The 71,564-nt window shown below is 39.4% G+C and overlaps 11 protein-coding genes across 11 annotated transcripts; 6 read left to right on the top strand and 5 right to left on the bottom strand.

Annotated features, from left to right (window-relative positions):
• Positions 1-13,661: 13,661 nt before the first annotated feature.
• LOC128740921 (cuticle protein 16.5-like) lies at positions 13,662-14,292 on the bottom strand. Its single transcript, XM_053836498.1, has 2 exons — positions 14,287-14,292; positions 13,662-14,219 (listed from the first exon to the last, which is right to left on the bottom strand). The coding sequence occupies exons 1-2, from the start codon at positions 14,290-14,292 to the stop codon at positions 13,662-13,664; spliced, it is 564 nt and encodes a 187-aa protein (XP_053692473.1).
• Positions 14,293-25,018: 10,726 nt separating this feature from the next.
• Positions 25,019-25,453, top strand: LOC128740920 (adult cuticle protein 1-like). Its single transcript, XM_053836497.1, has 2 exons — positions 25,019-25,024; positions 25,088-25,453. Exons 1-2 carry the CDS (start codon positions 25,019-25,021, stop codon positions 25,451-25,453), a joined length of 372 nt encoding a protein of 123 aa, XP_053692472.1.
• A 643-nt stretch (positions 25,454-26,096) lies between these two features.
• On the top strand, positions 26,097-26,998 carry LOC128743751 (uncharacterized). Its single transcript, XM_053840405.1, has 2 exons — positions 26,097-26,115; positions 26,176-26,998. Exons 1-2 carry the CDS (start codon positions 26,110-26,112, stop codon positions 26,644-26,646), a joined length of 477 nt encoding a protein of 158 aa, XP_053696380.1. The 5' UTR covers positions 26,097-26,109; the 3' UTR covers positions 26,647-26,998.
• Positions 26,999-32,882: 5,884 nt separating this feature from the next.
• On the bottom strand, positions 32,883-33,390 carry LOC128740919 (adult cuticle protein 1-like). The gene is made up of 2 exons (XM_053836496.1): positions 33,385-33,390; positions 32,883-33,320 (listed from the first exon to the last, which is right to left on the bottom strand). The coding sequence occupies exons 1-2, from the start codon at positions 33,388-33,390 to the stop codon at positions 32,883-32,885; spliced, it is 444 nt and encodes a 147-aa protein (XP_053692471.1).
• Positions 33,391-34,660: 1,270 nt separating this feature from the next.
• Positions 34,661-35,152, top strand: LOC128740918 (adult cuticle protein 1-like). The gene is made up of 2 exons (XM_053836494.1): positions 34,661-34,666; positions 34,727-35,152. Exons 1-2 carry the CDS (start codon positions 34,661-34,663, stop codon positions 35,150-35,152), a joined length of 432 nt encoding a protein of 143 aa, XP_053692469.1.
• Positions 35,153-41,000: 5,848 nt separating this feature from the next.
• On the bottom strand, positions 41,001-41,507 carry LOC128740917 (adult cuticle protein 1-like). Its single transcript, XM_053836493.1, has 2 exons — positions 41,502-41,507; positions 41,001-41,438 (listed from the first exon to the last, which is right to left on the bottom strand). The coding sequence occupies exons 1-2, from the start codon at positions 41,505-41,507 to the stop codon at positions 41,001-41,003; spliced, it is 444 nt and encodes a 147-aa protein (XP_053692468.1).
• An 848-nt stretch (positions 41,508-42,355) lies between these two features.
• LOC128740916 (adult cuticle protein 1-like) lies at positions 42,356-42,847 on the top strand. Its single transcript, XM_053836492.1, has 2 exons — positions 42,356-42,361; positions 42,422-42,847. Exons 1-2 carry the CDS (start codon positions 42,356-42,358, stop codon positions 42,845-42,847), a joined length of 432 nt encoding a protein of 143 aa, XP_053692467.1.
• A 5,484-nt stretch (positions 42,848-48,331) lies between these two features.
• Positions 48,332-48,838, bottom strand: LOC128740914 (adult cuticle protein 1-like). Its single transcript, XM_053836491.1, has 2 exons — positions 48,833-48,838; positions 48,332-48,769 (listed from the first exon to the last, which is right to left on the bottom strand). The coding sequence occupies exons 1-2, from the start codon at positions 48,836-48,838 to the stop codon at positions 48,332-48,334; spliced, it is 444 nt and encodes a 147-aa protein (XP_053692466.1).
• Positions 48,839-49,798: 960 nt separating this feature from the next.
• Positions 49,799-50,306, top strand: LOC128740913 (adult cuticle protein 1-like). Its single transcript, XM_053836490.1, has 2 exons — positions 49,799-49,804; positions 49,869-50,306. Exons 1-2 carry the CDS (start codon positions 49,799-49,801, stop codon positions 50,304-50,306), a joined length of 444 nt encoding a protein of 147 aa, XP_053692465.1.
• A 4,647-nt stretch (positions 50,307-54,953) lies between these two features.
• Positions 54,954-55,458, bottom strand: LOC128740912 (adult cuticle protein 1-like). Its single transcript, XM_053836489.1, has 2 exons — positions 55,453-55,458; positions 54,954-55,388 (listed from the first exon to the last, which is right to left on the bottom strand). Exons 1-2 carry the CDS (start codon positions 55,456-55,458, stop codon positions 54,954-54,956), a joined length of 441 nt encoding a protein of 146 aa, XP_053692464.1.
• An 867-nt stretch (positions 55,459-56,325) lies between these two features.
• LOC128740911 (adult cuticle protein 1-like) lies at positions 56,326-56,817 on the top strand. Its single transcript, XM_053836488.1, has 2 exons — positions 56,326-56,331; positions 56,392-56,817. Exons 1-2 carry the CDS (start codon positions 56,326-56,328, stop codon positions 56,815-56,817), a joined length of 432 nt encoding a protein of 143 aa, XP_053692463.1.
• Positions 56,818-71,564: the final 14,747 nt, after the last annotated feature.

Genomic DNA, 71,564 nt, shown 5'->3' with positions numbered 1-71,564 from the left:
GCTCTGCTGAAAGCAGCAATAAAACCGGTTAAGCTTTCGCTGCTTGACAGTCATCGCCATAATTTAAAAAAACTTTTCGCTTTTCGCTCTGGTTAAAGCTAAATAAGTTCGCCAGTAAAGCAAGCTTTATGTTTTATAGTTTTCTCCCTTCAAGAGGTTCTAAAAACTTTCTAAAGAGTAGACCTCTTAGTCGGAAGAAAGTTTTATAGTGGTCTTCTGAAGGTTCTAGAGTAGCTCATAGTTTTATTAGCGGTTTTGCGAAACTAGTCATGAAAACCTAGACTAGAGGAATGTAATAAAACTTGATCATCAAAATTCTAGTTGAAATAAGACATGAGTTTAGTTGAAATAAAAATTTATTGCGCGCTAAAAACCTTTTAAAATTGATGATTTTACAAAACATTCCATCCTGCGATATTGCTTTCTGATCGCTTCCATTCCAGTTCACCAATATCTGTTGTATCCATAACCACCATTCCAGTTGTTCCATAGTCCATTGTAAGGTGCTGCGGCACCGTAGCCCCAGCTCTTTCCGTAAGCTGGCCAACCCGACCAGTCACCCCAAGTCGCCGCCGGATAGACGGACTTGCCATATAGACCTCCGTAGGCTGGCCAAACGGTGCTGGTCACGGGCCAGCTGGCTACCTCTGTCGGGTAAGCTTGGACTGCCAACGCCAGAACCACCACGGATAGGGCTGCGATGATGAACTGCAGTTTAAGAAGACGAAAAAAGTGTAGTTTTATGGTGAAGCTAAAACTAATCTTGATTAGATAACCTTCATGTTGGTTTGATTGTTGGTAAACCAAAGTCGAACTGTAAACTTAGAAGAGCTGTTGAGTAACTGATTGACGTTCAACAGTTTGGAATCTCTTTTATACCCCTTTTCAGGAAGAATTCCAAATCTAACTAATATAGCAAAGTTTCCGAAAGGTCTATTTTCTGGTCGTTTGCTGCCATTTTTTGCAGGTCTATTTTTAGGTAATTTGCTGTCAGTAATACTAATTATTAGTAGTTTGGCTAATGGCAGACTGCATTTATTTTTATTTTGCAATCTCCTATCAAATAAAATAGCTAGCCGTTTACTTTCAAAACAGCTGAGCCGTATCATCATGAATCGTCACGATTAAATCCATGTTAGTAAAATGTTATGTTGAGCCTAATAAAATAATAAATTCAAGTCAAATTTAAGTTTCACGCTAAATGTGTTAGAAATAACTTGAAATTCCGTCAATAGCACTAATAATGTGGTAGTTGAGAACCATTAAATGACAGACCAACTGCAATGATGTAATATGAACTGGCGACATGCCAATGATCTAATGCACACACTGTTGCGTAAAGAACAAGAATTTAAATGACTTGGCATTGGTCTTTGATTGCACCGTGAAATGATTATAAACTACCTTGTACCATTATTGATCGATTCTTTTGGAAAGCGCGCATTGTGCATTTTTAACGGCAATTTAACTACATTGCACAGAAGAAATTAAAACCTATCGACAGAAAAATAAACTTAATTATTGGCAGGCAATCACTGTAGATAAATTTAGCATAAAACTACCGTTTTTAAGTGGAACGCGATTGGTACCACACCTCGTTAATCGGTCTCAATGAACCCCTCTGAATTTGTCAAATCAGCTTAACTAAGGGTGTATTTAGGTTTACGATCAATAGTTTCCTCGGTAAAATGTTAGTGCATAGCTTTTGTACCTAATAAATGAGAAAATGTAAAGCATCGATTTTCAACCGTGCCAAATGGAATTGTTACTTAGCGGCAATCGAAAGAGGTGTAGTTTGTATGAACCGCAGTAATAAAAAAGCAAAAATGTTAAAAATCGTTTTTTATCGCTGCAACTTTGTCCTCCTCAGGTGGACATGCACCCGACGAGGTAATAAAAGCACAATGAGAAGCATGTACGTACGGTAGGTAAATAGTCCAAACACAAGAAGGCGGAATAAACATGCTCAAGAAATGCAATGATTCAATAACATATCCCGTTTCTGCAGAATTGCGGTTCGCAATGGTGATTAGCTCGTGCGACCTTGATACCTGCTGCCCACCTCGTTTGTTCGACTCAAGCGACAAGCTGGTCTATCGGATGGAGTAAGTACCTACAGAGCTGCGGGGTCATTTTAATTTAATAAAGTTGCACAGATAACAAAGGGAATACTATTTCAACCTTACTTGAATCGCTGTACTTAGATTTTTGTCCACAAACCAAACTAACCGGACCATTTTACCCCTATGCACCATACGAGAGGTATTTTAATTAATTCCCTTCCTGGGTGTGATCAAAATTCTGTTTCTTCGAGACGAACAGGATACCTACAGAGGTACAGGTTACATGACAACAATCAAACTTTATCGAAGTGGGCAATTTAATAAGAGTTCAGTGAAACGTTTAGTGAGAAATATGCTGTCGTAAAATGACTACAAAATTGGTTTACTGCGAGTTTTAAATTCTTTTTGTGCTTGAGGCTATGCATGTCAGTCGACAGAGAAAAAATGACTCAAGAAAAAATAATTTAATACTCCACTCTATTAGGTCAATACAAGCAAATTAAAATTATATCTCAACTCTATGTATAATTATTTATCTATTCATAGATTTTTCAGTGACTTCTTGCAGAACAGGTGCGTGATAATATTATTAATTTTATAATTATAATTTATAATTTATAATTATAAGGGAATGTTTTACCGTGTTTTACCCCACAACTTGTTCTTAAATCAGAGTTTGCTTTGATAGGAAAATGAGCAACTTTAAAAGTCCTCCAAGTTTATTCCAATTTGGTGTGCTTGTTCTTAATCGAAAAATTTTAGAGACGTATTTTTTTATTGGACGCTTAGGGTGCCGCTTTCTGAGTTAGGGTGATCACAAAAATCGTCGTGCTTTCTGATTTTTCTTTTCCAAACTTCATAACTTTTGAACCACTGAACCGATTTTACCAAATAAAAGATATTTTAATCAACTTTTCAGAAAATATATACGGCTGAAGCTCAAAGTATTCCAGACTGTAAAAACATTGAACCTTTCAAGAAAGAAACAATGGCAAACATGATGATTTTTGAGACCCCCTAACTCAGAAAGTGGCACACTAAGCGTCCAATAAAAAAATAAGGGTCTAAAATTTTTCGGCTAGGAACAAACACACAAAATTTGAATGAAATCGGAGTAGTTTTACAGTTGCTCGTTTTCCTATCAATACTTTTTCAGATTTCAGTACAAGTTGTAGGGTGAAACAAGGCAAAACATTCCCTTCCACGATATTTTAGAGAAAAGCTTGATCGTTGTTTGATTTTCTGACTTTTTCAACTTACCCAACAGGCATGCTTTCTTGAAAATCTCTGGTAAAAGTATCGAATTGGCATTTTTCCTGTAGTACAAAAACCTTGAGTAAAATGGAGCAAAACAGACTTGTATTAAATAAAAATTGTTCGTGTACCTTTCTCCTACCTTTCTTCATCTTTTCTTACCATATAATCTCAAATTAGAGAGAGTTTGTACACAATTCTTTCAAAACTATTAGAAAACAGGGGTGAATGGGGTAAAACGGGCTACTTATCGTCATCACCAATCGATTTCTCATGATTTTTTACATAAGAAAAGTCACTTTTTACCCCTAAAAAACAGCGGCAACTAAAAATTTCCGTTTTTTTCGGTCGATTCTGCCCGCTGTGCAGTGGTTGATTCGCCCCAATAGCCAATGTTAATAGAGGAGAGTAGTCACCAGTGAGATAACAGGGACAGTGAGACAACGTGAATAACTTCGCCATAAAGCATTCAAGATCCATGATATTTTCATGGAAGGTGAAGTTTATGAACCTATATTACAAATTGTAGTTTGGAAAAGATTGTTGATTTTTCAATATATTTTTTAACAAAAGTCGTTTTTTGGGGGGGTCAAAGTAAATTTTATTGTAAACATTTGCAGATGATTTTCAACAGCAAACCGCATATTTAATCCAAAATGAATTTACTACATGGCATCACACACTAAAGAGAGATAAAACTACAAAAAATATGATAATCGAATTGTTTGCTCACACCACTATTTCACTATTTTTTTATAAAACATTCCTATTTGGAACAATGAGACACACAGACAATGAGCACGCCATGCGAATTTTTTTTTGCATTAAGTTGTAAATCAATCCATATGAATTGACTGTAAATGAATTCTGAAGTGTAACTTAAAAGTCAGATGACTAGCATTGTTCCATTATATGAATATATATGTAGATATGAAAATAGTCGGAATTTTCAATCATAGCCAGTAATAATGTATCCTTTATACACACAATAAACAGTACGTCCTCTAAACTATTCTTTATAATCGAAAAATGTGGTTTAAATTGAATTCAAATATGTGTCTCAGTATTCAATACTTATTGTCTCACTCTTCCCACCTATTATGGACCAGTGAGACAGAAATACACTTTCACATTTGTGGCTGTAACTAATTTAGCTATTAACCAAAATGATTAAAAATTTTTAGTCAGACAACTAGAAAGATATACCTTTCAAATGAAATAAAGAGCTCGTTGATAGCTATCACCAAAATTTTTTTAAAAATCTTGGAAAAAAGTGTCTCAATGTAGACGTCTCTCCCTTAAATAAATAAATCTGCCTTCCTGGCATTCTTACATAATCTTTTGTTTCACCAGTGATTTTTTGTCATATTTTTTGTCTTTTATGACATTTTCGATTGCTCCTGATGGTGTTTTTTATCGTTTTTGTAGTCTTTTTTGGAGTTTCTTATGGCTTTTTAAATGAGGTTTTAGCCCTGATGGTCCTCCATCACTTGTTTCTCGTCGTTGTTGTGCTGTCTTTTTATCGTCTCGCTTTTCGCTTTTTCTGCATCTATTTATTGTCTCTTCGTGGTCTATTTTTGCCTCTTTTGACGTTTTTGGTCGTTCTTTGGGGTTTTAAGTGTCTGTTCATCGGATTTTTGTCGTCCTTTTTTCATCGTCCATCATTATTTCTATTTGTTGTACTTTCCTCATCTTTTTGCCAGTGTAGTTTTGTCTTTTCGATACCTTTTCAGGGTTTTTTTTGTCGTCTACTTGTTGACTTTTCTTCGTATTCGTTGTCTTTTGGAAATGTCTCTCTGATAATTTGGTCTTTTCGACGTATTTTAGTCGTGTGTTCATCTTTCTATAGCTTTGGAATTTTTGCCGCTTTCCTCGGTGGCGTTTCCGACGTCATTTTATAGACTTTTCTTCGTTTTTTGGCATCTTTTGTTGAAATTAAAGAAAAGAAGGAAACTTTTTCCACATAAAATTCTACTATTAATATTTATTCGCGACAGATACGTATTTCGCCTACGAATTCCAGGCTTCATCAGTGTCTGGTTTCTAACTGTTCGTTCCGGAAACTTCAGTCATCTTTTGTTGTCGATTCACTTGTTTTTGATGCAGTTGTCTTTTTGTCACTTTCGTCATTTTTTCGCTGGCCCAAATATTGATTATCGGATTTTACTGCCTTCTCGTAGTTTTTCCATCGTCATTTTCTTTAAGTTTTTTGTATTTTTTATTGCCTGTTTTCCATATTGTGTCGTCTTTTTTATTTTTTGGTCGCTTTTTTAGTGTTCTGTCGTCATTTTTTCATTTGCGTCATTTTGTTGTCATTTCTCTGTCGTATTTTTGTCGTCTTTTCATGGACTTTTTGCCATCTTTTAATTGTATTTTTGTTGTCTGTTTGTTGTTTTATGGTTTCTGTTCTTGGCATATTTCGTCGGTTTTTTCAACGGCTTATTGCCGTTTTTGTCATCTCTTTTGTTGCTGTTTTAGCGCTAGTTCGTTGTTCTTATATAGTTTTTTTTTCGACTTTTGTCATCTATTCGTCGTTTTTGGCTTTTTTGTTGTTGTTGTCTTTTTAACTATTGTTCTTTTCCTATTTTTTCGTTGTCCAATAAGTTGTTCTGTACTGCATTTTCAGTGTTCTTTTGTCGTCTTTGGTCATATATTCGTCATTGTTTCATTGACTTTTTTTGCTTTTTTTGTCGCTTTATTGTCGTTTTTTCAAATGTTTTTATTTTGTCTTTTTTATTGTCGCTGTTTTGGTATCTTCTCGTCGTCTTCTTATCGTATTTTCATGTTATTTTAGTCATCTCTGTGGTTGTATTTTTATCGTCATTCCACGGTATTTTTGCCAATTTTTCAAGGTATTTTCATTGTCTGTTTATTGTCCGTTGCTTTCCGCCTGTTCGTTTTGCCTTTTTCGTTGTAGTTAGGCCATTGCAAATCATTTCCAAAGTTTTTGTCACCCCTCCCTTGGAAATTGGCTTGAAAAATCGAGCGGCAAAAAAATAATTTGTAGGATATGAGTTAATTTTTTTTATAAAATCAATTGTCTGTGGGCTCTACAGCCTGAAATACTTGAAAAATGAGTGTTCGAGTTAAGTTAACGCTTCAAACAACGGAACCTACCTACCTACTACCTTTTTGTCATTTTTTCGCCTTTCAATGGTCATTTTGCCGTCTTAATTACCGTTGTTTTAGCATCTTTTCGTTGTCTTTATATTGCACTTTTATGTTTTTGCCGTCCGGTCATCGTCGTTCCATGGTCTTTTTGCCATCTTTTCATTGTATTTCGTCGTTCGCTTATCGTAATTTGTTGTCATTTTAGTTGCTTCGGTGGCTTTTTGCCATTTTTTTCATCCTTTGGTTGCTGTTTTAGCGTTCACCGTTGTTTTTTGTTGTTATCTTTTTGCCTTTTTCATCATTTTCTTTGTTATTTCGTCGTCTTTATGTCCTATATTCGTCATCTTTTCTTTGTCTTTTGTGTATATTTTGTCGCCTTTTTGATGCTTTTTATACGTCTTTTTGTCGTTGTTTTTTTTCGCTGTTTTGGTATCTTCATTCGTCTTTTCATCTTATATACATGTTATTTCCGTCGTATTTTTGTCATCTATAGCTGTCTTTTTGTAAACTTTCCATCGTATTTTCGCCATCTCTTTTCATCGTATTTTATTAAATTGTTCATCGCCTTTTTGTTGTGTTTTTTGAACGCTTAAATGTTTTGAAGTCCATATCCACCGGACGAAGTAGCAGACTTTTTTAAATTTTGCTCTGAGTGCGCCATAAGGCGACTGTAAAGGATAAATAAAGGATAAATCACTATAGTAACCCCTTTTAACTATTTTGTTTCTTTTTTCTCTATTAGAAGAACTCTGCTAGGAAATATCAGAATTTACGACTAATATTTTTGATGATTTATTTATCTTACAAAAAAAATTAAAACTTTTTAAAACATATCACATGTCCTGAATCTCATATATCATTCAACATTTTCAAAAAACCGTCCGATTTGCATGCTCCAATTTACCAGTAATTGTTATATCCGTATCCGTAACCACCGTAGTTCCAGAGGCCATTGGAAACCAGCGGATCGCCATAGCCCCAGCTTTTACCGTAGGCTGGCCACGCCGACGACCAGCCGCCCCAGGCCGGGTACGCAGACTTTCCGTACAGACCTCCGTAAGCTGGCCAGACAGTAGTGCTGCTAACCGGCCAGCCCGTAGCATATGTGGTGGCCACTTCTGTTGGGTAGGCCTGAATGGTCAAAGCCAAAACAACCAGGGAGAGTGTTGCGATGACGAACTAAAATAGATTTTGTAATGTAATTTATGTCGAATTTTCTGACAGCTGTATGGTTTTTATTATGATTCAAACTTGGACTTATTTGTAATATAATAATTACCTTCATTTTGGTTTGGGATTTTTATTCAACTAGAGTTGCAATCTGTTGATGTTGAGTAACTGATTGATTTCAAACAAGTTCTACACTCTTTTATACCCAAGTATTGTAGAAATGAAATTTATGTATAAATACATAAATGATTAAGTTACACAACCGAGTGAAGCCACTTTCAACTTTGATAATTTTAATCTATATTTAGAACAACTTATTAGTGGCCTAATGTCTTTCGTTCATCGCCAAACCTCTTTAGGCCGAGCTGAGCCAACCTTCACTAGCGAACTCCTCAAGCGTAACATTACATCGTTGGTAAGTGCTACTGGATATTTTGCTTTTTATTTTAAGGTTTTCGAATTCTGATTTGAATCTGTGGTTAAATGAAGGTTCAATGGCAATTCAGGTAATTACTGAATTTGATATTACTTTTAGCACGTTTTGTCTGAGAGATAAGATAAACTTGAATTTATTATTTTGATATTCTCACCATACCTAGCATACTACTACTAAATAATATGGATTTACATTAGGCCGAATTGTTTGGTCGTGGCGATGATACGCTCCAGCTGTTTTGAAAGTAAAAGACTGCCTATTTTATTTGATAGGAGTTTGCGATCCTAAAATAAACGCGGCTTGCGATTAATAAAACCAAAATAATTAGAAGTAGGTATATGGTAAGTGATGGTAACAATTTTTCAGAACACATTTCTGCTTCCCCTTCACATAATTTGGTAAATTGTTGGAATCTTTTCTGAAAACAAAGTATAAAAGGGATTTCAAACTGTTGAACGTCAATCAGTTACTCAACAGCTCTTCTAAGTTTCTCATTTCGACTTCGGTTGATCAACAAATAGACAAAAATGAAGGTGAACTAATTTACATTAGTTTTTAGCTGTAGGTTAACGTATTTTTCTCGTCCTATACTGCAGTTCATCATCGCCGCCCTATTCCTGGTGGTTCTAGCATTGGCCGTCGAAGCTTACCCGACCGAGGTAGCCAGCTGGCCCGTGAGTAGCACCGTTTGGCCAGCCTACGGTGGTCTGTATGGCAAGTCTGCCTATCCGGCTTGGGGTGGCTGGTCGGCTTGGCCAGCTTACGGTAAGAGCTGGGGTTACGGTGCCCCACTGGCCTACAATGGACTGTGGAACAACTGGAACAACTGGAACGGTGGATATGGATATAACAAATATTGGTGAACGGAAATGGAAACGGAAGCCGCTGGAAAATAATGGCAGTAATGGCAATACTGTGTACAATGATCGAAAATTGTTTTTAAATGTTTTTAAATCAGCAATAAATTTTTAATTCAAAAGAACTGAAGCATAGTTCCAATGGAAAGATCGCGATACTTAAAAAATACTGAACGGTAAAGTCTTGAGAATCGAAATTTCAAGTACAAATATTGAATTTTCAACCAGTTTCTACAATATACAGGATACATGACGAATTTGTACAGTAAATTTGAAACAGCAATTTCTCATGCTTGCGAAATAATATTCAGATATATCTGGCAGCACTGAAAAGCTTTAACTGTTGAGTGCAGATGTAAACAAACAGTGTTGAGTATACTGAAAGATGTCAAAACAGGAAAGTAATCGGTCAGCCGTCGTCGTTTTATTGCGCGCCGGAGCAAGCGTCAAGGAGATAGTTCGATCGGTTAAAGTGTCGGAAAGAACAGTGTACTATATCAAGAAGGCTTGCAAAAGTGATAAGCTATCTTACATACCTACCCGGAAGGCATACAAGTGCCGTTCCATTACTACTGAACGGCGCAGATTGAAAAAGTGGAAAGAATGATTAAGAAGAACTCAGCAAGGTCAATGAGGTCTATGGCTCGGAAAATCGAGTGTTCGGACTTCTCAATCCAGCGAGTAACGGCCAAAAACCTTGGCTATAAGTCGTATGCGCTACGCAGAGGTCAATTTATGAATGCAGCGACCAAACCACGGCGATGGGAGAAAGCTAGAAAACTTCTGAGTCAGTTGAAGCATCCTCATCATAATGATTCTGTCATCTTTTTCTATAATGGAAAAAACTTTAATCGGGATCAAAAAGTGAATCGAATGAATGACAGGTGGCTTGCACCAGATCGTAGTCAGGTTCCTATCGTCATGTTTCCGACCCATGTGATGGTTCTAGGCGAAGTCTCCTGGGAGGGGGATATAATGCCTCCAAATATCTTGAACAAGGACTAAAGGTAACAGCCGATATTCTGAGCCGAGGTTCTGAAGGGTGTTGTTGTCCCGTGGATGAAGGAGGTTGCTGCTGGCCGTTAGTCCAAGTCCAAGCCCAAGTCCAAGTCCAAGTTCAAGTCCATGTCCAAGTCCAAGTCCAAGTCCAATTCCGAGTCCAAGTCCAAGTCCAAGTCCAAGTCCAAGTCCAAGTCCAAGTCCAAGTCCAAGTCCAAGTCCAAGTCCAAGTCCAAGTCCAAGTCCAAGTCCAAGTCCAAGTCCAAGTCCAAGTCCAAGTCCAAGTCCAAGTCCAAGTCCAAGTCCAAGTCCAAGTCCAAGTCCAAGTCCAAGTCCAAGTCCAAGTCCAAGTCCAAGTCCAAGTCCAAGTCCAAGTCCAAGTCCAAGTCCAAGTCCAAGTCCAAGTCCAAGTCCAAGTCCAAGTCCAAGTCCAAGTCCAAGTCCAAGTCCAAGTCCAAGTCCAAGTCCAAGTCCAAGTCCAAGTCCAAGTCCAAGTCCAAGTCCAAGTCCAAGTCCAAGTCCAAGTCCAAGTCCAAGTCCAAGTCCAAGTCCAAGTCCAAGTCCAAGTCCAAGTCCAAGTCCAAGTCCAAGTCCAAGTCCAAGTCCAAGTCCAAGTCCAAGTCCAAGTCCAAGTCCAAGTCCAAGTCCAAGTCCAAGTCCAAGTCCAAGGTCAAGTCCAAGTCTAAGTCCAAGTCCAAGTCCAAGTCCAAGTCCGTTTACCAATTTGGGTCGCATGCTGCTGCCTGATTTGTAAAGGACCGGCTACGATTGGGACGAGGTGTTCGACGATAAATTATTCAAGATGTGGATTCGCTGAACAAAAGTGCTGTGGATAATCGAAGTAATCCGAATTACTTTGGGGACGCTAGAACCGATCATATCAAGGATCTCCAGCTGAATGTTGTGTCCGATGCAAGGTTATGCGGCCTATTTTAGAGCTGTAGAACAGTTCGCTGTGTGTTGGGGGCCAGCCGAGTGAAAGTGACTCCGCTGAAACCAGCATCGGTACCGAGACTCGAGCTGCTAGCAATAGTGCTAGACGCCACGATAGCTTCTGCGTTTCATTTGGACGTACTCACGACATATTAGATCAACACAAGTACAAGGAGTTCGTGGGTCTTCGTATTGGTTCAACACAAACCTGTCGGAGTTATGCTAGGTTCCACTGAGGATGGACGGCCCCGACCAACGTACGAAGTGGACGAAAGGTTCTGTTCAGTATGTTCAACGAGCACTTAGTTCGCAGGGCCGGGTCTATATCTGCCGAAAGAAAATTCGCTGCAGCAGAAAAAAAATTCGCTGCGGAAATCTGGTTGATGCAGACAGTTCAGAAGGAGGCGCTTAGCGTAGAAGGAGGTTCGTGATGAGGAACTAGAAACTTTCGCCCAAGACGTGGTTGGAGGTCGAAAAATCTTGTTTTCTCTATAAACTGACTTCTCTCGTCGATAAGAACGGCCTCCTGCCTTTGAAGGATTGGACCGGACTGATTGAATTGCTACCAATATATTATTAGCGTTTCCCATAGGACCACATCGTCACCAACGATTCATGATCCCACAGGTGGGTAGTGTTGTAGCCGAAGTAGTGAAAACTTACCTACAGTGCAAGGTTATCAAGTCTGGTACACGATGTCCACGGACGGCTGCACTTTCGGTGTCATTCCTCACCTGCGACCGTTCTGCTTCGTAGGAATCGATAGGGTCGATAACAGTATTGTGCGGCTGTCTTAGTGAAAACAGTTGGATCTTCTAGTTCACATGTCACGGCAGTTCATTTCGAAGCAGCACACCCTCTAACATCGCAATTGTGCTTGATGACCATCGCGCTTCATTTCTTTTCAAGAGTCGCCATTGAAAGTGCTTTCGGACAACGGAACAACTTCGAGGGGTAAGCGAAAAAGCGGTAGACCAGACCAACATAAACAAGGATTGCGCAGGAGACCTGATATCAGCTCGGATGAATTGGTACTTTAAGCCACCGGTTTCACCTCACATGGATGGAATCTGGGAGAGACCCGTGCGTTTCATGAAGTATGTGCTGAAGTCAATAGACGAAGGAAAGCGACTGACGGATGAAATCCTGGCTATTAGAGAAGGTCGGGTTTCATATTTTCCAAACCAGAACCCGACCTGGGCTCGAAAATCTTTTTTCCGTCAAACCCGAACCCGAAATTTTATTTTCAAGCAAACCTGAACCTGAATTATTTTTTTCGGTCAAATCCGGACCCGACCCGAACCCGAATTTTTATTTTTCGTTGAATCCCAACCCACCCTGAAACCCTCGAATTGTATTTCAATTTTCATAAAACTCACACCTCGATGTAAATCTTACCAGTTTTCTTTTCGTATTATCTTTAACTTTCAACTTTTAACTTTCTTAGATTAATTTGAAATTTAGGTTTCAGTTTACCTTCGACTTGATTAAAAACTATTAAAAATCATGTTATATTAGAATGGTTTTCTTCTTCCTTTTTGCGGGAATGCGTTCCAAGTTTTCTATGAAACCGTGTAAACAACGAAACGAAAAATTATTTTGAAATACTTGGATGTTGTTTCAATATATTATAACGGTATCTAATCGCCAACTGTCAGTTTTTAAAATTCTCTGTACTAGCTTAAGGATAGCAGACATCGGGTGTGAAAACCCGGAACTCGACCATCTCTACTGGCTACCGTGATAGCAGCGGAAATTGTAAACAACCGTCCGTTAATGTACGTAGCACAGGAATCGCATCAATTCGAATCCTGCACTATCAAACTCAGTGAACGTTCACTGAGCTACTAATGAGCTAGGATTGCGACAAAGTATGTAATCCAACTAGTTCATTAAGTTTTTAAAATTCGCTCAGAAGCGAGCACCAAAAATCCTGCTATTTTAAAATAAATTATATTTGATCAAATTTGAAATTAAATTTAGATTTTGAGTGTAAATTGACTACTTAATCAGTTTTGCATTATATCGCTCACTAGAGTAATTAATTGCCTGACGGTGAACTGTTTTTGATGATTGACTCATCGGTTTGTGGCGTATGTGGCACTTGTCAATCTCAATTTGTAATTATTGTCATTAATTATGGAAACCAACGTTTGATATTAATTCGCGATAGTAGGTATTAGAGTAACAGCCCATCGGTCACTTTTCAGCATTCTTCAATCTTAGTGTGCATCTAGTGATGTAGGGGATCATTAGCAATAGTGGACATTGTAGTTTGATAAAACTCTTTCGTTCCGTTGTACCTTTAAACATCAATAGAATATTTTCGCCACTAAAATAAAACAAAAAGTGTAATTTTATAGGAGCCCTCCAGTTTTAAAATGAAACCCAATCCACTTGATCTCATTTTCCCCTACAGCAAAATTACCCTTCCTGATCACTTGTGCCTGAGAGATCATTAAAGTTAATATAAACCGTGTACCGTATGCACGAACAAACTAGTTTCAAGTGCGAGGTGTGGTCAATTTAGCGTGAAGCCGGAGAGAGAGATTATTTCTGGTCAATCAGCTTTACTCGTTGACTGTTGCTGATCGACAAAGAAGTTGACCGTACATCAAGTGCACGGTTCCCCAACCTGCCAGCATTAAAGCCCGGGTACGATGTTGTTCACAACTTGTTCGAACACTCGGTTTAAAATTACAAACAAACTACATTTATTCAGCTTGAACGCATTCCAGACTCGTGAGATGCCTTCGAATGGCAACCTTTATCAGCACATTTGGTTGGCAGTTTTGGGGTTTAGCGGAGGTAACAGAAGCGCGGGGGGTATATCACAATTTAGACGGTTCCGGCAGCGGGTTCCAGATTCAGCGACTGCTGCGACACGGTGTGTCCATCCAGGGGAGCATCATGGACGGCTCCTCGGTTGACGGCCAGATAGCGGGCTTCCTTCTGGGCGACGACGGCCACAGCGGGTTGAGCGACGACGGCAGCCTGAACGGCCTGGACTGGAGCGGCTTCGACGACGGTGGAGTCATCCGAGCTGTAGGCCACAGCTCCGGTCACAACTGGAGCGGCGTAGGCAACCGGGGCAGCGTACTTCGGAACAACGTTAGCCTGAACAACCGTGGTTTGTGGGGCAGCTGCGTAGGTAACTGGGGCGGCAGCGTAGGTGACGGGAGCGGCGGCATAGGTAACTGGAGCAGCGGCGTAGGTTACGGGGGCAGCGGCGTAGGACACGGGGGCAGCGGCGTAGGTCACGGGGGCAGCGGCGTAGGCATATCGTGGGACCACGTTCTGCTGTACGACGGTAGCTGAGGAGTAAGCCAATGGGACGGAATAGGTGACGGCTCCCGAGGCAACAACGGCCAAGCTCATCATGACTACAGCGATGCACTGTGATAAGAAATTCAAAAGCGATTAGTTATCAAAAGAGATGCGCCTTATCACTCTCAAAACCTACCTTCATGATTGTTGATTTCAAAGGGATCGGTCGCGGAAGGACGAATGAATACTGCTGCGAGTGCTGGTGTGTTCTGACCTTCCGATTATCGAAATGTGTCTTTTATACTCAAACAAACTCTTCTTGCAAATCAATCAAGAAACCGCGAAGTAATTCAGACAAGCCGAAACGAGTTAGCCGAAAAAAAATTATCTGGATCAGTCAGCAATGCGTAAAGAGTATCTCCTAAGCCGGAGTAAGCAGTGAGTGAGCAAAAAAAACTAGTAAACCCGTGCGCCAAGGGGTGTTGTATTTTATCTTACCTATGGCTTCATGATATCGAAGAATGTGGGTTGATGGCATTTAAAATCGTTAATGTTACTCGTCGTTTTCGTTTTCGTTTTTGCGGTTTCCGCCAAGCAGGTTCTCGCCGGGGGTTGGTGGAGAACTTTATTTCTGTTCTGTTCTAGCTTATGGTGGCTGCTGCTACCGGCTTAAAAATTAGGATTAAATTTACCACCATCAAATTGTGTACGTATTTCCGAGAGATTATTATTAGCAGCTAATCTTAAGCGTGTCTGGTAAAAACTGGATAAAGATTGGCGCCAAATTAATGAACTATTCTCATTAACTACCGTTGATAATTGGGTGTCTAAGCACGTGGTGAGTGTTAACATGAGGGTAATGTCATCGTTTTACAAAAAAAGTGAAGATTTTGACCTTTGCTTCTACGATTTATTTGCACATGTACGTTTTTCATAATTATTCATGTTCAAGCTGTATTTATCGAGCCATTTGACTTACATGGAATAAATGAAGAAAACGTTATACGAGTTGGCTACACTAAGACTACCCCCAAATCTGTATCATCTTTACAGATTAAAAGGTTCATTACGATATCATTTTACGTGGTTTGATTTACGTGAAACTCATTCCTCGCTTAAAAACCGACTTGAGAGTATAGCGAAACGACATAGAATTGATTATTTTTTACGTTAGAATATGAGCCTTCCATCTCACACTGAGAATAGTTTGGCTGATGCAACGTTTACCAATAGTTTAAGCTAATTTAGTAATTCTCTCAACACGAAAGACAGATTTTCGGACCTGGTATTTATCAATATCACGCAATACTGTGAAATAGTTGCACAATATTCACTAAAGTAAATTCGTACCTCGAAAATACCTTGACAAATTTAAATGTTGTATTCGACAAAATTATAGATCAGTATTTCTTTGGCTCTTTTAAAACAAATATACAACGACATTTTTCAATTTTTTGTAATGATAAAACTTTTTTGAAATGTGCAGTTCGGCCGATCGGAAGTTATAGAAATTATGATAGATATAATAAAAAATCGAACGATTTGATGAACATTTTATTGCAGCAATCATAGGTATATAACTTTATGATGGTCATAGGCAGCAAAAATATTTACAACTGTCTGGGAATTGGACCTTAGCTCCCGAGCTGGTTCTTTCCTAGCACGTGGGCTGTATCCGAAACCAAAATAGTCCAATAACCCCAGTCACTATCGCTGGGGCAAATGTGCGTAGAGTTGGGGAGAAAATCATTTGAAGGACCGGTGATTCGTTGAGGCCTTCTCTATACCTTTCCAGAGAGCACGAAAACTACATTTAACTACCTTTGTAGTCTTTTACACTGCAAACCGCATCGATTCACTCGTCGTTGCATACATTTGCTATATAATTAACAAAAATGATAATTTAATCCGAATCCTTGCTGTTTTCCGACAAATGTTAGAACGGTGGTTATTTTATTTTTACAGAAATATTACAAAGGCTCGTCCTCATTTCTCCAGTTAACTCCAAAGCAGAACTTCCGCCTAAAGTCGATTGTCTCGAACTTTCTCAAGCGACGGATGTTGTTGATTTTTGGATATTTGTTATTGCTCTTATTGATAGATAAGAGTAAATAGGACCGTAGCACTTGCCCCACAATTGTCCTGCGCTCTTACAGCCGGCTGAGAAGTTGGTAGATAAAAATAACAGCAGATCAAGTTTCGGTATGTAGTACCTAAGCTTTGCTAGTGACAGAATCAGTTTATTGAGATTTCCGAGTAATTTGAGTTTGGAAGATGCGGAATAGATAAAGAAAGACAAAATGACTAGGAGTCAATGGCTCGAGATTAGTCGGATATTTGTCATGGCTGTCATAAATCTACAATTAAGCCATCCTTCCAACTGAATCCATAAAGTGTGCTCATGACAAGTATGACAGTTGATACAGCGTGATCCTCGAGAAAACGCAGCAAATGGGATTTAACTGACTTGACTGCTGATTCGCATTACTTACTTATTTACTTATTCACCCGAGAGCCGGGGTGGCTCTTGCCGTATCAAGAATTCCTCTCCACTGTACTCGATCCTGGGCTACTCGTCGCCAATTCGTTACGCGTCTCGACACACGCAAGTCGGCTTCAACCTGGTCGAGCCATTTAGCACGTTGAGTGCCTCTATTCCTAATGCCGGTGGGATTCTTGAAGAGAACGGATTTCACTACACAGTCATCCGGCATCCTTGTGACGTGGTCGGCCGGCGATGGGAATCTCTCCAAGCAGTGCCTGTAGCTCGTGATTCATACGTCTTCGCCACTCTCCGCTTTCTGTTTGTACTCCACCAAATATAGTCCGCAACACCTTTCTTATTCTTATTCTTATTAATACCAAAACAGCCACAATAAAGGATTCCTGGAAATAATTTTAATTATTTCTACTCATAGAAATATTTCAAATTATTTTCTTGACTGTATCAACATTTGCAAAATATCAGAGATATATTGCAAATGTTTAATCGGTCAAGTCAACTGTGAAGTATTGCCGCAAAGACGATTATAAGAAATAAATCTTGTGTGAATAAGTCATTCATACATAGATGCCTTTCAAAATCATCAGGGGAAGAAGAAACGGGGACGTCTCGTACCAACTGTTTCTGACTAACTGTAAATTTGTTTCGTTGGAAGTATCTTTGCTAATAAACTTACTTACTTATGTGTCCATGTCCGCCGGTCCGGCAGAACAAAGGGATGAAATCAGAGATCTCCACTGCTGACGTTTACCCGCCATGGCTTTTACCTGTCGCCAGGACAGGTTCTCGTCTACAGCCCGGATGTCGTTGGCTAAGCTCCGTCGCCATGAGCCTCTGGGTCTGCCTCTTCTATGCTGTCCTTGTGGATTCCAGTCGAGTGCTGCTCTGCAAACCTCGTTCGCTCCTTTCCTCAAGGTGTGTCCAATCCACTTCCACCTACGCTCACGAATTTCTGTGGCTATCAGCCGTTGATGACACCGACGATGGAGTTCCTCATTGGATATCCAATTATCAGGCCACCAGGCACGAATAATATATCGCAGGCACCGGTTAATGAATACCTGCAGTTTTTGCGTTGTCTCCGCTGAGACGCACCACGTTTCGCAGGCATACAGCAGTACGGATTTAACGTTTGAATTAAAGATTCGGGTTTTCGTACGTAGAGTGATCTGGTTTGAGCGCCAAATGTTTCGCAGACCTGCAAAGGCACCCCTGGCCTTCCTGATCCGTGTGGCTATATCAGTCTTGGTACCACCATCGGGCGTTGTTTGGCTACCAAGATATTGAAAGACGGCTACCTGCTCAACTTGTTGTCCCGCTACTGTAAAGTTGGTGGAATTGTCAGTGTTCACTACCATAGACTTAGTTTTCGCTACATTGACTGTGAGACCTGCTGCCTGGGAGCTCTCGGAGAGGTCGTCTAACTTGCTCTGCATATCGTTTCGGCGTTGTGCGAGCAAGACAATGTCGTCGGCTAGGTCGAGGTCATTTAGCTGCTCCATCGTTAGAGGATTCCAAGGCAATCCTCGATTTGGTCTACTGTCAATTGCTCCAACTAATATCTCATCCATAACGATGAGAAACAGAAGCGGTGATAAAATGCAGCCCTGTCTCACGCCAGCAGTAACCCTTATGGGGTCGGACAAGACGCCGTCATGCAAAACCTTGCACGAGAACGCCTCGTACTGAGCCTCGATGAGATGGACTAGCTTATCTGGAACTCCTTTACGCCTAAGTGCGCCCCAGATGTTTTCGTGATTGAGTCGGTCGAACGCCTTTTCGAAGTCAACGAACACCAGCAGAAGAGAGTCCTGGAATTCGTTGATCTGCTCCAATATAATGCGGAGCGTTGTGATATGGTCTACACATGATCGGCCAGCACGGAATCCAGCTTGCTGCCGCCGGAGAGTAGCGTCGATCTTCTCCTGGATCCGGTTGAGGATTACCTTACAGAGTATTTTGAGAGTAATACAGAGCAACGTGATGCCACGCCAGTTACCGCATTCCGTTAGGTCTCCTTTCTTAGGGACTTTGACCAATATGCCCTGCATCCTGTCCACCGGAAAAGTTGCGGTTTCCCAAATATTGCTGAAAAGCTGATGCATCATCTGGGCTGACAAAGATGGGTCAGCTTTGAGCATTTCGGCTGAAATACGATCTATCCCTGGCGCTCTATTGGATTTCATACTCTTGATGGCTGCTACAATTTCATCCAGCGATGGCGCCTCCGAGTCCACGCGATTTATTCGACGAACTGTAGGCGTCGTACGCTGCTGGTTTTGTTGGTCTCTGACATTTGAAACTCGGAAGAGTTGTTCAAAATGTTCAGTCCATCGCTTAAGCTGTTCCTGACGGTCAGTCACTAGCTGACCAGCTCTGTCCTTTACCGGCATCTTTGTATTCATCCTGGCACCACTAAGGCGGCGAGAAATATCGTACAACAAACGGATATCACCATTGGCGGCGGCGGTTCCTCCTTGTTCGGCTAGGGAGTTAGTCCAGGCTCTTTTGTCCCGCCTACAAGCACGTTTAACAGCCCTCTCCAGTTCGGCGTATCGTTGACGGGCAGCTGTCTTAGCCGATCTGGTCCGCGCTCGCTCAATGCCGGCTTTCGCCTCTCTCCGCTCGTCGATCTTCCTCCAAGTTTCATCCGAAATCCACTCCCTCCGCCCACTGCGCGCTTTGCCGAGGGTTTCATCACTGGTCGTGATGAAGGCGTTCTTGATGCCGGTCCATTGCTCTTCGACGGTTCCACCAGATGGCAACTCCGAGGCTCGAGATTCAAGTTGTTCAACAAAGGCCCTTTTCACCTCAGGATTCTCCAATCGGCGGACGTCGTAGCGGCACCCAACTTTCTCCTCCCGTCGTTGGACACGTGCGACGCGCAGACGTATCTCAGCGATAACAAGATGATGGTCGGATGCAATGTCAGCGCTGCGTTTGTTGCGTACATCAAGAAGGCTCCTTCTCCATTTCCGGCTGATGCAGATGTGGTCGATTTGGTTTTCTGTTCGGCCGTCGCGGGAAACCCACGTGACTTTATGTACTGGTCTATGGGGGAAGAGCGATCCACCAATGACCATGTCGTTATTACCACAGAATTCTGTAAACAGCTCCCCGTTTTCGCTCATCTCTCCTAGGCCATGGCGTCCCATGACGCGTTCAAGGTCCGCGTTGTTTGAGCCAATCTTCGCGTTGAAGTCGCCCATGTGAATTTGGATGTCCCCCTTCGGGATTTTCTCAACCACGCTGTTCAGCTGGCTGTAAAAGCTCTCTTTCTCCTGCAGGTCGGCAGCATCTGTTGGCGCATAGCACTGGATTGCCGTAAGATTCCTAACCCGTGTTCTGAATCTGGCAACGATTATTCGCTCATTTATTGGTTCCCACTTCATCAGGGCCGCATGTGCCCCTGGGCTCAGCAGGAATCCAACTCCTCTTTCTCGAGTAGCATTTTCACCTCGTATGCCAGAGTAGAGCAAGACTTGCCCGGATGATGTCCTGTGTTCGCCAGTACCCGGCCAGCGGACCTCGCTCGGCCCCAGGATTTCAAGCTTCAGGCGGCTAGCTTCCCTTGCAAGTTGAGCCAGCTTGCCCTGCTGGGCAAGGGTCAGTATATTCCATGTTCCGATTCGTGTCCGTGTTTTCATGCTAAAGGTCGTTGCCAATAATCCGGAGAGATTTCTTCTTTCATTTTCATTAACTTTTTGTGTGTTCTGGTACAGTAGGCTGTTAACCTAAGGTCCTTATCCCGCTGATGGGGCTGCCATCTTAATGTGGGCGGGAGCCACTGTGTCCCCTTTCCTGTTAGCATACGACAACCGAAGTTGCGTACCCCAGCCGGCACCTCGTGGAGGTAGGAATAGAAGTTAATGAACAGAGGTTATGGAATGCACATGTTCACCCTTTGCCAGCTTTGCTAATAAAGGTTAAGTGATACTCCGGACCCTCGGGGATGAACTTATGGCATTTAGACCAAAAGCCCGGCTGCTATTGACCAAGGTTATAGTGCTTTTTCGCTCACTGAAAATATATAAAATACACCAGCAACCCAAAAGTAGATAATTAAGTATTTTGGAATATATAAAAATTAATTTACAAAAACTGTGGGCATAACTTGATGTTACTATACAAAATTCGCCGTCACCGTTACATAAAAATTGTCGTAGAATAACTGGTTCAAGAATCTTCGAAACAAGATGTCCGAAGAATTGAAAACTCTCCCCTCCGGGAAAATAGAAGACTCCAAACTTGCCATACATTGCCCTTTGATTTCACAGTAGAGTATATAAAGAATAAATAAATATAAGGAACGTCCTGACTCGATTTCTAATCTGGTACTCAGGTTATATTGCCAATCGATGTCAGTTGAATCGGCCATGTCCTTAAATATTTCCAGAATACTATGGATAAAACGAAGAATCTCGATTCAGTGGGTAATATTGACCGGTATTCAATTCTTCTGGAAGTTCACGACGGCACATTCTTCGAGAAATATCGGGAACAGATCCTCAAAGTGTTAGTTCCAGATAGCAACTTCGAGTATGGAGAAGGTATTTCACTATAATTTTCACTTCTGTCCGGTTTCGCATAAGCCGTTGAATATTCGGAAGTTTTACAGCATGGACATTTACATCGAAATTCACTTGAATTTAATATTTCTTAAACACGACACTATGCAAAAAAGTTCAGCCGCAAAATTTTTTTCGAAAATCTATGAAAAACGTGACAGTAAATTTTTTCGCGTCCATCCGCACGCGTAGATTGCTACGATCTCCCAAAAATAGTCCGCAACACCTTTCGTTTAAAAACGGCAAGTGCACGTATGTCTTTCGTAAGTAAAGTTACTGTCTCAAGTCCGTAGAGGACTACCGGTCTGATTAACGTTTTGTACATCGTCAGCTTTGTGCGGCGGCTCGATTTCCAGCTTGAATGCGTCGTTAGATCCTCATTCGTATTATTGTCGGTGATGACCAGAGATCCCAAATATACGAACTCATCAACCACTTCCAGTTCATCGCCGTCAATAGTCACTGTCCGTAGGAGGCAAACGTTACTTTCTCGGGAGCCTCTTCCTACCATATATTTGGTTTTCAACGCATTGATTTGTAACCCTATCCTCCTAGCCTCCGTTTTTAGCTTGGTATAGGTTGCCTACGCCGTCCCCAGGTTTCTAGTAATGATGGTCGTCTGCGAAGGCTACTCTTGCTGAAGGTCGTTCCTCTCGTTTCGATGCCCGCTCGCCGGATCACTCTTTCTATAGCGATATTGAATAACATACAGGACAGTCCATCCGCTTGCCGTAACCCTTTGCGCGATTCGAAAGGACTTGAGAGTGTCCCCGAAACGCGCACGTAGCACCTCACTCGTTCCAGAGTAGCTTTGATCAGCCGCGTCAGTTTGTCCGGAAAACCGTACTCGTGCATTATCTGCCATAGCTGTTCGCGTTCAACGGTATCGCATGCTGCTCTGAAATCCACGAAAATATCATGCGTGGGCACGTTGTACTCTCGACGTTTCTGAAGGATTTGTCGGAGAGTAAAAATTTGATCCGTAGTAGCCCGGGCTCTCATAAAGCCCGCCTAATACTGCCCTACGAATCCTCTTACTATTGGGGATAAATGACGCGACAAAATCTGGGAGAGCACCTTGTAGGCGGCGTTGAGCAGCGTAATGCCGCGGTAGTTACAGCAGTCTAGCCGATCGCCCTTTTTGTAGTTGGGACAGACTACGCCTTCCATCCACTCCTCCGGTAGTTTCTCTTCTTCCCAAATCCTTGAAATTAGCCTGTAAAGTGCCGTTGCTAGCGGTTCTTGGCCATTTTTATAGAGTTTAGCCGGGAGTCGGTCCTTTCCGGGGGTGCTATTATTCTTCAGCAGACCGATGTCTCGCCGGATCTCTTCGAGATCGGGAGCTTGTACGCTGTTGTCGTTTGTAGATACTCCGAGGTTAACTTCCATTGCGTCTCCTGCTGCTATATCGCCGTTGAGGTGCTCGTAAAACTTGCGGGTGTCATTAGCCCGGAATAGTTGTTTGAGCTCCTCATGATCTCTGTCCTCCTTCTGGCGCTTTTTCCTCCTTAGGATCGTGGTCAACTCATTCCTCGCTCGTCGATACTTGGCCTAATTCTCTGTCGTGGATATGCTCAGATAGATTTCCCAAGCTCTTTTTTTCCTCTCTATAGGTTGTTGGCATTTCCCGTCAAACCACTCGAGGTTTCTACACCTAGCACCACTGTTGCGGCCTCGTTGACGACCGAGCGTATCCTACTCCATCCGTTTTCGAGGGTCGAAGCATCTAGCTTCACAGAGAGCTGCATCCAGTACGCGAGCGTAGTTTTCGGTAACTGGCGGGTTGTTTAACTGTCGAATGTTTAAATGAGAAGGGCCCGATCACCGGTCTATACATTGCTTTCCTGCCGACCTGGACGTTCATATCCCCGATGACGATCTTCATGTCCTGTCGTGAGCAGCTGTTGTACGTTTCCTCCAGCTGCACATAGAACGCTCCCTTCTTGTCGTCGTGTCTACCTTCGTGTGGACAATGTACGTTTATAAAGGTGTAGTTGAAGAAATGACCTTTTAACCTCAACACGCACACCTCTCGTTGATCGCTTTCCAGTCCATTACGCGATCCTGCATTTTGCCCAACACTACGAAGCCCGTTCCCAGCTCGTTGGTCGCTCCACCGCATTGGAAACATCGGGCTTTGCCGCCACGGATCCTCCACACCTTCTCGCCTTTGCGACAGATCTCCTGCAGTGCTACGATGCCAAACTTTCGGGGCTCTAACTGATCGAGCAGCTTGCCGCCACCAACGAAATTTAGTGATCTGCAGTTCCAGGTACCAAGACTCCATTCCATGTCCTTATTTCGCCGCCTTTGTCTATGCTGAATGTTCCAAGTTTAAGGCCCCCAGAGCCCCCCCTGGCTACGTGGCTGGTCGAACACATTTGTCAGCTTTTGATCGTATAACTACCGGGCACAACTTGTCGCGACCGTATTCTGTTGGGGCCTTTTGAATCATGTACGTACGTATTCCAGCTCGAATTTTGACCTTCTGGACGAAACTTTTGCTCTGATTCAGTTATTTATTTGCCACATCTCGAACGGAGGAGACTATTTTCCCATCGAAGACGGGAATGACCTACGGGGGTGTGATCCTTAGCAGTATACGGATGACTTTTTTCTCCGCATCATGGCTTACAATCGACGGTCAGACGTTCTTCGGACCGTTTTATGACAGAATTCGGGATTTTCAAATTTTTACCGATGGTACGATGTGATAGATTCTCATTTCGAGGTATTTGTGCAGATTTTTTTCGCCAACGAGCTGTTCTCTCGACGCTATTTTTCAGATTTTTGCACACCTGATGAAACGACTCACACAGTTTTAAACATTCCACTTTGAGATTTCTTCATGCGAAATTTCAATTAATTTTACCCAACGGTTCAAAACTTAGAGCAATTTGAGCGAGTTGCAATTTTATCGGGGACACCCTTTAGAAGTCCAAATTTAAAGGTAGGTGACCCACTCTCTGTTAATGTACAAGGCAGGCATATTTTGAACGGAATGCTTCAAATTTCCATAGTATTCCTGTACAGGGAACCGTTCTAATTTTACTTTCTCCTTTGTTGATCTGGCTATTAAGACATCTGGAAACTAAGCATTTACGTTTAAACTAAATCATTTTTTAAAATAACAAAAAAAATATTTTTTCACATTGATAATTGAGTCCAAAATTATGAAACAGAGAGCCTTACTTGTGTTTCGTGTTTCTTTATGTGTGACACTTTTCAGCACCTTAAAATTGATCATCAATTCAAAAATTACTTCTTTGGTAAAAAGTGTAGTGATTTTCATTGTTAATTTTTCTGCCCTTTACTCAAGATTTTAAAGATATTAAAAGCAAATTCATAAACATTTCTTCCATTGTATTGAACCGAATCCAAACAAACCCAAATTATTCTAGTTGGATTCGTGCAACTAAACTAAAAACTAAAAATAACTCTCAATTAAATGAAGACATCATTCTTCAAAATCCACAAATGAGATTAAAATTGTTTCACGTGTCTAGTTTGATTTTTCCAGCTACCAATGTTAGGGCGTATCTAAGCAGAGGATTACAGGTCTGCTCTTGTTGATATTTCAAACGTACGTCTGGTGCTATGAATAGACATATGTTCGAGCGCTTTTTTTACTCGCTTAAAGTTTGACCGGTTTGGCACTTCCCGGTTGTATTTTGGCAACTAGTTTTTTTTCGTACTCGTTAACGTGCCGATGTAGTTCGTGAAATTTTAGACAACTCAACTGTATGTTTCCTTTTTGATATAAAAGACACCTTCAGGACCAACTCAAAACAGAATCCAAACAGTACTCGAAGCGGTAATAAACCCACTCGTTGCAAATCCTCAAGAAATCAACAATCATGAAGGTAAGTTGCTTTTGGGGTGGAGCATAATTTAGCATTTGTTTAATGGGATTTTCTTCATCACAGTGCATCGCAGCTGTAGTCATGATGGCCCTGGCCGTTGTTGCTTCGGGAAATGTCCTCACCTACTCAGCTCCGTGGGCCTACTCATCCACCGTTGTTCAACAGAATGTGGTTCCCCGCTGGGCTGCGCCGATTCCTGTTAGCTATGCTGCCACCAATGTTGTCTCGCCAGTTGCCTATGCCGCTCCGGCACCCGTTGCCGTTGCTTACAACAACGTTGTCCCGGCTGTTGCTCCGGTTGCTGTCGTTGCTCCGGCGGAAGCCCGTTATCTGGCCGCCAACCGAGGTGCCGTGCACGATGCTCCCCTTCCGGGACACACCGTGTCGCAGCAATCGCTGAATCTTGAACCAGCTGTCGGAACCCTGTAAGCGGAAAGCAAGCACCAGTAAGGAAGATATGTACAGATCAGCGCAAACTTTTGAAGAATAAAATCCCTCTTGATTTTGTTTAAATTTGTTTCCATCACTCATCGATGCACTCACTTTTTATTCGACTAAAACGTTTTGGAAAGTTCAACATTTGACTAGAGTAGAATAAACAACGTTTCAATGTTTTAAATTTTGTGTTTTATTTCTTTTTTGGCAAACAAACATTCTTATGATGTCATAAGTTTAATATACTTAGAACAGCACATTGTAAGTGTTGACTAATATCCCAGACTACTTTTTATCTTCTAGAAACTTGAGAACCTTCCTGGCTGGTTTGACCAATGCACTAGCACCTATAATCTGTCTCAGGCGTGCCGCCAGCGATTAACATTTCAATATTCAGCCCCGGTTTGTGGCTGGTGCATGATTGACTTAATTTCTCCGGTTGGTTCTAAGGTTCTGAACAAGGTTTCCTTGTCGCTGCGTAACGCCTCCACTTTGCACCACTATTGGCTGGCCGGACATTGTTGTTGACTAAATAATTGTTGCACCCACCGGTCGCCGATTGGCGTGACCGATAAACTCTATATAAGTACGCACGTATATTGGTTAACCGCAATCAAACTGTGATTGTCGGTGGAAAAGTGAAAATCGAAATGAAGGTAATAGTTGGTGAATTTATCTGCCAAGGTGAATTTAATTAGGTGCTGATTTCTCTGCAGATCATTCTGGTGGGTTTGCTGCTTGCAGTGGGTGCCGCCCACGGATCGTATCATCCCTACTACCCTGGATATAATCCGTTCGCAGCACTGCAAGCATTAGGCCTATACAATCCGTTTGTTCCTCTTGCTCCGCAAGTTCCGTTCTCCGGTACATACGCCTATCACGATGGTTACCGGCCAACGGTAGTGCAAGCCAACAACGGAGGATATCGATACCCATATGGCGTCCCTAGTCCGGTGCGTTATTCGTGGAACCCATGGGGTGCTCCGGCTCCAGTTGCAGTTCCAGCTCCACCGGCGGCTTTAACCAGCTATCACTACCTAAGTCATCCAGCATATCCATTGCCGACGAAGACGATAGTCCAGGCCAATCTTGGCAAACCAGATCCGTGGAATTATGGTGCCTTTTATGGAACCGGAATCTACGGGTTTGGCTTTAACAATTACGTTCCCGTGATTAGGTTGGCATAATGAATATGCTTTACGCTAATTGGAGATGTTAGAAAAACTGCCTAGTTTTATTTTTAATCCAGTCTGTACAAGAAATTATGTTCTGCCATCTGTGTAGAGTGTTTCGTAAGTGATTGTTTAAAATACAACAGTTTTATTGTTACTGCAAAGTGATGAATTTCCCGTGATATTTTTTCTCAGCTGTTTACCAACTGACCTCAATTAATTTTGGTATTTTTATGTATTCATTCGCTCAATTAAAATTAAATTTTGATATCTGTGATATGTGTACGGATAGATTAGCTGTAATGCAAATAGCGTTTAATTACAAATATGAAATTGGTCATTAGCGAAGTCGACATCACCAGATAATATGCATGTACATATTCATAAAATATAACAGTGTTATTATATATTTTCGTTTATAAAATTATCCATTCTTAATCATTCCTGAGTTTTTGGGGCTCCTAGAGATTACTTTTGAGGTCAACGCCAGGATTAATGCTAGGCACTGAGGTGGCATTTTTATGAATGTGTAAAATCTTTCGGGGAAGTCTCTCAACGTCGGGCAGCTCCCAATACCGGACACTTCTGACTTTCACAGTTCAAATGGTGCATATCAATAGCTAATATGATAGCATCAACAAAAAAGACAAAATGTTAGCAATTTTATACGTCATGAAAATGACATATGAGTCATGAAAACAGAGATTTGTTTGTTTTTATCTACCGCTGGTCGAATTGTTATGTTTCGACTAATTTTCGGATCAACATTAGAGTATTTTTCGGTAGGATAAAATTCCGTTTTTCATGTATAAAATTTTTTTTATTAAATACTTTCCAAGCACCATGGTTCATTTTTCCATAAAGATATTCAATTCCTTAAAAAATATAAATTGTATTCAGTGATTTCCGTCACCCAGTACCGGATACCGTGCCGTCCCCCGATACACTATGGGCCAGAAATTAAAATTCCGCGATAAAGATATTTGCGGTATTTCTTAGCTCGATGTGGTCTTCTGCAACTTTTGGAACGAAAAGTGATGCATCTTTTAAAGGGGTCGTCCAATATTTAGGTGTAAGCTTAACAACAATTTAAGTAATAACTTTTTGAGTAAATTTTTTTTTCGAGTTTTTAGTTTCAAAATAGTAAAGTTAAACCAATTTCAAGTTTTTTTTCTGAATATATCAAACTTTTACCCATTTTCAACAGTAGACCTTTGTTTATAAACAACCCCTCAAATCACATTTCTTCTTGCAACAACTTTATTTCAACAGGTAGCTCAATGTGATGTTCTAGAAAGCATTTTGCACATAAAAGAGAAATATTTTTGCTGAAGGCTGTTTTGCTTTATCTGTTATAAATTAATAAGATATAACTGATATTAGGTTAAAAATCGTCTGATGAAAAATCCGAATATCTTAGCCATCTAAAAGTATCTGAAATTAGTTTGCATAGTTTGGGAATTGATTGCACCAATGAGTAGAGCTACGGCCTATAATATCTAGTAAAAATATGGGTATTAAAAGTCGACCAACGATTGAGTACATTTTTTGTTTTGTAATCTTATTCACGGTGCCTAATTTTACGCACTTTCTAACGTATGTTCCTAATTCTGCGCAAGTTCGTTCCTAACTATGATCACTTAAAAAGTAATAATAAATAGTTCTTTAAACGTTGAAATTCGGCATTAGCCTTTACAATTATTAAATCCACGTTGTTTAGGTGGCACAGCAAAATTGTTATCAGTTTTTGGCTTATTATAACTATTTTCTTCTCGATAACGGGAAGGGCGAATTGATACGGGTGTTCTGCATACTGAACATCACACTTTAGACTAATATTAACCCTCTAACGGGTAAGACCGTCTGTAGACGGCCTTCGCTTTTGGAGCTCCAGAGCCGCATACGAAATTTGTCTTGAATTGACTGACCTTTCGTTATTAATATCACAACATTTTGACCATGCATTCAAAAGTTGCCATGAACCCTCGCAGAAACACGTAAAATTAGAAACGGTCGCGGTAATTTGATATAAAACTTCAAGTTCAAATTATTCCAAATTCAAGTTCAATTTCACGTGCAATTCTAGATCTGATATTCTGATTTCTAGTTCAATTTCAGTTCCAATTTTAAGCTCAATTTAATGTGTTATTTAAGTCCAATTTCGAGTCTATTTTAGTTCCAATTTCAGCCCTCGATTTCAAGTTCATGTTCAAGTCCAATTTAGTGATCAGTCCACTTTTAAGTACGATTTTAACTCCAATTTTAGTCCAATTGCGAGCTCAATTTTATGAGGCATTTTAAATCTAATTTGGAGTCTAATTTGATTCCAAGTTTTACCTCCGACGCCCAATTTAATCCAATAGCCATAGCAATAGTCCAATTGCGGTTCAATTTCAATTCCTATGTAATGTCCCAATTTAAGGGCCAATTCAGGTCTCATTTAATCACTATTTTATTTCCGATGGGTAGTCCAAATTCATAGTTAATTTAATTTCAGACTTCGATTTTAAGTTTAATTTTGAGTCCAATTTAGTGTCCTATTGTAAACCCAACTTCAAATCAAATTTGAGTCCAATTTTGGTCCAATTCCCTGCCGAATTGGATGTGCCAGTTTAAGTTCAATTTCAAGTTGAATTTAACCCTCTGACGGGCAACACCGTAAAACAATGCGATCAAGCTAATGACTATTTTATCATGAAAGTACACACAGAAAAACCTTACGTTCTGATTTTCATGCAAAAATAATTATCTGGAGGAGCGCCAGGTAAGAAAAAGTCCAATTTCTCCTTTTCTTTTTTCATGTCTAACACTCTGCCCAGATATTTTTTTAATTCAGATATATTATAAAATTAAAATAATGCATGAGATTTACTCATAGAAAAATTGTATATGTCAATCTTTTTGTTCTAGATGTCCTTTTCCTTCAAAAGTAAAAAAGGGAATATTCGCGCATTAATTATTTTTGGAATTTTTCGGAATTTTTGTTTTTAAAAAATGATAACTTTTGAATGCATGGTCAGAATGTCATGATATTAGTATCAAAATGTCAAGAAATCTGTTCTGAACACATTTTGCGTATTGCCAATTAAAAACAAATTTCGTATGCGGCTCTGGAGCTCCAAAAGCGAAGGCCGTCTCTAGACGGTCTTACCCGTTAGAGGGTTAATCTTCTAACTTCACTTCCTTGAGGTCGGAGGTCCAATTTTAAGTGCAAAAGCAAGTCAAATGCAGGTCCGGTTTAATGTCCCGTTATAAGGATAATTTCAATTCTAACTTAATTCCTATTTTAACTCCAGTTTGAATTCCAATATAATTCCTAATTGAACTCCGATTTGAAGTCTAATTTGAGATATGGAATCTAATAAGGCCATTACAAATATTTTTTAAAGTTTTTGTCCTTCAGATGCTGGGAAACTGAAGGGAGGGGGCGAAAAAAAAACAAAGAGATTTTTTTAATCACGCAAAAAAAAAAAAAGATTTAAGAATGTTTACTTGAAGTCTAACCGTAAAACCCGAATCTATTCTTGCTTTTCTTATATACGTTATTATTTTCCATGTGAAAACCTTCCAAAATAGAGTCAAAATCGAAAAAAAAAAAATTTTTTTTTGTCGATTTTTGGAAATTACATTATTTGTACTTCCACTTTTGTTTCGTGCTAGAAGCATTAACACTCGGTAGACTCTTTTTTCGAATTCTTTAGGCTGTAAAACCCACAAATAATAGCTTTTATACAAAAATGTATTACTCAAGGTCAACAATTTTTTTGCCCCCCGATTTTTGGGGCCAATTTTGAAAGGAGGGGTACAAAAGCTTTAAAAATAACTTGCAATGGCCTAAATCTAGTTTCAAGTCCAGTTTTCAGCTTGATTTGTAGTGCAATTTTGAATAATATTTTCAAGTCCTAGTTCGTCCAAATCCAAGTCCAAGTTCGTGTCCGAATTCAGGCTTACATATAAATTTTAAACTAATGTCATGAGATGTTCTGCCTTCTCTAGAAAATTGATTAGAGAAAGAGTCTTCAAAGTGAAACTAGCCCGCCGGAATTTTCGACTCTATTGGCTGGTAGTAAACTAATTGTGCTTACTTGATAAATTTCGGGCCAATACATGCTTTTGAAAGGTCGGTGCTTCATCTTCTGTTTATGTCTGGGCACACCATTAGAGATAGAGGAAGAGAGGGAGAAACGAAGACAGAGAGAGAGAGAGTGAGAGAGGAGAAAAGACGAAAAGAGAGGGAGTGACGGCGCGAGATGGAGAGACAGAGAGAGGAAGAGAAAGCGAGATGGAAAGGGTGAAACGGACAGTGAGAGTAAACCTGAGTGAGACGAAGAGATACAAAGCGAGACAGGCGGAAAGGAAAACAGAAACCGAAAAAGTAAAATAAACAGAGAGAGAGAGAGAGGAACAAAACAAAAAAAGAAATCGGAAAAATAACGTTAAAGGCAAAGAGAGAAAATAGAGAAAAACGGAGAGAAAGTAATGAGAAAGAGAAATGAGAAAAAATGTATAAAAAGCTAAAAAGGAAAGAAACAGAAGTGACAAAAGATAGAAACAAAGAGGATATGGATAGTGATAGATACAGAAAAAGAAAGAGAATAGAAAGAGAAAAAGAGAGAATGGTGATGGAGATGAAGATGAAGATAGAAATAGGGATAGAGACAGAGGCAGAGATAGAGACAGACACAGAAACAGAGTCAGAGACAGAGGCAGAGACAGAGATAGGGATATAGATTGAGATTGAGATATTTTTCTATGAATTGGGACAGGATGCTTATTGTAAGGTGTTTAATGTATTTTGAACAGTCGTTACGCGTACTCTATTTTGGACTTTTACGGCAAAATCAAATGAAAATTCTCCAAAATAAAGTATGCGTAACGCCTGTCCAACATCCATAACTCACCCTATATCCAGTTTTACAACCTTACGTTTTACCACACCTCTATGATCCTTTACACCAGCTGTTTTCCTACTTATTTGGTAGCCAAATTCCATTTTCGTTTGAATTTTTTCTTGTCGTTTGCAGCTACACCCCTCTTGTTTGGTTTACCTTTCAAAATTGATCAGTATTTCAAAATCAGTTTTAGCTTTGGGCAATTGGCGTGACGCCATTGTCGTTGTACCACTATTTGGTCGTCATTAAATAATGACGGCTTACCAAATTAAACCACAGAGGGCAGTAACCTCTTCTAAAGGCACTAATTTTGAAAAATTTCTCTGCATTCTTGACACCCGAAGTTATGTTAGATGTACTTTTCAGTTCGCAGCTGCAAATTTCGAAGAACATTTCGAGAAACATTTCAGGGAACTTCGATTATTTTTATTTGGCAGACTTTCTGAACACTTAACCGATTAGTGGCAGTGGCTAAAATGTTTGTCCAGAAATTTGTCCGAAACGAACTTTTCATACGTTTCATCATGTCAAAGACTTAATCGTATTCCGTCGACAAAATCTTATGAAGCTTCCTTAGGCATTTTTTTACTCCCAGATTTGGTTCACATTACGGATGATTGGAAATTTCTCAAACCAGTCCTCATCTTTGCTTTCTGGACATAGTATGACGAAACTTATACCATTTTCATCGTGTCACTCGATGACAATTTCGGGTTGCGTTCGAAAAGTACCATCATTGTTTAATGAGTTTAAGGATCAGCTGCTTTCGCCAAATTGTTGAAGGACATCACACATTGTGGATTTGGGATAATTCAATAGTAGGATCGATTCGCCACGCGCTTGTTCCAGTGAAGTGACGATGTCAATAACGCTTGTTTTCATAAAGGACAAGAGCAGCCAAATAGAAATAATACTATCGGTGAGTAAGTGTATGAAGAATGGTAATATTGGAAGAGCGCAATAAAAATAACACGTTAGACTTCCTAATAAAAGAGTGTGGCGGTAGGTCTCTCTCTTGATCGGCAATCAAGAGTTGTGGGATCGAGTCCCACCTGCCCTAAAACTAAATATTTGTGCAGTTCATAAATTTTTCAGTACATCCAATTGATTATTTTTCGCATTGTACATTTACTTCCTTTCCAAAAAACATCCAGATGGTAGAGGTAAAATATGCAGACCTGTTCGGAGCGGAATCCCTATTCCTATTCCTATCCCTATTATCGAAATGGAAATTAAAAAGACTCAATATTTACATCCATGAACTTCAAATGGTCTATTTTACAATTAAATTCAACACATTCCAATCAGTATCACATTTCCATACATATTTACAACGAGACCGCCGGTCTCCAATCCGCTTTACCAGGTTCCGGGAGCTGGAGCCAGGTTCAGCGACTTCTGGTTGACGGCGTGTCCAACCAGAGGAGCCTTGTGCACAGCACCACGGTTAGCGGCCACATAGGAAGCGGCATGCTGAACAGCAACCGGAGCAGCAACATGACCATCCCAGTGGTTCCAGTGAGCACCCTGGTAGGCTACGGCTGGAGCATAATGACCGTCCCAGCTGTTGTAGGCAACGGCAACCGGTGCACCATAACCCCAGTGATTGTTGTAAGCATTGGCGTAGGCCCAGCTATGTTGATCGTTGGACTGAACGACCGTTGGTCCTCCATGGTGGGCAGCGTAGGTTACCACGGGGGCCACGGCGTATCCGTGATGGCCGGCGTAGACCGCTGGGGCGTACGATCCTTTGGCGGCGACTGCCATGAAGGCAACCATGACTGCAGCTGCGAAACACTGTGGAAGTGAGCATATTTTAGTTAAATTAAATACTTATTTCATAAGTAAGTTAAAATTCTACCTTCATGATTACTTCTTAGAGGTTGTGCTAGACAAGTTGACTAGTTGAACGTTGGTAGGATTATGTTTGAATTCGGCGAAACATCAACAATTTATAGCAACCGTTTTGGTGGCGCCTTTCACGAATCTGGTAAGCGGAAACAAAAACGGATTGCATTTTCTGCTCAAACCGAAAACGTTTATCAACCCGTGCCGGTAGGAACAAAGATTCGTATAATAATTATTAATGGTTTTTGCAGTTGTTAAATTCCTATTAGCCACCTTATTGTTAGATCAAATTGGATTAGATCGGTCGCCCCTTGTCCAATGCGTAAGATTGATGAAGAAATCGGTTAGAGAGGAAAAAAACCACCCCTTGCGCTCCGTCAAAAACTAGTATTTTATTGCGTATAGCATTTTGTCTATGCGTGCCTGCTCATATAAAGCGGTGCTTTTACTATGGATGCAAGGTCATTCTTATCGAAATGGTTCTTTTTTTCATAAAACCGTTACCACTTGCTGGTCTTGCAGAGTTTTACGCATTTGTATTGTTGCCGGGGGTGTGTCGTTAACCGGTTTAGATAGAATATCAATCTCTTAACTCTTTGTGTATTTTCATAATTATTCTCAGGAGAGGTGGTAGAAGAAATGTTAAACCGCAAAATTCTTTTAAAATATGCAAAAGCCTAATAAAATAGTTTAAAAAGAAGTTTTTCATAATTAAATAAAAGCATTTATTTGTTATTTTGCATTCAATCTCAAAGTTAACGACAAGCAAATATTGCATGTAGACGAGATTGCGGATAAACTTGAAATTTGTAAATATTTCATACTCCATCAGGATGTTTCAATTCAATTCAAAGGTTTCAGTTTTAGTTAACAACCATAACCAATATAATGTTTGAACCGATACGCATGAACTCCCAGTGAATATTTTCTTCGGATGATGTTCGTTTTTCGTTCGACTTGACCAAATGGAAACTAACTGCAATCTATTTCCATAAATCTATAAATCTACCATAAACCGATAAACTGTCAGTCGAACTGCTCTAGGAACCCAAACAATGTGATGTCTGCATTCCACTTTGCACTGACCGAGTGACCAAATGTTTAAGTTGAAGCAAAAAATGCAAACAATTTGATTGCTTCTACTTGCTAGATTTGTGAAAGGTTCCATTCCTATCAACGATAGGAGCCAACCGAAATTATACTATAAATTGGCGATTTTTCGTCGTATTCAATCATAGTCTGATCAGCATTCAACTTGTTAACAACAGCTTCAACTCCAAATAGTCATCATGAAGGTAGAATTACGAATTAATTTAAAAATTCTGGGTAATACTTAAACAATTTTGTTTCCACAGTGTATCGCAGCTACAGTCATGGTTGCCGTGTTGGCCGTCATCGCCGAAGGATCGTACGCCTCAGCGGTCTACGCCGGTCATCACGGATACGCCGTGGCTCCGGTGGTAACCTATGCTGCCCATCACGGAGGACCAACGGTTGTTCAGTCGAATGATCATCATGGTTGGGCCTATGCCAACAATCACTGGGGCTATGCACCGGCTGCCGTTGCCTACAACAGCTGGGATGGTCATTATGCGCCAGCTGTAGCTTACCAGGGTGCTCACTGGAACCACTGGGATGGTCATGTTGCCGCTCCCGTTGCTGTTCAGCATGCTGCTTCCTATGTTGCCGCTAACCGTGGAGCTGTGCATAAGGCTCCTCTGGTTGGACACGTCGTCAACCAGAAGTCGTTGAACGTGGCTCCAGCTCCAGGAACCTGGTAAAGCCGATTAGAGACTAGCAGTCTCGTTGTTAATACGTATGGACATGTGATACTGATTGGAATGAGTTGAATTGTTTTATTTAAAAATAAACCAAATGAACTTCATGTACTTTTAAAAGTATTCTAAAATAATCCGAACTGATATGTTGGTCAAAGTATTGCTAGAAACCAAAGATTTTATATTTTCGATCATTGGTATTTTCAACTAACCGAGTGATCAAAATACCCGGTTAATAACTTGTTCATTTTTCTCTCGATTGTGACATATTTATACACAATAGTTTATTATATAGGGGAGAGACGTCTACAGTGAGACACTTTTTTTCCAAAAAATTAAATGGCTATGTTATAGTTGTAGTGTAATTATAGTATAGTGAAATTTTGTAATTTTCCTTAAGGTGAACATTGTGTAGTATGATTTTAGTAGAACAACACATCACAGAATAACTCTTAAAAGGTTGCAAATTACTTTTATTTTTTTTTAAATTGTAAGTTTTATTTTCAAATTTTTGAAAAATTGGTGAAATGTTTTTTCAGTGCATATTTTTTTATAGTAGTAGTAGTAGGGGAAAGCCACTCTCATTTCAAGGACTTGCCAATATATGTAGGTAGAATTACAGTAGATCCAAATTTGATTATCAAATGAATTTCCCACTAATGCTGTTACAGAAGGGCCAAAAGGGATTGGGCGGACCCACAAGCAGAGGCACTTGTGCGCATTCCGGGGTTATAAGAGTCGCCTTCCAGCATTAGGATCTTTCCATGTAATAAACAATTTGGCTGTACCAACTTTAACCCACGTGATGATTTGTTTGTTTTGAATTGAGAAGTGACATATTTGCTTCAGACCTTAAGGATTCGGGGTGACAATCCACTCCATCATCTAGCTTTCCACTGCAAAAATAGAACAATCTCATCAGCAGTCCTTCGTATGGAATAGAGTAACGTCCTTTGAGGTTCCATAAGTGCTTCTAATAATTAATTTAACTTTTTCATTCTGGTATCCATGTGCAGTTAAAACTCGTTTTGGCCAAAGTTTTTACTAAATAGCAGGAGATACATCATAAGCTAAAACGAAAAAAAAAATAATTAAAATAACTTATATTAGGCTTACCTATTAGCAAGGAAACAACCTAGCAGTTGCACTTCCAAAATCGAACTTTGATTTTTTGAAGCCTGTGGAATGTGTTAATACAGGCCGGACTCGATTATCCGGGGATTCGATTAACCGGGGATTCGATTATCCGGGGATTCGATTATCTTGGTTTTTAGACTCGATTATCCGGGTGAAAAAAAAAAAATATTTTTTTTTCACTGATTTATTTTAAACTCAAATGTTATAATTTTCATGCTACATGATGATTCTAGCTAGACAAGCATTGATTAACCTCCCTAAGATACAAAATTCCTTTCTTATATCCCTTTTATCGGCGAAAAAAACAAAAATAAATCCTGCGATGATGAAATTAATTTTTTTACTTAAAAATCATCATCACCATCATCATTATCATCATCATCATCATCATCGTAATCATCAGTAAAAAAATTGCAAAAAAGGAATTTTATGACTTTAGGGGAGATTGATCAATAATAAAAAAACATTTATAATACCTAAATATTGAAAAACATAACATACAAAAAATAATATTGTGCCAAAAAAATCATCAGTGGAAAAAATCGTAAGAAAGGATTTTTCTGACATTTGGGAAGATAGATCAATAATGAATAACACATTTCTGATACCAAAAAGTCAAAAAACTTGACATACCAAAAAAAAAAAATTGTACCAAAAATGATGATTCGATTATCCGGGTGATTCGATTATCCGGGCTGAAAATAAAAATGAGCACCCGGATAATCGAGTCCGGGCTGTAACTCGATTTTTCTCAGACCCGCCAGTGTCAACGAAGTCTCAATCTTGATTAGTCAGCTTGATGTCAGGAAAAGTAGAGGGCATGATAATATACCAGCAGACTTAGTGAAAGCCAACTCAGTTCGGTTTTCTGAGATTATTGCGAATATTTTCAATAAAATAATAGAATCCGGGACTTATCCTAATATCTTAAAAATCGCCAAAGTTGTTCCAGTCTTTAAATCCGGTGATACTTGCGACCCCTCTAACTATCGTCCAATTTCAACGCTATCAGTTCTGAACAAAATAATCGAAAAACTGTTAACAAACCGGCTTGTAGACTTTTTCTGTGCTAACAATATTTTGTACAAATTTCAGTATGGCTTCCGGGAAGGCTGCGGAACATCAACTGCTATTATAGAGCTAATCGATAAGTTAATCTATGAAATTGATCAAAAAAATCGTAGGTGGTTTATTTATCGACCTAAAAAAAGCATTTGACACCATACATCACGAAATCTTACTAAAAAAGCTTGAGCGTTACGGAGTAAGAGGAGTCGCTAACGATTTGATTAAAAGCTATCTAACAGATCGGAAGCAATTTGTAGGCATAAACGGTGTTCATAGTACCTTGCGCCCGATTAATATCGGAGTTCCGCAAGGAACCAATATAGGTCCCATTTTATTCTTAATATTCATTAATGATATGGGAAATTTAAAGCTTCAAGGAATACCAAAACTTTTTGCGGATGATACAGCATTATTCTATCCTCGCAGTAATGTTCAGGCTATTGTAAATGCCATTGAATCGGATTTATCAACACTCACTGAATTTTTCAACGGTAATCAACTCTCTTTAAACTTGTCAAAAACAAAATACATGATTTTTCACTCGTCGCATAAAAAAATCTCCCAACATCCAGATCCATGCATCGGCAATCTGAATATCGAAAAAGTTACAACTTTTAAATTTTTAGGGCTGCACTTAGACCCTTGTCTCTCTTGGGACACACACATTAAGCATGTATCGAGCAAAGTTTCGTCACTATGTGGTCTCATGAGAAGAGTGCGCAGCTTTGTGCCTCGTGAATCATTGCTTAAATTTTATTATGCATGCATCCATTCCATATTGCAATATTTAATTGCTGTCTGGGGCCACGCGGCGAAATCAAAACTCAAAAGAATCCAAACATTGCAAAACAGGTGCGTAAAAGTAATTTTTAACTTACCTCATTTATTTTCGACAAATTTGCTCTACTCAAGTTTAAATCACAAAATTTTACCCTTACTGGGACTGCGTGATTCTCAAACAATCATGTTTACACATAGCTCTCTACATAGCCAAAATTTTCACTGTAATATTGCCTTCGCCTCTAGGGTTATTTATTCTCACACTAGACATGCAAATGAAATACTGAGAAGCAGAGCTTCTACGAACTTAGGCTTATCGCGTATCACAAATTATGGTCCTTTGAAGTATAATTCGATTCCAGACGAACTTAAGTCTATAACTAGTAATACTCTCATGAAAAGCAAGCTGAAGCAGTATCTATTAATGAATGTAAACGAATATATTATGTAATGTGTCAACCATTTAGTATATGTGGGTTTTTCTGGCTCCTGCTGGTTTTTTCCTACATCCTAATTATATCTTGTTTGACTAAATTTTGTTTTGTGCCATAAGCGTTATCACTAAATATTAAATACTTAGTTTAGAATCCCTTCAAAGGAACTAATGTTCCATTGGGATTTCTCTTTGGCTTTCTTGTTGTAGTTTTATACTCCGTGTTGCGTTAATTTTTGTAAGTAGGTGTCCACTACCAGAGGGCTCTCGATATGAGCTCTTTGGTTGGGGGGGTTAGTGGAGGGTAAAAAAAGGCCGTGTGGCTCGCCGTCTGCCCACAACCGCGGTTTTGAGATCAGGCAGGCGGGAACCACCCAGCATCGCACCTCCCAGCTTGGCTACTCAATAGAGCATTACCAGGTATGGCCACGTGCAGGTGCTAGGTAGGGGCTTGGGATGGCTAGAGCTATATTGGACGCTCCTCATTTGCCTTCCCCATTTCATAGCCTTTGCAGTGCATATCTTTTTATGTTCAGAACCCAATTTTCTACAACTTTTGCTTAGACATAATTTTTGTAAAATCGATAATTTTCGAGATACGATCTTTACACTTTACACATGAAAATAAATATGCCGCTGTTAAAAAGAGTCTTGAATCAAAATGGCGCCAAAATCTGTGGAAGGTGCATATTTCCTCGTATCAAACACGTTTGTAAAGTTTCATCCAAATCAAAGAGGTTCGTTTCAGATTTCAGCTTTTTTTGGACGATTTGGCGTGGAACTGCTCTGCTTCGACAAAAGTTGTGGGCGCTGTCGTGGAAAATCCAGGCCAGTCCCACAGGAGAATTGCAAAACAGTTGGGAACCGACCTGTCGACCGTGTTTCGTGTGGTAAAATCATTCAAGGAGACCCAGACAACCCAGCGGCGAGCCGGCAGCGAAAGAAAAGCAAAGACCACCGACCCTGCGAAGGCAAGGAAGGTGAGGGTTTACTTCAAGCACATTTGGAACCTTTCGATTCGGGACGTAGCCAAAAGGTACATAAAGCTGTACATAACGAGTGGCACCCTCAACGGCCAAATATATAAAGAAAAAGAAGCGCCTGCCGCCCTTCCTCTGGTTCCACGAAGGTGTCACTCTGTCCTTGCCGGATCTGGCATCGTGCGAAATATGCGACTTAAAATAAAACGTTGATGATCATTTTTGTCTGTTGCATTTTTAGTACAGTCATTATACCTATTTTCAAGGCATGAAAAATGATTCAGAGTAGTTAGCAAGGTTGGTCAAAGTTATTCACTTAAGTGAGCATTGCTGATTTACGATCATAAGTTGTCCAAGGTAAAAAGTAGTTTTACTCTTGATTATTTATGAAAAATCACTGGTTTCTTTCTTCAAATCGCTATAACTCTGGATCGGCATAGAACAGCTCGTAGTTTTGAGTGATTCTTAGGTTATAAAAGTCTAGAACATGACGGAGTTGAAATTTTTGAAGTCAAGTTGTACTCATTGAGAGAAAAATTATGAATTTAGTTTTTAAATCGAATTTAACAATGTTTGGCCGCACTGCCGTTAAAAACGTTTTTCGGATTCCTTGGGCCTTAAAGCAAAAGAAAATAAGAGGATTTGACAAAAACGTGTCTTTTCTTTAAAAATGAGAGTAATTACTCCCATTAATCAAGGGGACGTCCAATCGGTACCAATCTTAGGGTTTTGCTGATCTGAAACGAACAATCTGACAATATTTGGTTGAAACCCGAAAAGGTCGATTACATGGCACTCGAACTCTTGACGTGACGACCCTTATGTCAACTGCGAATCCATCTTCAATAAAATTTTCAAGTAAACTTTCAAAAAATTTCAAGTATATCTTCACGAAAATTCAAATAATTCTTCATTAAACGTGCGTGCATTTGTTCGCACTGGCAACGATCTTGAAAACCAAACTCGCCGTTTGGATGTTGCCCAATCCTGTTCTGTATTTTCCGAATGCATTCCGTACGGTCGATGTTTTCTTCCCGAGCTGCAATCGCGTTCCCTAGGGTATCGTGGCGTAAGTTGAATGTCGCGTTATATCTACATATTTATTTAGAAATTTAGAGAAATTGTTGCACTGCTCACTTTTTAAAAAGAAAAACAAAGTATTTTGTGTATGACGTTGTATTTCTATTTCAATCGTCAATCCACGACATTAGTTTCTTTACGTGAAGTAATAGGTAACCAAGGTAAGACTCATGGATTATATCTTTGGCTTCTGGCACAATATTAGGGAAGGCGTTTTAGTTTTGATTATTTTAGAATGTCGCAAAAAATACTGTAACATTTACATCTTTGAAATTCAATTGGTTTATTTTCAAATAAAACTACTTGAACTCATTCCGATCAGTATCACATATCCATACATATTTACAAAGAGACCATTAATACTTAATCTGATTTACCAGGTTCCGGGAGCTGGAGCCAGGTTCAGGGACTTCTGGTTGACGGCGTGTCCAACCAGAGGAGCCTTGTGCACAGCACCACGGTTAGCAGCAACATAGGAAGCAGCATGCTGAACAGCAACCGGGGCTGCAACATGACCATCCCAGTGGTTCCAGTGAGCACCCTGGTAGGCTACGGTTGGAGCATAATGACCGTCCCAGCTGTTGTAGGCAACGGCAACCGGTGCACCATAACCCCAGTGATTGTTGTAAGCATTGGCATAGGCCCAGCTATGTTGATCGTTGGACTGAACGACCGTTGGTCCTCCATGGTGGGCAGCGTAGGTTACCACGGGGGCCACGGCGTATCCGTGATGACCGGCGTAGACCGCTGGGGCGAACGATCCTTTGGCGGCGACTGCCATGAAGGCAACCATGACTGCAGCTGCGAAACACTGTGGAAATGAGCATATTCTAGTTATAAATTAAATAATTATTTTATTAAATTAAAATTCTACCTTCATGATTACTTCTTAGAGGCTGAGCTAGACAAGTTGACTAGTTGAACGTTGGTAAGATTATGTTTGAATTCGACAAAACATCAACAATTTATAGCAACCGTTTTTGGCTCCTTTTTGGAGGTGCCTTTCACACGAATGTGGTAAGCGGAAGCAAGTACGGATTGCGTTTTCTGTTCAAGCCACTCACGGGAGGAGCACAGGTGTCCAATGGTTGAGGATGTGTTTACAGTTGTTAAAATCCTATTAGCCTAATTATCAGATCAGCTGGTCAAACATAGGTTTAAGTCACCGCTTGTCAAATGAGTAGGATTGGTGAAAAAATCGGTCAAAGAGGAAAAGAAACCACCCCGTCAAAATCTTATATTTTATTGCGTGTATTATTTCGTCGTTGCGTACCCACTAATGTGGTGATTTTGTTGCGTATGCATGATGCAAAGAAATTCTTATTGAAGTGGTTTATTTTTTATGGAACTTGTTTGATGGAACATGTCACATTTAATTTGTTACCGGGGGTGTGTCGCTTTTCGGTTCACTTAGAATAATTCGGTTATTCATTTGAGCTTTATTCTAAGTTTGGCAAATAGAAATAACATTAAGGAGAAGATAAAATGGATAGAACAATATGACGTCTGCATTCCTTTCTGTTGACAAATGTTGTAGCTGAAGCGAAAAACTGCAAACAATTTGATTGCTTCTACTTGCCAGATTTGTGAAAGGCTTCATTCCTATCAGTAATGGAAGGAGACAACCGAAATGATACTAGATATAAATTGGCAATTTTTGGTCGAGTTCAATCACAGTCTGATCAGCATTCAGCTTGTTAACAACAGCTTCTACTCCAAATAGTAATCATGAAGGTAGAATTAGGAATTAATTTAAAAATTCTGGGTAATTCTTAAACGGTTCTATTTCCACAGTGTATCACAGCTACAGCCATGCTTGCCATTTTGGCAGTCATCGCCGAAGGATCGTACGCCCCAGCGGTCTACGCCGGTCATCACGGATACGCCGTGGCTCCGGTGGTAACCTACGCTGCCCATCACGGAGGTCCAACGGTTGTTCAGTCGAATGATCATCATGGTTGGGCCTATGCCAACAATCACTGGGGCTATGCACCGACCGCCTTTGCCTACAACAGCAGGGATGGTCATTATGCTCCTGCTGTAGCCTATCAGGGCGCTCACTGGAACCACTGGGATGGTCATGTTGCCGCTCCCGTTGCTGTTCAGCATGCTGCCTCCTATGTTGCCGCTAACCGTGGTGCAGTGCACAAGGCTCCTCTGGTTGGACACGTCGTCAACCAGAAGTCGTTGAACGTTGCTCCAGCTCCCGGAACCTGGTAGGGTGGGAAAAACTCTTATGGGTTGGGAAAACCTTTTGGCTCCGTTTGTAAATACGTGTGGACTTGCGTCAGTGATTGAATGATATGAATAAAATTTGTTGTTGCTTAATTCAAATAATCGTTTTGTAATTATTGAACTATTGCTTTGTGTGACTTTAAAGATGTAATGTGTTCATTGTTATCTCGAATTTGAGAAACGTAAAATGTGTAAAATGGCTTACAACTGTACGTATGAGCAGATGTTATCTGAACCTTGAAAAATACGTGTTACAGGAGCACAGCCGTAGCGTGACATTGACGCGCCCTTGGCGAAGACCCGATTTAGCACTCTTTCGTTTCTGACATCCGAATTCCTTACAAGTTTTTTTTATAAGATTTTAAACCACCAACCAGATTCTGAACCTGCGCTAGATTCTGGACCACATTTCCTAATCAGATACCGTTACAAATTTTGTATCAAATTTTGGAACAGATTTGAACTAGATTCTGAATTAGATTTTGGAGCACATTTTTGATTTTTATCAGTTTTTGAACTGCCACCCAGATTTTAGATCATATTTTGGACGTGGACTAGATTGCGCGCTGTATTTTATTTATCAATTTTTTTTTCTAGATTTTGGAACAGATTTGGATCAGATTTTTAACCAAGTTTTGAATCAGACTTTGGATCAGACTTTTGGACCCAGTTTCTAGGTCTGGTTAGGACCACATTCTGAACCTGCATCAGATTCTGTACCAAATTTTGCACCATTTGTTTATTATATTTGGACCAGATTTTAAATAAGATTATAGACCTCATTTTTGATGGTATTTCGAATTAGATTCTATTCACGAACAAGATCTTGGAGCTGCATTAGATTCCAGATCAGATTTTGGACTAATTTTTTATCAGATTTGAACCAGATTTTGGATAATATTTTGGATCATAGTTTTGATCAAATTTTGGGCAAGATTCTAGGCCTGGATCAGGTTGTGGACCACACCACCACCACTACCTAGGTTTTGGATTAAGCTTTGAACCAGATTCTGGACCGTATTTTGGACCTGGACTAGATTAACCCATCAAATTTTGTTTCAGATTTTGCAACAAATTTTTAAACAGATTTGAACTAGATTTTTGGTCAGATTCAGGACTACATTTTTAACTAGATTTTGGGCATTGTTTCGACTAGACTCCCAAGCCAAACGTTGGACCTCCAACAGACTCTGGGCTTGGTTTGTACCTCATTCTGGACCTGCATCAGATTCTGGACCTGCATTCAGATTTTAAATAAGTTTTTTGACCTTATTTTTTGTCAGATTTTGGGTAAGATTCTGGACCTGAACAAGATCTTGGAGCTGCATTAGATTCTAGACCCGATTTTGGTTCACATTTTTATCAAATTTGGACCAGGTTTTGGGTAAACTTTTTGGACCACATTTTTGTTCAGGTTTCGGATTTTGAACCTGGACCAGATTTTGAATCATATATTTTACTAGATTTTAAATGGAATTTTGGACCAGATTCTCATATTGGCCCAGATTATAAACCAGATTTTGGACCACATTTTTTGTCAGTTTTGCACTAGATTTTAGGTAATATTTTGGACCATATTTTTGATTAAATTTTGGACGAGATTCTAGACCTGGATCAAATTGTGAACCACATTTTTTATCAGCTTTTGGATTACTACTCAGATTTTGATTGAGGTTTTGAACCAGATTCTGGACCGTATTTCGAACCTGGTCTAGATTAACCCATCAAATTTTGTTTCAGGTTTTGTAACAAATTTTTAAACAGATTTGAGCTAGATTTTTGGTCAGATTCAGGACTACATTTTTAACTAGATTTTGGGCATTGTTTCGACCAGATTCCCAAGCCAAACGTTGGACCTCCAACAGACTCTGGGCTTGGTTTGTACCTCATTCTGGACCTGCATCAGATTCTGGACCTGCATTCAGATTTTAAAGAAGATTTTAGACCGTATTTTTTGTCAGATTTTGGGATAGATTATGGACCTGAACAAGATCTTGGAGCTGCATTAGATTCTAGACCCGATTTTGGATAACATTTTTGTCAAATTTGGACCAGGTTTTGGGTAAACTTTTTGGACCACAGTTTTGCTCAGGTTTCATATTTTGAACCTGGACCAGATTTTGAATCACATTTTTTATTAGATTTTAAATCAAATTTTGGACTAGATTCTCAAATTGGCCCAGATTATAAACCAGATTTTGGACCACATTTCTTGTTAGTTTTGGACTAGTTTTTGGGTAATATTTTGGACCATATTTTTCATTAAATTTTGGACGAGATTTTAGACCTGCACCAAATTGTGAACCACATTTTTTAGCAGCATTTGAACCACTACTCAAATTTTGAATTAGGTATTGAACCAGATTCTGGACAGTATTTCGAATCTGGAGTAGATTAACCCATCAAATTTTGTTTTAGGTTTTGTGACAAATTTTTAAATAGATTTGAACTAGATTTTGGGTCAGATTTAGGACTACATTTTTATTTGGGCATTGTTTCGACCAGACTCCCAAATTAAACGTTGGACCTCCATCAGACTCTGGGTTTGATTTGGACCTCATTCAGGAGCTGCATCAGATTCTGGACCAAATTTCGGACCACATTTTTATCAGATTGGGACTAGATTTTAAATAAGATTTTAGACCTCATTTTTGATTAGATTTTGGGTTAGATTCTAGATCCGGAAAATATCTTGGAGCTGCATCAGATTCTAGATCCGAATTTGGACCTCTTTTTTATCAAATTTGGACCAGTAACCAATTTGAATAACATTTTGGACCACATTTTTTGTTCAGGTTTCATATTTTGAACATTTACCAGATTTTGAAGCAAATTTTTTATCAGATTTTGGATCAGATTCTAGACCTGGTTCTGGAGCATGAAGTAGCGTGACTTTGTGGCGGTCTTGGCGAAACCTGCTTTGGCGCTCCCTCGTTTCTTAAATCAGTGCTCCTTCGAAGTTTATTGTGTTTTTTTATGGAATTAGACTGTCATATAAGATTCGTATAACTTCCTATATCCAGTACTTCGCATCATTCGAGAGTGTCTTATTTTTGGTACCCGCTAGAGCTAGTGCCCTTGGCGGGGGTCAGTCTGGCCAACTGCACGCTACGACGCTGCATTAGGGGTTTTGACAAGTTGAAAAGAATAGTTTAATGGTCGTGCTGTGTATTCTGCATATAAAGGATTTTTTGAACTTTTGAACCACAGCGGACGAGATTTCACCAATATTTGCAATCAACATGGTCAGGAGGGGAAGATGGGTTCGAACCCGGTTATAATTGGCTCCCATTATGGCTTGATGCGTTCTGCGGATTCCCCGAGCTTGGGTAAAGAGGAATGTTATACATATAATAAGCGTTGCTTCAATGATTCTCCTTTTCCTAATTTTCCGCTCTTTTCCTATCATGTCTTGAGAGGCTATAAAACACCTTCATTTTATTATTTTATTCTAATGTTTCCTCCTTTGATTGCAGAAAAAACTACCAATACGAAAAATTAAGTAAATACCTGGCGTCATTTCAAAGGTGTCAGGGTGGTCATAATAAAATATTCGAAAGAATAAATAAACAATTTTCAGCACTTTACGTAGTTGTGCAGCATATGCGTATTAAATTTTCATCAATATTGCAATAGGGTAAACGCACCATTAGTGGTGGTAGTACCAGTTGTGGTGGAAACTCGAATTATTCCATTATTTTTGCAGATTTTGGTACAAGTTTGATATTTATCAAATAATACTGTTACTGGTGGTTCGATACTTATCACCCAGCTAGCACCAACTTGTATATCAATGTACGAAAACTATCGTAAATATCTCCTAACAAACTCGAAATCGTAACTAAAGCTGGATAAAGTGGGATCAAGTTGATTTTCTGTCGTATATAATGATAATGACTGACATACATACGATTGTCAGCACAAAATCGTAGAGTAGTACGGAGCGACTCGCGCTTAATCGGATATTATCGTATATAAATACTTATATAGTCGTAATGCTCAAAATTATTCGTAATCACGTTATCGCCTCCAAAATAGTACGGATATGCCAATTATGCGCATGAAATACGATTTATTTAGCATGTATATCTGTACGTCTTGCTGATTTTTACCTTTTTTATGCATATTAAAATGCTAGCTGGGTTATACTTATTTTTAAGGCATCAACAATGATTCAGAGTAGTTAGCAAGCTTGGTCAAAGTTATTCAATTAAGTGAGCATTGTTGATTTACGATTATAAGTTGTCCAAGGTAAAAAGAAGTTTTACTCTCGATTAGTTATGAAAAATCACTGGTTTCTTTCTTCAAATCGCTATAACTCTGGATCGGCATAGAACAGCTCGTAGTTTTGAGTGATTCTTAGGTTATAAAAGTCTAGAATATGACGGAGTTGAAATTTTTGAAGTCAAGTTGTACTCATTGAGAGAAAAATTATGAATTTAGTTTTTAAATCGAATTTAACAATGTTTGGCCGCACTGCCGTTAAAAACGTTTTTCGGATTCCTTGGGCCTTAAAGCAAAAGAAAATAAGAGGATTTGACAAAAACGTGTGTTTTCTTAAAAAATGAGAGTAATTACTCCCATTAATCAAGGGGACGTCCAATCGGTACCAATCTTAGGGTTTTGCTGATCTGAAACGAACAATCTGACAATATTTGGTTCAAACCCGAAAAGGTCACTTGACGTGACGACCCATACCTATGTAAACTGCGAATCCATCTTTTATAAAATTTTCAAGTATACTTTAAAAACATTTCAAGTACACTCAAGTCGCTTTTTACGCGAAGAATACGTTCTGCGTAAATCAAAACCGCTTAAATTCCGAAATTCGCGTAAAAAAACTGCGTAAATTCCGAAATTCGTGTAAAAAATGAACCGCGTAAAAAGCGACTTCAATCTTCACGAAAATTCAAATGATTCTTCATTAAACGTGCGTGCATTTGTTCGCACTGGTAACGATCTTGAAAACCAAACTCGCCGTTTGGATGTTGCCCAATCCTGTTCTGTATTTTCCGAATGCATTCCGTACGGTCGATGTTTTCTTCCCGAGCTGCAATCACGTTCCCCAGGGTATCGTGGCATAAGATGAATGTCGCGTTATATCTACATATTTATTTAGAAATTTAGAGATATTGTTGCACTGCTCACTTTTTATAAAGAAAAACAAAGTATTTTGTCCATGACGTTGTAATTCCATTTCATTCGTCAATCCACGGCATTAGTTTCTTTACGTAAAGTAATAGATAACCAAGGTAAGACTCGTGGATTATACGCAATCTTTGGCTTCTGACAAAATATTAGGGAAGGCGTTTTAGTTTTGATTATTTTAGAATGTCGCAAAAAATATTGTAACATTTACATCTTTGAAATTCAATTGGTTTATTTTCAAATAAAACTACTTTAACTCATTCCGATCAGTATCACATATCCATACATATTTACAAAGAGACCATTAATACTTAATCTGATTTACCAGGTTCCGGGAGCTGGAGCCAGGTTCAGAGACTTCTGGTTGACGGCGTGTCCAACCAGAGGAGCCTTGTGCACAGCACCACGGTTAGCGGCAACATAGGAAGCGGCATGCTGAATAGCAACTGGAGCGGCAACATGACCATCCCAGTGGTTCCAGTGAGCACCCTGGTAGGCTACGGCTGGAGCATAATGACCATCCCAGCTGTTGTAGGCAACGGCAACCGGTGCACCATAACCCCAGTGGTTGTTGTAAGCATTGGCATAGGCCCAGCTATGTTGATCGTTGGACTGAACGACCGTTGGTCCTCCATGGTGGGCAGCATAGGTTACCACGGGGGCCACGGCGTATCCGTGATGACCGGTGTAGACCGCTGGGGCGTACGATCCTTCGGAAATGACTGCCAAAACGGCAACCATGACTGTAGCTGCGATACACTGTGGAAACAGATTCGTTTAAGTCTTATCCGAGATTTCAATATTAATTCGTAATTCTCCTACCTTCATGATGACTATTTGGAGTTGAAGCTGTTGTTAACAAGTTGAATGCTGATCAGACTATGATTGAATTCAACGAAAAGTAGTCAATTTATAGTACCAATTATTTCGGTTGACTCATATCATTGATAGGAACGGATCCTTTCACAAAACTAGCAAGTAGCAGTAATCACATTGCGTTTTGTCATTCGACCATTGCAGAAAAGAATGCAGACGCCATGCTGTTTTATCCGTTTTATTTTAAACTTTATTTTATTTCAACTAAAACATCTCCTTACGAAATTTGGAATACATAAAGCTAAAATAAATAAACGTTACTAATTGCACCCAAAGAACGATTATAGTTTAGACGAGATAAAAATCTCCTCTTAAATAGCTCTCGTTAATGTCAATGTTCAAGGTAACTATTAACGTTGCTAAATAATGATTATTATTCTAAGCGACGCTTAGTAAGCGTACCGTCAACGACACATCCACAGCAACAAATTAAATACATAATATTCTACTAGGCCAAGAGTAACGGTTTTTACAAAAAATAAACCTGGCTTTCGTAACAAAGCCATTGGCTTAATGGGTACGCATCGACAAAATAACACACGCAATAAAATACAGGATTTGAACGGTGTGGTTTCTTCTCCTCTTTGACTGATTTTTTCATCAATCTTACGCATTTGACAAGCGGCGTACGGTTTAAATCAATTTGATCAAATGATCTGATAATTAGGGTAATAGGAGTTTAACAACTGTAAACACATCTACAACTATCGGACAACCGTGTTGCTCCTGCGAGTGGCTTAAGCACAAAATGCAATCCGTACTTGCTTCCGCTTACCAGATTCGTGTGAAAGGCACCTCCAAAAAGGAGCCAAAAACGGTTGCTATAAATTGTTGATGTTTCATCGAATTCAAACATAATCTTACCAACGTTCAACAAGTCAACTTGTCTAGCACAACTTCTAAGAAGTAATCATGAAGGTAGAATTTTAACTGACTTATAAATTAGGTATTCAATTTTACTTAAACATGCTCATTTCCACAGTGTTTCGCAGCTGCAGTCATGGTTGCCTTCATGGCAGTCGCCGCCAAAGGATCGTACGCTCCAGCGGTCTACACCGGCCATCACGGATACGCCGTGGCCCCCATGGTAACCTACGCTGCCCACCATGGAGGACCAACGGTCGTTCAGTCCAACGATCAACATAGCTGGGCCTATGCCAATGCTTACAACAACCACTGGGGTTATGGTGCACCGGTTGCCGTTGCCTACAACAGCTGGGATGGTCATTATGCTCCAGCCGTAGCCTACCAGGGCGCTCACTGGAACCACTGGGATGGTCATGTTGCTGCCCCAGTTGCTGTTCAGCATGCGGCTTCCTATGTGGCCGCTAACCGTGGTGCTGTGCACAAGGCTCCTCTGGTTGGACACGCCGTCAACCAGAAGTCGCTGAACCTGGCTCCAGCTCCCGGAACCTGGTAAAGCAGATTGGGTATTGATTGGCTCTCCTTGTAAATATGTATGGATGCGTGATACTGTCATTCCGATCAGTAAAATAATTTTATTTAAAAATAAACCAAATGAACTAAATGAACCCATTTACTGCTTTCTCTGGTATTGCCGACATTAAAAATTTCCCCCAGTTGGTTGCACTCTAAAGTGGCTTGGGTTTAGTATACTTTCTTTATTTTGAACCAATCTTGCCGATATCATAGTTCAGCATGCGTGTATTTCCAATGTTCCAATGTTCACAACAATTTCTCTTTCTACAAATAAAAAGTACATAAGCCTAATGGCTACAGAGTTTATGGAATTTATGCTTACGAACTCTATTATTATGGGGGATTCACAAAATAGGTATTCACTTGCCGTATAATTTTTGTACAAAATATTTAGAACTCATTCCACGTGAAGTGACCGGGACTGAGCTTTTCTTAACAATATTGCCAGCTTTTCAAATTTTTTGTTTGATTGATAATGCTAGTTATGGGAACGGGTATTGATTTAAAGCGGCGTAAAATAGTTTAATTATTTGATTATAGCATTGTAAAATGTATTTCAGCTCGCATGATAGACATGAGGCTAATAGTCCTTTAGTTATTCATACGGAAAACGGAAAAGTTACATGCTTCCACAACAGCACAAAGTATATTTTATAGTGCATAGCGACTCACTGCTTCAACAAGGTGTAATTTTGCTTTTGATTTTACATTAGAAATTGAGGATTACTTGTTCTAAAATGTTGTATCTTGGTATCGGTTCAAATATATCTCGATGAGTGATTCTAATGTATAAAAATACAAGGTATGCAACCCTAAGGGTTGTACGAAAGAGTGACGTAGGACTATGTGTTTCTTGTTCCTGAGTGAATGAGCCATAGTGCCATTTCAAAAGGCACATAATTATCATGGCATTCGAGCTCCTAGTAACCCAGGAAACAATGTAAGTTTTATTGTACACTTATGGTAGTTTTCATGACCAATTTTGGTCTTAAATGCCATCATAAGAGTGTAATAAAACCCAAATTGTTACCTGGGAAGTGTTCGGCAATTTTAAAGGCCACCGAGTAATAATTAAGGATAGAATTAATTTTTTTCATCTGAAAATATCCCTTCAACTTTATCAGCAACAGCAAAAAATGTTTAATGGAATACCGTCATCCGGGGCGAGATTGTGCCAAAAAAGCATATATTTTTGTTCTTTAGCTCAGTATACACACAATTTAGGAACTAAATTGATTTCAAACCTGTCAATATATATTAAATTGTTAAATTAACAACTACCGTAGAGATGGTTTAGTTACAATGACCCTAATTTTACTGGAAGTGCATGAACTTTGGCACAATCTCACCCCTTCTACGGGGGGTGAAATTGTGCCAAAAACATAAAGTTAGGCTAAAAACCTAAACAGTGAATATTAGCATGTTTATTAACAATACACATAAATATTTGTATAAAGTAGTCCATATGGGGCCGTCCATGAACTAAGTGGACTATTAGGGGCAGGGGGTCGGCCAAAAACAACGCATCATACAAAAAGTTTGATCGAAAATAATCCGGAGAGGTCTGAAATAACTAAAACTAAGTTGGTAGTCAATGGACAGCCTTTATATAGCCAGTAGCATTTCTAGGGTTAACATGGGAGAGATATATGAAGGGATGTATCCTAAGGGGGCATACCTTTGATCTTTTAACAAAAGTAGCCATTACTTCGTTCGAGATTCCGCGACCGCAGAACATGTGGCCTATCCCACCCCTCCTCCTCCTTAAAACTGGCAGTTTATACACGGTATAATATATTTGTCTTATATTAGAGTGTTTGCTCCAAAATGGATAATGCAATCTAATCTGTCAAAATATTGTGCTCAATAGTAAAGAACGTGAGTGTACTGGTGTTTATTGACGAATTTTATTGTGTATGTGAAATCCACAAATTAGATCGATTATTATGGTTTGGCACAATCTCACCCCCGTGAAGCTCGAAAAGTACAAAGTTTCGAAAAATATTATTTTCGTAATCAAAACTTATCCAACGCATAATAACCTTTCAATACATTGTAAATGATTAGTTTATATACCTTCAAAATAGCAAGTTGATGCGATTTCTTGTTTTGGTTTATGCAAGACATTTTTAACAAGCGTTATTTCCGAGTGTTTTTAATCGCGAACTTTGAAACCCTGTTTAGGCTAAATAGTTTGCTAATATTATCTGTGTTCCATTCTAAGTTATGAATAAATATGTTATGTTCATCATCATTTTGAACTTAGGTCACCAGTTTCTATAGATATAAAAAAATTTCACAAATAAACATTTTTGGTTTTTGGCACAATATCACCCCCGTGGCACAATCTCACCCCGGATGGCGGTATTGTTGTAGCTTATATAGCTGTAGTTTGACTTGCAGTGCCACAAAAACTTGGTTGTACTTGGCGTTACGTTTTAGGTACGACTAACTAAAACTATTAGCGAGATAAGTTATTTTCTATTATGAATGCTTGCCCAACTTGATCGAGAAAATTTCATTTAACCTTCTTCAATTCGTTTGCGGCTTACCCTGCATAATACGTACATTTTGCCTCGATAGTACGTACATTTTCCAGCAACATTTTATTTGTTTCATTCCAAGTTTCACAAAGGGTAAAATCTTTGATTTAAAAAAAAAACAAAAATTAACTGCTATATTAAATCAATACCACTAAGATATATATTTATTCAATAGTATATAAACATTTGCAAATTTCATGCAATATTAAGCATAATACAACAATGCTTCAAAGCCAAAAATTGTGATTCTATAGTACGTATATTTTGGTAATACGTACGCTAAACAAAGCAAAGGTGTACGTATTATCGAGGTATACCTGTACTATGTTACGCTCATTAGTATAGTAGCTATTAGCATTTGAAATCTTTCATTCAAACGTTACACTTCTATTTTTCGTTTTCACAAAGGTACCCGGTATAGTAAACAAAGCCGTAGTCCTATGTCAAAAATCTGGAAAGCCCGATGAGTTTGGATATTTTGGGATCAAATTGAATTAAAAATATTTGGCAGCTCTGTCGCTCGGATTCCACGTTTGAACTACTTCTATTTAGGTTACAACGCGTGATTAGCATTTGAATGCTAACAATTGTAAAGAACCCAAGCCCAATCTGTAAACAAACCGAGTGAGAGTTACCTCTTGCTGGACTAACGAAACTCAAATAGCAAGCTGGTTGTTTTTATGCTATCCAATCCTGTTCCGTCACGTCCGAATATGGTCCGTTCTGTTATATTCCTAAGCTTCCATAGAGAATGTACTCGAAAAAAAAAACGCTACATTTTGTGTATAACTGTTTATGGCATGGGTAAAAATTGATGACATTTTCGGTGAAACTAGATTAGAGTTTAATGTTTACATGTGCGAAATTTCCTAACAATCTGTCAATTGGTTATCGAGATCGAGACGGCTTCCAAGCAAGAAGTGCTTCGACAAAAAATTATGGGAGTGTCGTGGAAAATCCAGGTCAGTCCCACAGGTAGATCGCGAAACAGTTGGTAACCGACCCAGCGGATGACCCTAGATAACCCAGCGGCGAGCTGGCAGCAGAAGAAAAGCGAAGACGACCGACCCCGAGAAGCCCAGAGAAGGCAAGGAAGGTGAGAGATTATTTCAAGCACATTCCGAACCTTTCGTTTCGGGACGTAGCCAAAAGGTCCATTCTTGCGGATGGTTTGTCCAGCAGACAATGAAGCGGGACAGGGGTCATGTCTTCAAGGTAAGGAAAGCGCCTAACCGAACCGATAGACAGAATACGGAGACCAAATCTCGTGCCAAAAAGCTGTACCGCGAGTGGTTGATGCAGCCGAAATGCATCGTAATGGACGACAAGACGTACTACATTAAAGTGGCCGGGAGTTTTTCGTCGGCAAGTCCCGTCTAGATGTTCCAGAGAAGTGTCGGAAAAAGAAAGTCGCCAAATTTTCCAAAAAGTACTTGGTGTCGCAGGCAAGCTGGTGGTGCGGTCGTACATAACGACTGGCACCATCAACGGCCAAGAAATTTCAAGTATATCTTCACGAAAATTTAAATAATTCTTTATTAAACGTGCGTGCATTTGTCCGCACTGGCAACGATCTTGAAAACCAAACTCGTCGTTTGGATGTTGTCCAATCCTGTTCTGTATTTTCCGAAAGCATTCCGTACGGTCTATGTTTTCTTCCGGAGCTGCAATCGCGATCCCCAGGGTTTCGTGGCATAAGTTGAATGTCGCGTTTTATCTACATATTTATTTAAAAATTTAGAGAACTTGTTGCATTGCTCAGTTTTTAAAAAGAAATACAAAGTATTTTGTCCATGACGTGGTAATTCCATTTCAATCGTCAATCCACGGCATTAGTTTCTTTACGTGAAGTAATAGGTAACCAAGGTATGGCTCATGGATTATACGCAATCTTTGGCTCCTGACGAAATATCAGGGAAGGCGTTTCAGTTTTGATTTTTTTTGAATGCTATAAAAAATACTCTAATATTTATATCTTTGAAGTTCAATTGGTTTATTTTTAAATAAAATTATTCAACTCATTCCGATCAGTATCACACATCCATACGTATTTACAAGGAGAGCCAATCAATACCCTATCTGCTTTACCAGGTTCCGGGAGCTGGAGCCAGGTTCAGTGACTTCTGGTTGACGGCGTGTCCAACCAGAGGAGCCTTGTGCACAGCACCACGGTTAGCGGCAACATAGGAAGCGGCATGCTGAACAGCAACTGGAGCGGCAACATGACCATCCCAGTGGTTCCAGTGAGCACCCTGGTAAGCTACGGCTGGAGCATAATGACCATCCCAGCTGTTGTAGGCAACGGCGGTCGGTGCATAACCCCAGTGATTGTTGTAAGCATTGGCATAGGCCCAGCTATGTTGATCGTTGGACTGAACGACCGTTGGTCCTCCATGGTGGGCAGCGTAGGTTACCACCGGAGCCACAGCGTATCCGTGATGACCAGCGTAGACCGCTGGGGCGTACGATCCTTTGGCGGCAACTGCCATGAAGGCAACCATGACTGCAGCTGCGAAACACTATGAAAATCAACATGTTTAAGTTAAATTGAACATTCAAGTTATAAGTCAATTAAAATTCTACCTTCATGATTACTTCTTAGAGGCTGAGCTAGGCAAGTTGACTAGTTGAACGTTGGTAAGATTATGTTTAAATTCGACGAAACATCAACAATTTATAGCAACCGTTTTGGCTCCTTTTTGGAGGTGCCTTTCACACGAATCTGGTAAGCGGAAGCAAGTACGGATTGCGTTTTCTGTTCAAGTCACTAGCGGGAGGAGCACAGGTGTCCAATAGTCGAGGATGTGTTTGCAGTTGTTAAACTCCTATTAGCCTAATTATCAGATCAGTTGGTTAAATTGGTTTAAGTCGGTCGCCGCTTGTCAAATGCGTAAGATTGATGAAAAATTGGTTAAAGAGGAAAAAAAACTACACCGTTCAAATCCTGTATTATTTTGTCGTTGCGTACCAGCTAAGGCGGCAGTTTTGTTGCGGCTGCATGATATAAAGACAATTCTATTGAAGTGCTCTGTTTTCTGTGAAACCAGTTTGATGGAACATGACGCATTTAATTTATTACTGGGGGCTGGGGGTGTGTCGCTTTTTGATTTAGTTAGAATAATAATCATTTAATCGTACATTTATTTCAGCATTATTCTAAATTCAGCAAATAGGTGTAGAAATAAGTTTAAGGATAAGATAAAATGGCTAAAACAGTATGACGTCTGCATTCCTTTCTGTACCGGTCGAATGACAAATGCTTTAGCTGAAGTGAAAAAATGCAAACAATTTGATTGCTGCTACTTGCCAGATTTGTGAAAGGCTTCATTCCTATCAGTAATGGAAGGAGACAACCGAAATGATACTAGATATAAATTGACAATTTTTGGTCGAATTAAATCATAGTCTGATCAGCATTCAGCTTGTTAACAACAGCTTCTACTCCAAATAGTAATCATGAAGGTAGAATTACGAATTAATTTAAATATTCTGGGTAATACTTAAACGATTCTGTTTCCACAGTGTATCGCAGCTACAGTCATGCTTGCCATTTTGGCAGTCATCGCCGAAGGATCGTACGCCCCAGCGGTCTACGCCGGTCATCACGGATACGCTGTGGCTCCGGTGGTAACCTATGCTGCCCATCACGGAGGACCAACGGTTGTTCAGTCGAATGATCATCATGGTTGGGCCTATGCCAACAATCACTGGGGCTATGCACCGGCTGCCGTTGCCTACAACAGCTGGGATGGTCATTATGCTCCTGCGGTAGCCTACCAGGGCGCTCACTGGAACCACTGGGATGGTCATGTTGCCGCTCCAGTTGCTGTTCAGCATGCTGCTTCCTATGTGGCCGCTAACCGTGGAGCTGTACACAAGGCTCCTCTGGTCGGACATGCCGTTAACCAGAAATCACTGAACCTGGCTCCAGCTCCCGGAACCTGGTAGAGTGGGAAAGGCATTTGTGATATGTAAAAACTATGAATTGTTTTTTGTAAATACGTGCGGACTTGTGTCAGTGATTGGATGATTTGAATAAATATTATTGTAGCACAATATGGTTTATCCTACAATTTTAATCCATCTGCATAAATGTGACCTTCAATGAAAGAATATATTAGGAAGTCCCACAAACAGCAAATAAGTATGCATAGAGCACATCGATCTAGACTACGTTTTTAGGCTCCAATTGCTCAGAGAGCTAATGTTTCTTTGATATTTATTTTTACCACAAGGATATAGCTTGAACAACTTTACATTTTGTATATTTATAAGTTCGCAAAACAGCGTTCAGTTGCTTCAATGATTTTCACTTCAGGAATCGGTTCAAGAAATCGCCCTCCAAAATAATAATCAGTCGCGAAATCGTCGCTATAACTAACATTTCAATTAAATCGTCCACCAGTTAATTGCACCTATCCGCCGTGCACTTAATTGTTTAAATTGTCCAGAAGGTCGTGCCTCTTTTGTCGTACTTCTGTCAAGGATGTCTTTTCGAACGTTGTTGCTAACTGCGACTGAATTAGGTATCGAATAAATTGCAAGAAATCAAATTTGACATAAGTGCTAAACCAACATTTTTTCCCACAGAAAGTACGAAGCAGCCTCCCGCATAAAGTAGATTATATCATACGTGTCGTGCTGTTGAATGATTCATTTGGTTCTTTATTTAACCAGGAAATTATTCACGTAATAACCGTTGGTCACACCCCTCGAGATTGATTGAATGAGGCACTCTGAATGGTCGGCGTAAGTCCTCCGAGCTCTACCGTTGACAGGGGAGGACAAATTCTCTCTCTGCTGACATCCTATAATTTTATCACCCGACCATCAGAGCTACGATTTACATACAAAGACCTCCAGTGTGTGTACTTATGGATTGCAGAAAACAACTGTCAAGGTAAATGGAGCAAGGGAAATTTGGTTAAATGCATGCACCTTTGGGGTGGACCAACCCATCTGTCCGTACAATGAATAAAATCAAACAATTTTCTTGGCAACCAATTCCCTTCGGTTGAACCATTTTATACCGTTCTCCCCCGCAACGTTTCGCGCAGCTGGGGGTTATTGAAGACAAGATATCGTAGGTACAGGTATTAACACTTGCGCCGGGTCTTATCCTCCCCCTTACCTTCGGGCATGGCATCTGGTTACGCTACTAAATATGCGGATTTGCTTGCGTTTCGCGATTATTTTTCCCATTTAGTTCCTGACCTACCGCCATCCATCCCGTCCCGCTTTGCAAGCAACCGTAATCGGCCGCGCGCGCCTCCACGTACACGGAGTTTGTGAATATTTATGAAACAGATCGGCAGCGACGGCAGCCACCGGCGCGCGCCGTTGTTGTTGTTGTTGTTGCTGTGTACTACATACTACTAGAGTGGTTGATTTAGTTAGGATTCTGACACCGGTTTTGTTTTCACTTTCGCTCCCGCCCGACTTGAGGGCGGCACGGTGACCACGGTCAGCTAGCAGCTGGCTTTGTGCTGTTCTAGCTGGAGTGATTTTGCCAGATGAGTTTGTCGTTTATTGTGCAAATTGATAAAAAATAATCAACATGTTGCGTGGAAATTATCATTGTACGTAGATGGTATTGTTACGCACAATGCTGCTTTACATAACCGATATATGAAGGGATTTCATAGAACAGCGCAGGACCATTCAGTTGCCGACTCGGGGATTGTGCAGAGCGCTATTTAATTATAAAGCTAGTTTCCATAAATTGACATAATGGCCAATTTTGTATCATTTTAACATTGACCGCTTACTGTATTCAATTAAAATTTATGATCCGTTGTTACCTAACCTGATTTAATTAGGGTTTGATGCGTTTAATTTGGGTTGAAAATAGATCAACACAATGCGTACTGGCGAGGAACAAAGAAGCGTCGAGTGTTGCTGATTGAATATTTATAGTCTGATTGTAAGTTATATCACGTGTTGTATAATTTTTGGTTGAAAAGTTATTGATCCATGACAGTCAGTGGACTGTCGTTGTTTCAAATTATCGCACGAGCCGTCCTTCCAGTTTGATCCTTTAATTTTACAATTCATTTTGGTAATTGTTCACGCTCTTGTTTATTCTCTTTTCGATTCTAATGTCGCAAATAATTTGGATCTTAATGAAATGGACAGGCTAGCAATTTTGTAATTTTAATTTGGTTAATGGAATTCGTTAGCTTTACAGCTTTATAAAATGTGACAATTGACAGTTGAAAAAGTTTTCTTTTTCAGATACTGATATTTTAGTTCTAAAATTTTGTTCTCTGAAATATTAATAAATGGTTTCGAAATACCTGAAACGTCAACATTTAAGCACCCCAAACTTGGATTATAGTATACTAACGCTACTCTGGCATATTATTTGATACCATGTTTTATCGTTGATTAAAAAGTGATTTATTTATTTATTTATTGTTATTAAAAACAATTCTAAAAATTTCGAAACTTCGCAGAATTCAATAAATTTCTGTAACCAAATAGGACTATACAGATATACAGTCGTTCCACAATTAAAGGTCACACACAAATATTAGTCACTTTTGACTTTAACTGCTTCTTTCCGTTTTAATATTCCTCATTGATTGAACAAATGATTTTTCAATAGTAGATACATTCATCTTATTCTACTATACAAGTGAATAGTACGGCTGAATGCTGAATCTTAAAGTCCGGGTCGTAAATTCGAAGTCTCGAAAATGCAAATTAAAAAGAATCATATCTGAAAAATGATGTTCGTATCAAAACAAAGGTAGAATTTTTATTCTCAAAGAGAAAAATCCATGTTTTATATAAGTTTTATGGAAATTGGAAGGAAAACAAAAGTGACTCTTAACTGTGCCATGATTTTCCAAGTTTTACACAATTATGGGTCGCACATTCTACAGAATACCTTTGAAATTGCAGCCGAAAATTTTAATTATTTTGATTATATAACTAATGGAAATGCTTTCTTAGAAAGCAATGAGTTCAACACGATTTAGTCCGTACTATTGAAGAACTACGCAAAAACCGTCCAAATTCGTTAAAGAGTAGAGAAATTTAGAATACCATTTTCAACTGTTCAGCGATACAAACCAACTTTTCTAAACACAAAAAACATGGACTGCATATTTTTAGTCACCGTAACGTTGTCAATAACATGTGTCGTTGATTCTTCTCGGTGAAAAAAAAAGACTCTTTTCCTTTTCTGCCTAAAATAATTCGTTTATTGGTCATGTTGGGAAGAGAATAATTAAATTTGAAATGTAAGCAATGTTTTTGTGATATGAAATTTATGTGAATGAAAATTGTATAGTAGTTATTGAATATTGTAAAGTTGACCAATAAACGAATTATTTTATGCGTCTGACGATAGCACTATGGGCCAGAAATTGAAATTTCGGGACAAATATATTTGCGGTTGAATGGCGTGTCTCAGCTCAATGTAGTCTTCGGCAACTTTTTGAATGAAAAAATGATGCATCTTTTGAAGGGATTGTCCAATATTTACGTGTTACTTTAACAACAATTTAAGTAATAACTTTTTGAGTAAATTTTTTTCACCTTTTTGGTTTCAAAATATTAAAGATATTTCAATTTCAAGTATTTTTTCTGAAGATATCAAACTTCTACCTTTTACCCATTTTCAGCAATAGACCTTTGTTTATAAACGACCCCTCAAATCACATTTCTTCTTGTAACATGTTTATTTCAACAGACAGCTCAATGTGATGTTCTAGACAACATTTTGCACATTAAAGAGGAATATTTTTGCTGGAGACTGCTTCGCTTTTTCTGCATTAATTAATAAGATATAACTGTTTTGAGGCTAAAAACCGTTTGATGAAAAATGTGTATTTTTTCAAACGTGGTGTCTTCGGAGAAGAGAAAATAATAAAATATAGCGCATCTTCCTGCACTATTAGGGTGACCATGAATTCACCTATTAGGGTGATACAAACTTTTATTTTCTTAAATAATTTTTAAAAAAAGTTTTTTTCTCCAAAAGTTGCAGAAAATACTAAGATAAGCAACTTTGCTGAATAAAGTAACTATCTATCTCTTACCGGTTACGAAATATAATGATGTGTTAAAAAAGAGCACTTAAAAATCAATTACACTCACACTCAATAACTTTGCACACGATTATTTTATTGCTTACAAATGTTCTACAAAGTTATTTAGTATGTTGAAATACATATTTTTTGTGAAGACTGTTTGACGCTAGGACGCATATAATAAATATAAGTATAAGTTACTAGCTGACCCGACAAACTTCGTATTGCCACAAATTAACCTGTGTTGTACATAAATCATGAATCTCGGATGATCTTTGTCACTATCTCGAGTTTTGCAAGCCCCCCAGTGGGCGGCGCTTCCGACGGCGGGTCACCGGCAACACTCGCGACCGGCTCGTCCTGAATGATCTAGTGTTACTATAGATAGTTTTTGTGGTCTTGTTATTGATTAATGTTTTATGGAAGAGTCTCGAATTTCTCGAGTTGGATTAGTTTTTGAGTTTCGCAAAAATTTCTGTTTTATTTGTATGAGAGTCCATATCCCCCTACCACAGGGGTGAGAGGTCTCTAACTTTCATAAAATAAATTCAAGACTCAAAAATCTCCTACATGCTAAATTTGGTTCCATTTGCTTGATTAGTACTCAAATTATAAGGAAATTTGTATTTTATTTGTATGGGAGCCCACCCTCTTAAAAGGGAAAGGGGTCGTAATACACCACAGAAAAAAAATTCTGCCATCTAAAACTCTCACATGCCAAATTTGGTTCCATTTGCTTGATTAGTTCTAAAGTTATGAGCAAATTTGTATTTCGTTTGAATGGGAGCCCCCCCCCCCTCCTAAAAAGGTAAGAAGTCCTAATTCATAATGGGAAAAATGGTTGCCTCCAAAAACACCCACATGCCAAATATGGTTCCATTTGCTTGATTAGTTCTCGAATTATGAGGAAATTTGTATTTCATTTGTGTAGAAGCCCCCCCTCTTGAAGTGTGGAAGGATCCTAATTCACCGTAGAAAATATTTTTGCCTCCAAAAACCTCCACATGCCGAATTTGGTTCTATTTGCTTGATTGGTTCTCGAGTTATGGGGAAATTTGTATTTCATTTGTATTGGAGCCCCCCTCCTAATGTGGCAGGAGGTCCTAATTCATCACAGAAAAAAATCTTGCCTCCAAAAACACCTACACGCCGAATTTGGTTCCATTTGCTGGATTAGTTCTCGAGTTATGAGGAAATTTGTATTTCGTTTGTATAGGACCCCCCCTCCTAAAGTGGGGAGGGGTCCCAATTCATCATTGAAAAAAAAACTCCAAAAACACACATATGCCAAATTTGGTTCAATTCGCTTGATTAGTTCTCGAGTTATGAGGAAATTTGTATTTCATTTGTACAGGAGCCCCTCCTCTTAAAGTGGGGAGGGGTCCTAATTCACCATAGAAAATTTTCTTGCTCTCGAAAACCTTCACATGCCAAATTTGGTTGCATTTGCTTGATTAGTTCTCGAGTTATGAGGAAATTTGTATGGAAGCCCCCCCTCTTAAAGGGGAGAGGAGTTATAATTCCTCTTATAAAGAGGGGAGGGGTCTCAATTCACCATAGAATAAATTCTTGTCACCAAAAAAAACACCCACATGCCAAATGTTGTTCTATTTGCTTGATTAGTTCTCGAGTTAGGAGGAAATTTGTATTTCATTTGTACAGGAGCCCCCCCTCTTAGAGTGGGGAGGGGTCCTAATTCACCGTAGAAAATTTTCCTGCCCTCGAAAACCTTCACATGCCAAATTTGGTTCCATTTGCTTGATTAGTTCTCGAGTTATGAGGATATTTGTATGGAAGCCCCCCTCTTAAAGGGGAGAGGAGTTACAATTCCCCTTATAAAGAGGGAGGGGTCTCAATTTACCATAGAATAAATTCTTGTCACCGAAAACACCCACATGCCAAATTTGGTTCTATTTGCTTGATTAGTTCTCGAGTTATGAGGAAATTTGTATTTCATTTGTATAGGAGCCCCCCCTCCTAAAGTGGGGAGAGGTTCTTATTCATCATAGAAAAAATTCTTGCCTCCAAAAACACCTACATGCCAAATTTGGTTCCATTTGCTGAATTAGCTCTCGAGTTATAAGGAAATTTGTATTTCGTTTGTATAGGAGCCCCCCCCCACTTAAAGTGGGGAGGGGTCCCAATTCATCATAGAAAAAAATTTTGTCTCCAAAAACACACACATGCTAAATTTGGTTCCATTTGCTTGATTAGTTCTCGAGTTATGAGGAAATTGGTATTTCATTTGTACAGGAGCCCCCCCTCTCAAAGTGAGGAGGGATCCTAATTCAACATAGAAAATTTTCTTGCCCTCGAAAACTTTCACATGCCAAATTTGGTTCCATTTGCTTGATTAGTTCTCGAGTTATGCAGAAATTTGTGTTTCATTTGTATGGGAGCCCCCCCTCTTAGTGGGGGGAGGGGTCTCTAACCATCACTAAAACCTTTCCTGGCCCCAAAAACCTCTACATGCAAATTTTCACGCCGATTGGTTCAGTAGTTTTTGATTCTATAAGGAACACAGGACAGACAGACAGACAGACAGACAGACAGACAGACAGACAGACAGACAGACAGACAGACAGAAATCCTTCTTTATAGGTATAGATAAAATGCATGAAAAAAAAATCCGCACTATTCCCAGGTATTCCCAGCCATGGTATTCCCAGGTATTCTCTGAAATACACATTTGGGCAGATACCTTTAATAATTCCCTACAAATTGGTATGCAAACTAATTGCAGATACTTGCAGATTGCTAAGATATTCGGATTTTTCATCAGACGGTTTTTAACTTAAAATCAGTTATATCTTATTAATTAATGCATATAAAGCAAAACAGTCTTCAGCAAAAATATTCCTCTTTTATGTGCAAAATATTTTCTAGAACATCACATTGAGCTGTCTGTTGAAATAAACATGTTACAAGAAGAAATGTGATTTGAGGGGTCGTTTATAAACAAAGGTCTATTGCTGAAAATGGGTAAAAGGTATAAATTTGATATCTTCACAAAAATTACTTGAAATTGGTTTATCTTTAATATTTTGAAACCAAAAAGGTAAAAAAAAGTTTACTTAAAAAGTTATTACTTAAATTGTTGTTTAAGTAACGCTTAAATATTGGACGACCCCTTCAAAAGATGCATCAATTTTTTATTCAAAAAGTTGCCGAAGACCACATTGAGCTGAGACATGCTGTTTAACCGCAAATATTTTTGTCCCGAAATTTTAATTTCTGGCCCATAGTGGATAGGTGAAGCGTACTAGCCTGAAACGTTACGCAGAAAAGAAAAAGAGTCTTTTTTTCACCGAGAAGAATCAACGACACATGTTATTATTACAAAAAACATGGTTCTAACCCAAACTTGACAGCAGGAGACGAATTTATTAAAATTTACTTGGTCGAGATTTGAAAAAATTCTGAAATATTTTTTTTTCGAATGATAAAACGACAAAAACTGATTTCCCTTTATTTTGTTCGGATTTCAGGAAGTAATGCAATACAAAACTCTCATAAGATGGTGATATTGACAAAAACAGGTCCATCACTACTTTTTAAAACTAGTTTAGTCCAATATAGCAAATTTTTTTATCCATGAAGCGAATTTAAAGGTTCAACAATAAAAAATGTCATTCAGATCGTAACAGAGGTTTTGATGCAAGCTAAGTTTTGCAATAAAAATTATGAGCGATTCTAGACCATGATTCCAGGTGATTTTTCAACGAAAACAAAGGATTATAATTGAATTTTAAAATTAGGGAACTAGCAAAATTTGAATAAATCTCAGTTGATACGAAAGTTAAACCGACATTTGTGTTTCATTTGACGGTTTGTTAGTTTTGCTGAAAAGCGTAAAATAATTTTAAAGTGTATGTGTACTGTTTTCTAATACACTAGAGTCTGTTTTTACATGGATGAGTGTCGTTTTATTCCTCCTAGACGTGAGATCACTCTTCATCGCATTTACTTTATATTTTATTGTAGGTATTTGAAGGAAAATAAAATTTTTTGAATCAAATCAGTTCAATGAGATCTAACCCAATTTCTTTTAGAACGTTTATTCCCTACTTTCGTTCATCGTTCGTCTTTGTTTTTCCGTCTTTCATCGCTCAGTTTTCGTCTTGTGTGACTGTCGCGGTCATCTTCTTATCGTTTTTTTTAACAACTGTTAATCGTTTTTCATTCATTTTAATATCTGGCTTTCTGGCACCTTGCATTATCTTTTCATTTCGTTTAAACGATTTACAGTCATTTTTTATCGTCTTTTCTGACGTTTGGGTTGGTCTTTTTGTCTTCATTTGCTGTCTTTTTCGGTTTTTCTTTCGCTGTTTTGTCGGTTTTATATTGTTTCTCCGCATTTATTTACTTACTTCGTCGTTTTTTTAATGTGATTTTGTTTGTTGTCGCTTCTTTAGCATTTTTTCGGCATCTTTTCATCGTATTTTTGTCGTCTTTCGTTTTTTCAACGTATTTTCGCTTACTTGTCAACACTTCGCTGTCCTTTCGTCGTTTCTTCGTCATTCTTTCATCTTTTCGTTGTTCCTTTGTAGTTTTTTTTTGTTATTTTGTTTTTTTTTTTTTTGAAACGATGATTCTACAATTGATGAAGGGACGCTCCTTCCTTTCCGCTCTTCCCCTCCTTCACCAAAAATTTTCATTTCTTTCCCCTACCGTTCCTTCATCAATTGTAGAACCATCATTTCAAAAAAATATTAATATATGTATGACCTCATTCCAAGGTCAAGACTAAAAATTTGAGATTAGTCTATTTTATTGTTGTCATTTCGACGCCGTTTCGCCGTCTTTCCGTCATCATTTTGATGAGATTTCTTCATATTTATCGTCTTTTAATCTTTTCTCGGTTGTAATTTGTTGTGTTTTTATGGTCTTTTCGCTATCTTTATTTTGTTTCTCGTGTTTTATACAGCAATTTCCCCAATAAGGACGCTAATAGGAACCGCGTTAATGGAAACCGTGTTGATGGAGTCTACGGAGCATATGGGAATTGACTTAATTGGTTCCAACATGGAATAACTCGTGATCTTGACCGTATAGAACGTTGGTGTCTTCGACAAAGTTGTTCAGCAGATCGAGGGCTTTTCGTTGAACTGTGATAATTCGGAATTGCCTTACTACATGGCGCTAGCGTATATGGAATATTTTTATACATGCTGTATCTTGCGCTGCTGACTACTTAGAAAGTTGAGGTCTTCGGCAAGATTGCTCAAATGACTGCCACCTTCAAGATGGCATGAAAAATAGTGCAGAACTGACTCACTACGTGGCACTAGTGTATATGTGATATGCTTAGACAGGCTGTAACTTACGCTGCTGACTATATAGAGAGTTGCGGTCTTCGGGAAGGTTACTCAAATGACTGCCACCTTCAAGGTGGTAAGGAAAATAATGCAGAATTGACTCAACGAACGGTGCTATTTTTCGTGCCATCTTGTACATGGCAGTCATTTGAGCAACCTTCCCAAAGACCGCAACTTTCTAGATAGTCAGCAGCACAAGATACAGCCTCTATAAACAAATTACATAGACACTAGCGCCACGTAGTGAGTCAGTTCTGCGCTATTTTTCCAGCCATCTTCAAGGGGGTAGTCATTTGAGCAACCTTTCCGAAGACCGAAACTTTCTAGATAGTCAGTAGCGCAAGATACAGCCTGTCTAAGCATAATACATGGCCGCTAGCGCCACGTGGTGAGTCAGTTCTGCGTTATTTTCCATACCATCTTGAAGGTGACAGTCATTTGAATAACCTTCCCGAAGACCGCGACTTTCTAGACAGTCAGCAGCGCAAGATACAACTTGTATAAGAATATCACATAGACACTAGCGCCACGTAGTGAGTCAGTTCTGCGCTATTTTGCATGTCATCTTGAATATAGCAGTGATTTGAGCATCCTTCCCGAAGACCGCAACTTTCTAGGTAGTCAGCAGCGCAAGATATAGCCTGTATAAGAGTGTTACATATACGCTAGCGCCACGTAGTGAGACAATTCCGCAATAATATAATCCAATGAAAACCCGTTGATGTACTGAACAACTTTGTCGAAGACACCAACCTTCTATACGGTCAGGATCACGAGTTATTCCATGTTGGAACCAATTAAGTCAATTCCCATATGCTATGTAGACTCCAATAAGGACGTTCGACCGCGTTAATGGAATCACTCGAGACCGTCCTTATTGGAAACGTTCTTACTCGAAACCGCGTTATTGGGGGGACTGCTGTATGTATATTTTTGCTATTATTGTTCTTCTTTTGTTTTTGCAGCTTTTTCTCTTTTTACTGTCTTTTTGTCATTCTGGCATCGTATCGTTTATTGTCGTCGTATATTTTTATTCGTCTTTTGTCAACTTTTTATCATTTTTCCGTCATTTTTTCATCGAATTTTCGTCATCATTCCACCGTTTCGTATTTTAATTATCTTTTCCTTTCCCTTGTTGTGTTTTCTGAAGGATGTAATGTTTAACAGTTTTTAGTTATCCTGTAATAAGAGTAAAGCTAATAAATGCAAATAGAACAGGAATTTCGCCTGCTTGGTTCTCAAGACCTTTTCCGCATAACAGCAGTAAAGAATTTTAAAGTTCTGTCGCACTACTGAAATTATAATGAGAATATCATGCCAACAACGTATAATATGGTGAAGAGAAATTTCTATCTGCCGCCAAAGTGGAAAATGCAAGTTCATATCGACAGCATGGCAGCATTACCGTAAATCCACTCTTTTAAAGTCACTATTCATTAGAGTTAACTCTTTTTACTATTCTGTTCGTTTCTTACTCACAGAAGAATTCCAAAAGAAACTTTCATGTTGGCTCTTAACGAATAAAATTTAAGTTTCCGTGAAGTTTATGAAAATCCGTAGATACTAGCATTTAATCCGTAGGTCCGTAGGTCCCTAGAAAATTCCTAAACCCGTAGAACTACGAATAAATCTGTAGCTCCGGTATCTCTGTCTACAAGGCGTTCGCTTTCGTCGCCCCAAGGATTTATCCCAGTTCCGATCCCGGTTACACAGTCCAAGTAGCCAAGTGCCAGTGTCTCATTCCCTCTGTCCCAGTATGCCAACCCCAGGGCTTAGTCCAAGTGTTCCAGTCACAGTGTCCCAGTCTCAGTGTCCCAAAATATGTGTCAAAATCCCAAAATCCAAACCCCAGTATCCCAGTGTCTTAGTACCAGTGTTCCAGTCTACGTGTCCGTATCTCTGTGTACCATTCCCACTGTTGTCGTCCCAGCGTTCCAGTGTGACAGTAACCCAATATTCCATTCTCAGTGTCATTATCCCTGCATCCCAGTGTCCCAACACTAGTGTCCCAAATACAGTGACTTAGTTCTAGTATCCCAATCCCAGTATCTTATTCCTAATGTCGTGGTCCAAGTGTCTCAACCCCAATGTCCCGATATCAATGACCATTGTTTCCGTCCCAGTGCCTCAATATCCCAATATTTCAGCATAAATGCCCCAAACCCAGTATCCCAGTCCTAGAGTCTTAAACTCAATGTCTTAGTCCTAGTGTCCCATCAAAGACCCAGTATCCTAATCCTATTTTTTTTTGCAGTAAGGAGGAAAAAACTTTCAAAAGGCTGACCTGTAGTGTGTTGGTGCTGTGTGGGATTCACACTAACCTAACCACTAAAAAAAAACTTCTAACTTTCTCCGTCCATTTTCCACCCTCCCGGGAATGGATGGGATTTGATTCTTCTGATGTTTTGACAACATTTGGAAGCTATTTGAGTTCGTTTCACGGGTGGCAAATAAGTTTTTATACTGTTTAGCTTTTAACATGATTGTTGGGAAAAATTGTGCAATATGGACCACTTCCCGAAGTCTGCGCAGGATGAAACCAGCACCAATCGATTTCCTATATTTTTTTACATAAGAATGGGTGGGTAGCTTGTAAGATTCCAAACCAGCGGCTTCTAATTCTTGGAATTACGAGCTCTTTTTTGCCCATTGCACCAGTGGTAGGAAACCTTAAAAACCTGGCCAAAACCTCCAAAATCGAAAGTTATCATTCTTGACATATTCTAATATAATTACACGTAGAATAAGTCATTTCATCAGATCCTGTAATATCAAGTATCGACAATGTAGATTTGTGGTTTGGCGTACTGTCAAACGTCGGTGTATGAGAGACTCTTTGCTAGTGCGGCTTGCATACGTTTTGTGGTTTTTGGCAATAACGCATGTAGTTCGTTACAGCATTATCAAATAACAATCAACCAAAATGGATAACGTTTCTGAAGGTATGTAATTCATTAGCGTTATATGCGAATTCAGTTTTTTTCGATATATATATACTTTTACAACGGTTAAAGTTTCCTTCGCAAATGCTAGTTTTTTCAATTAGCGTGCGCAATGAAATTGGCATTTACTTTTTGTGCCGCGAGGTGCCGTCGAATGTTATATATTTTTGTGAGCGTCACATTGTGACGGTTCAAAGGGTGTGTAGCTTTTTTGCAACTATTTGCAACTTCACGAGAAAATGGAGATTTAGTGTTGACGCGCACTTATAGGCGAAGTCGGACGGGTGAGCTTTTGATGCTTCAAACAACCTGCCCAAGTTTTTAACTTGTTTTTTGCTATTATCCTGTACTTTACAAATAAACCGTTGATGGTGCAGAGCAAAGCCTAGGGGATAACCGTCTTTAGACACTTCCCTTCTTTATCGACAGACTTCGCGAGTACAGGACAATTACGAAGCTAGTTCAACGATCCTACTGACTCTAACAGCACCTGATCGTTCCTAATGTGACAGATTATTAATAATAACTCCTACGATTCATTTTATAGATTCTGCAAATTAAAGAATGGATGAGGGTAACTGGCAGCAGTGTCTCCAAAAGGAGAAATTAAGGCAGACGGGCCACATTATTATTTGCCAAATCAAGTGAACGCTCAGAATGCTGAAAAGAAAACGGTTGAAACATGGAAATTACAGATACAAACATGCATAAGCATTCAAACTTGCTTACTGATCGCTCGAAACCAGAGTTGGGTAATTCTAATGACGGAAATATTGCAAGGCGTATTATTGAACATTGGAAAGTGTCCGCACAAATTCTGGAGCTTGAGAATCGCGCAACAACAAGCATCAAGGAAACTTACTTCTCGAGAAAATATACGAGAGAGAAGATAATGGAAGATATTTTTCGAAGAATGCTTGCTTACAATCGCGTTATTGTGCAACACAATATTGCATGACACTGACATAGATAAAATCGGCGACAGTGATGAAAGTAACAGCGATGATCATTCCGATTAATGTTATATTTCAAAGTAATATTGCACAACCTAATGAAATATAGAGTTTTGCGATTTTAATAGGCGATTTTGAATTTGATTTGTTATTTAATTCAATTTTGTTTTTTAAAAATAGGACCAAAAACGCGCTAAGCTAGATATAAACCAAAAAGGATCGCCATATTGGTCAGCCATTTTACATAATGAGTTTTATTGTTAAACTCAACGATCTGAAAGTCACCTTTCGACGAAATTTACACCAAAAACTTTAAAATTTAACAAAAAAGGCCACCATTTTGGATCAGCCATTTTGAATTTCACATTTTCATTATCATTTTTGAAAACAGCAGCTCGAAAAACATGAAATTTCATCATCTTGAGGTTTTGGCCAAGAATTTTAAATTTCCGACCACTGTGCATTGTGCAATGCTCCAGTCGCAGTTCCACTGTTCTAGTCTCCATGTCTCAGTGCAAGTGTTTTTAGTAATTTTAAGTTTCGTATTCTACTAAGACACTCCAAAAACTTCAGTCAATTCAGGAAATGAAATGGAAAAACAGAAAAATTTAAATTTATCAAATGAAATGAAGTAGAACAGAACAAGAAGAAAGACATTCAACTAAATCGGAATAGAATAAACAAAATTTCAATTATAAATTAACCACCTCATTCGGAATTCGGTAATTTCCAATGCAGTTAAAAATATTGTCCTGCCGCTCTAGCATAACTGAACGGTAATTACTGTTGTCCGAAGCGTGTTTAAATTAATTTGCAGTAATCTAATGGTGATTAACAACGCATAACTATATCTTTGTGTTTTTTTTTTGTTCCAGCAGCAGTAGTTTCATTCTTCTTAGCCGGCCGAAGTGTTCTGAATCGGATCCGTTCTAAATTCCAAACCACCCTTCCTAGTTATGTCTCGCTCGGGCGGGTGCATTTGCTCGACAACTTCCCCTCCCCAGCTGAAACGATGGATGGAACGGAGTATGTACCTACGGAGTACCGACGGAGTACGGAGCACGCAGAGAGATTGATCGAAAAGTTCCACCACTGCCACTGCCACTGACTCTGGTGGTGGCGGCTGCGGGTCCACATTTCAGCTTGATTACTTTGTTCCAGCTACCAGAGCTATTGGAGCTGAAAATCTATCGGAACTGAAACTTATGACGGTTTTATGATGATTGAGTTGTACGATCGCGAAGGAAGGGATGCTGGCGGGCGGGGGTGCAACGCGCTACTGCTGGCCCGGCTTGTTGCGCTCTTTTTTCGATGTCTTCGTGGGGGTGTGCTTGCGCCCGCTAGTGGAGTTGTTTCTACTAACTTGCGGGTGGTTTACTCCTACTTGGCCTTGATTTCGCAGAAATAAAAGTAACTTTTTACAAAAAATAGTTGAATTTTAAT

This window comes from Sabethes cyaneus, chromosome 3, assembly GCF_943734655.1.
Source record: "Sabethes cyaneus chromosome 3, idSabCyanKW18_F2, whole genome shotgun sequence".
Lineage (NCBI taxonomy): Eukaryota > Metazoa > Arthropoda > Insecta > Diptera > Culicidae > Sabethes > Sabethes cyaneus.
This window is presented reverse-complemented; position numbering and strand designations above follow the sequence as displayed.